General features: G+C 34.0%; 4 protein-coding genes, 1 long non-coding RNA gene and 1 pseudogene across 6 annotated transcripts; 3 read left to right on the top strand and 3 right to left on the bottom strand.

The window, feature by feature from the left end:
* The first annotated feature begins 12259 nt into the window (after positions 1-12259).
* LOC114181049 (NAD(P)-binding Rossmann-fold superfamily protein) lies at positions 12260-19953 on the top strand. The gene is made up of 10 exons (XM_028067370.2): positions 12260-12400; positions 12505-12566; positions 13600-13719; positions 13805-13904; positions 14109-14189; positions 14329-14378; positions 14480-14630; positions 14709-14765; positions 18473-18594; positions 19544-19953. Exons 1-10 carry the CDS (start codon positions 12326-12328, stop codon positions 19752-19754), a joined length of 1029 nt encoding a protein of 342 aa, XP_027923171.1. The 5' UTR covers positions 12260-12325; the 3' UTR covers positions 19755-19953.
* Positions 19954-21133: 1180 nt separating this feature from the next.
* On the bottom strand, positions 21134-26189 carry LOC114181973 (putative choline kinase 1). 2 transcript variants are annotated; one of them, XM_028068690.2, is made up of 10 exons: positions 25967-26189; positions 25776-25826; positions 25600-25674; positions 24454-24838; positions 23204-23325; positions 22922-23117; positions 22465-22582; positions 22299-22346; positions 21635-21735; positions 21134-21477 (listed from the first exon to the last, which is right to left on the bottom strand). In XM_028068690.2, exons 4-10 carry the CDS (start codon positions 24805-24807, stop codon positions 21337-21339), a joined length of 1080 nt encoding a protein of 359 aa, XP_027924491.1. In that variant the 5' UTR covers positions 24808-24838; positions 25600-25674; positions 25776-25826; positions 25967-26189; the 3' UTR covers positions 21134-21336. The 2 variants fall into 2 exon arrangements, with proteins under 2 accessions (XP_027924491.1, XP_027924492.1); XM_028068691.2 differs by having other exon boundaries at positions 25776-25817; positions 25967-26136.
* Positions 26190-28767: 2578 nt separating this feature from the next.
* On the bottom strand, positions 28768-38831 carry LOC146887136 (uncharacterized). Its single transcript, XR_014994408.1, has 3 exons — positions 38513-38831; positions 36732-36992; positions 28768-35833 (listed from the first exon to the last, which is right to left on the bottom strand). It is a non-coding gene; the product is annotated as an uncharacterized LOC146887136 (long non-coding RNA).
* Positions 38832-44519: 5688 nt separating this feature from the next.
* On the top strand, positions 44520-48308 carry LOC114182522 (TMV resistance protein N-like). Its single transcript, XM_028069409.2, has 4 exons — positions 44520-45127; positions 45358-46459; positions 46627-46899; positions 46977-48308. Exons 1-4 carry the CDS (start codon positions 44628-44630, stop codon positions 48129-48131), a joined length of 3030 nt encoding a protein of 1009 aa, XP_027925210.1. The 5' UTR covers positions 44520-44627; the 3' UTR covers positions 48132-48308.
* Positions 48309-53897: 5589 nt separating this feature from the next.
* On the bottom strand, positions 53898-61795 carry LOC114180750 (UPF0481 protein At3g47200-like; annotated as a pseudogene).
* Positions 61796-63788: 1993 nt separating this feature from the next.
* Positions 63789-66043, top strand: LOC146887135 (uncharacterized). Its single transcript, XM_085672041.1, has 2 exons — positions 63789-65308; positions 65416-66043. Exons 1-2 carry the CDS (start codon positions 63789-63791, stop codon positions 66041-66043), a joined length of 2148 nt encoding a protein of 715 aa, XP_085528167.1.
* The last annotated feature ends 5780 nt before the right edge of the window (positions 66044-71823 follow it).

Genomic DNA, 71823 nt, shown 5'->3' with positions numbered 1-71823 from the left:
GTTTAAGCAAACCTGCAAACCCTACAAGAAGGCCCAAGCCAAAACATAAAAGCATAAACTAATTATAGAAGAAAGCTCAAAACCCAAAAACATAAAACATAACTAATTTCTAAAAGAAAACCCAAAAGTTCATCTTCAAGTTCTTCTTGTATGGAATCTTGGGATAGTCCTCTATCATTCCCTCCTTCTTAAAGAGAATTTGTCCTCAAATTCGTACCACTTGAAGTTTAGGAAATAGAGTTCTATCGTACCCTCATTCTTAAAGAGAATTTGTCCTCAAATTCGTCTCACTTGAAGATTCTTTATCAGGGTAGAGTATGGAGAAGAATGAAGATGATAATGGTGCTCTCAATTAGGGTTTCATGAGTGTTTTGGGGATTTTGAAGGCAATTGAGGTTTTAACTAAAAGAAATGTTTGCAGTGCATAAAAGAAAACGTAATCAATTAGGTTAGCGATCTAATTGATTATGAAAAATTTCAGAATAGTTAAGCACGTAGATAATTGATTATTTTATGCATAATTTTAAATTTTGATGCAAATTTTTTTATTTATGTTGTACATGTAAAATCTAGTATGCCTAACTCATTTCTAAACACATTAAATTTGTCTCTAGCCAAAAGGTTTAGTGAATATGACAACTAATTGATTATTAGTGTCAATGTATTCAATTTTGCACTCCCTTTTTTCTACATGATCCCTATTGAAATAATGTCTTATTTCTATATGTTTTGTTCTATAATGCATGATTGGATTCTTTGTTAGATTTATAATACTAATGTTATCACACCTAAGAGGAACATTTTCTAGATGATTGCCATAATCTTCTAATTGATGCTTGATCCATATGGATTGTGCACAACAACTCCCTACAGCGATATACTCAACTTCAGTAGTTGAAATTGCAACACATGTTTGCTTTTTAGAATGCGATGACATTAATGAACACCCAATTAAATGACATGTACCACTAGTACTTTTCTATCAATTTTGCATCGACCAAAATCAGGATCAGTATATCCTACTAGTGATATGTTAACCCCTTTAGGATACCATAAACCTAGGGTTTAGGGTTTAGGGTACAACGATATACTCAACTTCAGTAGGTAAAAGGGCAACACATGCTTGCTTTTTAGAATGCTATGACATTAATGAACACCCAATTAAATAACATGTACCACTAGTACTTTTCTATCAATTTTGCATCGACCAAAATAGAGATTAGTATATCCTACTAGTGATATGTTAACCCCTCTAGGATACCATAAACCTAGACTTTTAGTGCCTTTCAATTATTTCAAGATTCTTTTAACAATAGTTAAGTGTGATTCCTTAGGACATGACTGAAATCTTGCACAAACACATACATTATGCATGATATCAGGACGACTAGAAGTTAAGTAAAGTAGAGAGCCAATCATACCCGTATACTTTGTTTGGTCAACACACTTGCCTCATTCATCAACATCTAGATAACAATTAATGACCATTGGTGTTGAGGATTCCTTGTGACTATCCATGGGGAATTTCTTTAATAATTTCGGATAATACTTGCTTGATGGATGAATATACCATTCTTAGCTTGCTTAAATTTGTAGTCCAAGGAAGAAAGTTAGTTCTCCCATCATGGACATCTCAAACTCTTGCTGCATATTTGTACAAAGAGAGATTATAGATACAAAAATGATATCATCAACATAGAATTGTACAAATAATAGATCTTTATTTGATTTTAAAACAAATAATGTGGAGTCAACATTACCTCTATGGAATTCACTTTTGATAAAGAATTGACTAAGTCTTTCATACCATGATCTTGGAGCTTGATTTAAGCCATATAGAGATTTCTTTAGTTTGTAGACATGATTTGAAAATTCAAAATCTTGGAATCCTGAAGGTTGTTCGAAAAATACTTCTTCTTCCTTGATGTATAAATTCAGAAAAGCACTTTTCACATCCATTTAAAAGAGTTTAAATTCAACATTGATGCAATGGCTAGAAGAATTCTTATGGCTTCTAACCTAGCCACATGTGTATAAGTTTCATCATATTCAAATCCTTCCTGCTGACTATAACCTTTTATCACAACTCTAGCTTTGTTCTTCATAATACAACCACCATCGTTCAACTTGTTCCTAAATTATCATTTGGTTATAATAACTTGTTAATTTTGGTGTCAAGGTACTAAACCCCAATCTTCATTTCTCTTAAAATGGTTTAGTTCTTCCTGCATTGCAAGATACCAATTCTCATCTTTTTGAGAGCATCATCCACCATCTTTGGCTCTATTTGGTATACAAATGTCACATTTAGAAATAATTGACTCAACTACCTTCTTGTAGAAACACCTTTTGATACATCTCATATCACGTTATCCAAAGACATGTCTTTTGGTGCAGTCCATAATTTTTGCAGATCATCTAATTGATTAGTTGATTATCTGTGGCTATACCAATAGTTTTCTCTTCAATATAGATAGTTTGAGACTTTTCAGCTTGGTCCCACTGTCTCAAGAAAATCTTTGCTTTTTCTAGACTCAAACATGTTAGTACAAGTTTCCAAACATTCATCAAATGTAACGTGGATTGATTCCTCAATAGTCAAAGTTCTTATGTTATAAACTTTATATGCTTTGCTAGTCAAGGAGGTAGTTGAGTCAATTGTGTCTAAATATGGCCTCTGTATCGCAAACAAAGCCAAAGACAATGGACGATGCTCTCAAAGATGAGAATTGATATCTTGCATTGCAGGAGGAGCTAAACCAATTTAAAAGAAATGAAGTTTGGGATTTAGTACCTCAACACCAAAATCAATAGGTTATTGGAACCAAATGGGTATTATGGAACAAGTTGAATGATAGTGGTTGCATTGTGAAGAACAAAGCAAGAATTGTGGCCAAATGTTATAATCAAGAAGAAGGAATTGACTATGATGAAACTTATGCACTTGTGGTCAGGTTAGAAGCCATAAGAATTGTACTAGCCATTGAATCAATGTTGGACTTTAAACTCTTTCAAATGGACGTGAAAAGTGCTTTTTTGAATGGATACATCAAGGAAGAAGTATTTGTTGAACAACCTTCAGGAATCCAAGATTTTGAATTTCCAAACCATGTCTATAAACTAAAGAAAGATCTATATAGCCTAAAGTAAACTCCAAGATCATGGTATTAAAGACTTACTTATCAAGAGTGAATTCCATAGAGGTAATGTTGACTCCATATTATTTGTTAAAAAATCAAATGAAGATCTACTATTTGTACAAATCTATGTTGATGATATCATTTTTGGATCCATAATCTCTCTTTGTACAAATATGCAACAAGAGTTTGAGATGTCCATGATGGAAGAACTAACTTTCTTCCTTGGACTACAAATTAAGCAAGCTAAGAATGGTATATTCATCCATCAAGCCAAGTATTATGCGAAATTATTAAAGAAATTTCCCACGAACAGCAGCAAAGAATCCTCAACACCAATGGCCACTAATTGATATCTAGATGTTGATGAAGGAGGCAAGTGTGTTGACCAAACAAAGTATAGAGGTATGATTGACTCTCTACTTTACTTAACTGCTAATCGTCTTAATATCATGCATAGTGTATGTGTTTGTGCAAGATTTCAGGAATCACACTTAACTATTGTTAAAAGAACCTTGAAATAATTGAAAGGCACTAAAAGTCTAGGTTTATGGTATCCTAGAGGGGCTAACATATCACTACTAAGATATAGTGATTCTGATTTTGGTGGATGCAAAATTGATAGAAAAGTACAAGTGGTACATGTCATTTATTGAGGTTTTCATTAGTATCATGACATTCTAAAAAACAAGCATGTGTTCCACTTTAAACTACTGAAACTGAGTATATCGTCGCAAAGAGTTGTTATGCACAGTCCATATGGATCAAGCATCAATTAGAAGATTATGGCATTCATCTAGAAAATATTCCTCTTAGGTGGGATAACACTAGTGCTATCAATCTAACAAAGAATTCAATCATGCATTATAGGACAAAACATATAGAAATAAGATACCATTTCATTAGGGATCATGTAGCAAAAGGAGAGTTCAAAACTGAATACATTGACACTAATATTCAATTAGCTGACATATTTACTAAACCTTTGGCTAGAGATAGATTCTATGTGTTTATAAATGAGTTAGGCATACTAGATTTTACATGTACATCATAAATAAAAATTTGCATCAACATTTAAAATTATGCATAAAATAATCGATTATCTAATAAATTATCTACATGTTTATCTGTTCTGAAATTTTGACTTAATCAATTAGATCACTAACCTAATTGATTACGTTTTCTTTTATGCTCTACAAACATTTTTTTTTGTGTCAAAACCTCAATTGCCTTCAAAATCCCCAAAACACTCTCGAAACCCTAATTGAGAGCACCATCATCATCTTCATTCTTCTCCATACTCTACCCTCTTATTTTGCACCTCATCAATGATGTCATCCTCGTATAGACTTAAGCTACAGATGAAGTGCAGATCCACCAAGCAAATGTCCCATTCTGTGGATATTGATGGATGGATCAACGATGAAGAAATGCAAACAAACTTTCTTAACAGTTGGAGAGTTCACAACCTCGTCAATCCCAAGTATATAGATATCCACTTCTTTTGTGAAAATGAGTGTCTCTTTCAAGAACAATTCTCCTATCAAGGTCTAAAGCAATTCATTCAAATGAGAGTGAAAAAGGTATATATCGCTTTAGATTATTCAGTTTGGACATTTGTCATTGGATTCAAGCTAAGGAGATCAAAATCCCATGTTGGACCTCCGAATGTGAGCAAGCTTACAATCTACAAATCTCTGCTCTGACACCCTAAGCAACTGGAACGATCCTCGATCTAAAGCTGGTGGTATGAAATGTGATGATTGTGTGATGGCATTCATAATAGGATGGATCTTAGGTCCAAAGATCGGAAACCATGCTTAACTGACAACTGAGGATATCTTTCTAATGTTTGCTTCAAACAAGAAAATCCAGACCAATTGGGTATAACTTTTCCATTATACTATTTTGAAGGCCACCATATTACCCATGTACTCATTGCCCTATGGGTTATTCCTGTCCAAAGTATTTGAATACTACAAAGTGGACTTTGCAGAAGAAAACTCCATTGTCCTAGACCACAACAACCTAATTGAAGTCAACACTCTCCACCATATGGGTGTAGTTCAGTTTGACAATGGGTGGGCTTTCAAAGATTAACACCCTAAGGATGAGGAAGATATTTCACCACCAATCTCCATTGATACATCAACATCACAACCAAAAACCCCTTTTGAGCATGGTGTTATGAAGTATATGGCTACTCTCTCACGCTCTGTCAAACAGCTGGATGTAAAGGTCACTAAGTTGCTCAAATATCACAAAATTGACGATGAGGATGCTGAAGCTAATCCTGATAAGGCCATCAATGACATTGACCATGTTGATACTGATCAAGATGAGGCAACCAACGAAGACGACACACCTGATGAAGAGGCTGATGATATGGACACTACTGCTGCTACCACAAATGATGATGAAGATTCCACACAAGATGAAATGTTTGATTGAATGTAGTTCCACTATTTCTCTGTTGTTGGCTGATGTCCATTTTGGCTTTATGAGGTTTTATTTTGAACATATCTACTCTAACTTAATCTTATTTCTGTTTCCTGGGTTGCATACTTGTTTTGCATACCGTCTTTTGCTTGAAAATCATATGTGAACTTATAACTGCCAAATAGATCATTATTTTAATCATGTCCAAAAAGGGGGAGAAGTATGTGTGTGACTGAAAGTATGTGTATGCATTGTTGTATAATGTTACTCTTTGTGTATGCGCTGCTGCAAAGAATGTGTGTGATTAAGAGACTAGATGATGATTCTACTCTTGATAAAAATATATGATCAAAGCCAATGGAAGAATATTGATACAAATTTGAGAGATTTATTGGTAGAAAATGGTTTTATTAAAATCAATTATATATATATATATATATATATATATATATATATATTCCGAAAGATATACATCTAGGAACTTTTCTTCATCAAATTATATTCAAAGGCCTATTTTTTTTCATAAAAAAATATTCGAAAAATAAATTTTAAATAAAAGACCCGTTCACCACCATTAGTTATTCTTCTTCTAATCAATTTTTTATCACTTTATTAATGAACTTTAGTAATATTTTTTTTCTTAATATTTTTTATTAATTAAGATTTATATTATATATATATATATATATATATATATAAGTATCTACATAATATTATTTATTATTTTTATTAATATGAATAAAAAATTATTTATAAAAATATTATAATAATTTTATTTTTAGCTAAAATATTATATCTATAAAAACACGTTTTAGGATCTTAAATTACAACTTCAAGTAAAAAAATAAATAAAAAAATATTGAAATTACAGCTTGGTAGGAATAACATTGTTTGAATAGTAGATATTCATGTTATTTACTAATTTATTAATTAATATTAACAACATTTTTATTATTAAATTATTAAAAGCTTTATTTTTAATATATTAAAAAAATTATACAAATTTATATATTTAATGAAATATTTACTTATTTAATTAAATACATTTACATAATACTATTTTCACTAATTTTATATACAAATTTAATTTTATTACAATTATATAATTGTTATTTTCATTAAATATGTTTTTAAATTACATTTTTATATTATTATTTAATTTTATTTGTTTTTTAATAAAAAAAATAAAATATATAATGATATTATTTTAATAATTTGTTTTCTAGTTTTTGTAAATTTTTTATTATTGTTTATTAAATAACTCTTTTATCTTGTGCTTTTTTCATCCCAAGCTTTTTCGATTTACTCTTATGCTCATTTCTCCTTTTTGTGCGACGATTCCTTCTACCTTACCTTTTCCTTCTTGCTGACACTTGTTGCTTCTCTCTTACTTCTCTCTTGCAACCTTCTTTCTCGTTTACTCTCCTGCAACAACGAAACAACTTCGTTCGCTTTAATTTTTATTTTGCTTTTCTAGGTCATTGACCCTTGTGTTGGTGATTTTGTTATTGGGTTTGTTGGTATATGTTCATATATGGTTGGTATTTTTGGTTTATTGCTTTTACGGTGTATTTACTTCTAATTCTCTTGTTTCTTACATTTATATATTTAAATGATTTTTTTCCCCAAAAGTTGTGCAGTGTGCATTTGAGAGTAAAGATGATGTTGAGGCTGCATACTATAAATTTATGGAAGAAAATTTATGGTGTGAACAAGTAAATAATGATCCTTGTGCAATGTTTTTTTCTTATTTTTTTAGAGATTTTTTATTTGTTAGATGTTGAACTTTTGTTTTTAATTTCTATTTTTCTTGTTTAGAATATTGTCAATTGTGCTTTATCTGAAGTACTAATGACATGTAGTATTTAAGTTTGAAAAAAAACAATTGGTGAACATTCTTTTACTGTTTGAGATTAATAAGTGTCATTCTGCTATAATTATTTAATTTGTTTTTATAGATTATTAATATTTATCCACTATACTCGTGAATCATAAGATTGTCCCACTCGTTTGAAGGTGAAGGATTTAATGATGGTGAGCCACTTAGACTAATTAAAGTGAATTTTATTTGTAAAATTATTTTTAAAATGTCAATTTAATGTTCTTTGAATTTTATTTATTTCAATGTCATGTTTTATCTTCAATTTATCTCTTTTCCACTATTTTTCTTTTTTCTTGGAACAAGAAGCCCCTGTTCTTCATCAAGTTATATTTCAAACATGTTGTCGCAATATAAAGCTCTTAAAATAGAGTTTCAAGCCACAAAAAAGAAAGGATGATGCAATTATGAATTATGATGTGTACAAAGAATTAGGGCAAGAATTTGTTAATATGAAATTCAAGAACCGTATCAATGAATTTTGATTGTTTTTAAGATATGTCAATTGTTTTGGATAAGTGCTCAATCAAGGTATAAATTGATATATCTTAATAAAAATATGAAAATTCATTCATTAATATTAGTCCTTCAGTTTCATTTTAACAAATTCTAGCACTAGTTCTTTGTACATATCACAATTCATAATTGCATGCTCTCTTTCCTTTTTGGTGGCTTGAAGCTCCATTTTAAGAGCTTCATACAACTAGTTTGACATATCATTTGATGAAAAACAAGAGCTCTTGCCTTTGATCCGAGTGAAAAAAATAGTGTAAAAGAGATCGAAGAAATTTTAAAAGTGAGATAAAACATGATATTTAAAGAAACAAAAATGAAAGAACATTAAAATGACATTTTAAAAACACTTTTACAAATAAAGTTCACTTTTAACAGTTTGAGGTAACTTACCATCACATACTTCACCTTCAAACTAGTGGGACAACCTTATGATTCACGAGTGTACTAAGCCAAATATATGTAACAAAACACATTAAATAATTATAACAAGGAATGATAATTACATATCTCAAACAATAATAAGAATGTTCACCAATTGTTTCTTTGCAAACCGAAATAATAGATGTCATTGGTACTTCATAGGAAGGACCATTAACAATATTCTAGACAAGAAAAATATGAATTAAAGAAAAAAAGTCCAACATATAACAAGTTGAAATAAAAACATTGCACAAGGATGATTGTTTACTTTTTCACACCATAAATTTTCTTCCATGAATTTGCAATAAAGAGTTACATTGAGAAAACACCTGCCAATGAGAATCCTACCACGAAATAGCATCCTCAATAGAGATAACAGATCTTAAAAAAGCCATATTTTGAATCCGGTGACCATGAAAATAATGTTAATATTGACTTCTCACATAATCAAACAAGAAAAAAAAATTATTCTTGAGAATTGTGTCAGTTGTTGCCTTATAAACAAAATACAATATATCTATTAGATTTTATAACACTATTGCATACCAAATATCATACATATAATTGAATTGTAATGAACTTAATAACTTCAACCACCCAAAATTAATCAATTCCACAAGTCATGTCAAATAAATAAAACTAAGTATAAAACATCATCTCCAAAAATCTTTGAACCTTTATATATGTATAGTATAACAAAATCAAAACATCAAATTCATATCAAAACTCCTATTTCACATTCTTACACATAATATATATATATATATATATATATATATATATATATATATATATATATATATATATATATATATATATCATTAACTTAAAAAAGATGTCCATTTGTAATATATGTATAATGTATAATATTAGTACTTGAATATATCTATTCATGCTTTTATAACAATTACTATAGAAGATATATATAATAATAAATATTGATCATACACTTAGTTCACATATACATTCTATAATACAAAAGAAAAAATGATTGTTATACCTATACATAATACCAACATTAGACATGTATATTTTAAATTAACATATATAGTAAAAATACCATAGAAAATTTATCTTAAATTAAATTATAATAAAATTAAATTAAAAATTTCATCACGTAAAGACTTTCATCTGGTTTAGCAAAAGAAAACAATAATATCAAGTGACATCCATATGACCATAATCAAAATTATCATATTTATAAACAAAGTGTGTTTATATGATCTTTTACTTATTTTTTAAGATGTTTTGTTTTATGACAAGTACAACCAAAATGACCTTTATCACTGCAATGATAACTTATATTTTCATCTTATTTTGTTATTATTTTCACAATTTTTTTCCTTTTTCACATTATTTTTTCACTTCTAGGATAATGTTCTCAATTAGAGCATGCTTAAAGATAACATGTAGGAAAAAAGATTTGAGATAAAAGTGTGACACCTATCATTTCACTAACCGAAACAACATGTATGATGTCGTCATTATTACTTACTCCCATTAGGGTTGTAAGCGGGGTAGATTGGTTCGGGTGTAGCTAAATCCAACTCAATCAAAATTTAATGGATTGAGTTGACTTGGAGTTATAACTTTCTTTTTACAAAACCTAACCTAATTCAACCTAATCTAATCGCAAATGAGTTGAGTTGGGTGATTCAGGTCAATATAATTTAAGCTTTTTTAATAAAATAAATATTTTAATAATTTATTTTACAGATGTATATAGATTAAACAATATAAAAATTCAATGACTAAATAATTATGTTATTTATTATTAAATAAATAAAGTATTACTTTAAATAAATATATGTGTGTGAGGGTTTTTAAATTTGTAAAAAACAACAAGTAATGTTTAATCGGGTGAACGTGTTTGATTAATGTATAATACATCGGGTCTTGAACGGTCAGACCCAATCTGACTCGAACACAAATAAAAACCAACCCAAACTCATTAGGTTAGGTTGGGTTCACAGGTTACCCGTACCCATAGCTCCGTGATATAGGTTTTTAACTTGTTCCACATAGCTCAAGGAATAATGTCTACACTTGTCATCCTATCCCCTTCTCTAAGCCTCATTGCAAGTGCTCCTCGTGTATTACTTAGTGTGCGAATCTGAGCTTAAACCAAACATTAGTGTCAAAAATAAATTACATGCACGCATTATGGCAACTATAGTTCTCAACGGGACAGGTAGGGTACTCCTCCGTACCCTACCCACTGGATAAATATCCATCACGTACTCATACCCAAATCCGTGGGGTATTTGTTATGCGGGTATCCACCTATTTTTTTCATTTTCACGGATATCCATGGTACCCGCGAGTATTTACAAAATTATTTAAAAAATAAATATATAATCATAAATTCAAATAAAATAAAATAAAATACATTAGTGTCATAAATTTTAAATAAAATTCAAATAAACTCAAGTTTGTACAAATCCAAATAATTTTAAAAGTAAATATAAAATGACATTCAACACAATGAAAATTTTTTAATTTGTGCTTTGATAAGCCCACTTTCTTCGATTGATTCCTGAAAAATAAACAAAGTAAACAAATAATAAACCTCAACTGCCACGTGCCAAGTATTCTTATTTTGGTTCCATCATTTGACAACAAGCATACTATAAACGTCATTGTCTATATAGGGTTTGATGTATATGTCCAATTTCAAAGAAAGGAAAGAGAAGAATGTCAAGGGTGTACCTAGAAGAAGACAAACTACCTATACTTGAAGCTGGAAGAATGAAGACAAAAGATAAGACAAGATATGCAGTTTAGAAAAAATTAGGTCAAAATATTTTTTACTAATATATATATATATATATATATATATATATATATATATATATATATATATATATATATATATATATATATATATATATATATATATATAAGGGTATTTTTGTGAATTAAAGTTTAGCGGGTACGGGTATCCACGGGTATGGATACTATGGTACCCGTACCCGCCCCATTAATATGCGAGTATAAAAAATACTCGTACCCGCAGGTAGCACATATCTATTCTTAATATCTGTTTTCTATCCGTTATAGATTTTATATACGGATATCTACGAGTACGGATTTTTTTGACATTCCTAATGACAATAAGCTGCGAAAATGTTTCACTAATGAAATACTAATATTTTCTGAATTTTTTTACATTCTTGATTCTTCCTAATTCACATATTTCTTTATTCATTAGATTTGACCTCCTGTAAATTTTTTATTAGAAAAACTATTGAAAATCCCTTTCAATCTTACAATATAATAATTATAAATTCAAGAAAATTCAATCAAAATAAATTTAACGCAATACATGTCCTATGTGATATTCGTATTGTATTTATGCATAGGACTTATGATATGCATTCAAAACAATTATTAACTTTTATATGTAAAAAGGTTGATGAAACTTTTATTTTCAAGGTCAATTATCATTTTTATATTATAAATAGAACACAATAAGACGTTTTGTAAAGTAAAAATACATTTAAAAAAATATTCATTCATATAAAAAATATAAAAAATGTTCCAACACAATGACTATCCTCTTATGATATTTATCTTCAACTTTCTATCCATCCATACTTTTTACTTGAAAGTTCTATCTTTTCTCTTATACTTTTTTTTTTTTATCACAAGTTATTGCGTTTTATTGCACAAATATGTTGAATGTAGTCCAATTGTTTACGGTAATATGACATGAATATAATCATTACTTACTTAAATTTATATATTTATATTAATTTAAAAATATTTACTTATTTTATTTACAATATTATTAATCATGAGAGAAGTGATTTATCTTAAAGTTAAAGAATTCTTAAAGTAGCGGTGAGGATTCTGCCACGTTGTTTGTTGTCTCCAATTTCTGCGGGAACACAAGGTAAGTTTCTTTAGACAAGTCAACAAGCAAGCTCAGCTAATGAAGAGTGGTACATTGCACTTCCACATTCAACTTCACCTCTCCATTGTACCACTCGCCATGGTTCTTCTCAAGGTCAATTTCTGAATTTTCACTCATTCTTTCTCTCTCATTCAGTTTTGCATTGCTTCTTCTTGTTTTTGGCGCTTTAAAGTTCATCCCTTCTGTGTTTCAAACAGATATGGAGACAAACGGCCTTCTCTGTTTTTGGGTACCTAAATTTCACCAAAGCTGGTTTCCTGTAAGTCGCTTTTGTTATTTCTTTTTCACTTAGTATTATCATTATGATGATGATGATGATGATGATGATGATGATGATGATGATGATGATGATATGCTATCAACAAAATTGACTCTGGAGACAGATTGCAGATAAAAACATTTTTTTTCCTGAGAAGAACAGATGGTTTTTACTTGTTTGATTGATTTATCACTGCTCAGTTTTATATTATTCTAATTGTTTATTTTTAACTTTTATATAATCTAATTTTAGTTTCGAAAGAAGACAGATTCATTTTGATCCTTCTTAATTTTTCTTCCTTAGAAGGGTTTGTGGAGAAGTTCGTCTCAACATACACATATTTGATTTTGTTTTATTAAGGGATGAAATCCACTTCATCTAAAAAATACAAGGACCAAATCCACATTTTTTTAGTAGTACAGACAAACAAATTTTGACTGCATCTTGAGTGACCTAGAGTATATTTTATCCGTTTGTTTATTTTTTTTAATCGTTTGGGGAACTAACAGGATTGAATATATGTGTGTTACTGAGTCTGATCCTGGTTCTGAGATATTTGAAAATTGGATAGCAAAAACACTAGCAAAAATTGAGAGTGAAAATGGATATTGGCCACTAGTTATTGTGTATGTTGAATAGCAGAAGACAATCCAAAGGAAAGCAGAATTGTTGGTTTCTATAATTTAAAAATACATTTAAGGATAAGAGGTGTAATATGAGGAACAGCTTCAACAATATTTTATTCATGAACACTCTCTCTCTATATATATTTAGTCTATATCTATCTATCTATTTATCTATCTATCTATATACACACATAGCAAAAGGGTAACAAAAATCAAATACAAACAATTTCACAGTCCTAGCTTCCTAAATGTGAACAACAACCTGATATCTTTCTCTTTATTTGAATAATTGAAACATAGCATGAAATCCTCCTAAAAAGTAATTCAAATTACAGATTTTTAGGCATATATTTTCAACAAGAATAACAGAAACCTGATAGCTGATGTATGAATCAAATGTTTCGTAGTGATCATTCTAAGAACTTCAAACCAGAGGACATGGAAGTACAAATACCTGGGAAGAATTGCATTGTTACCGGTGCTAATTCTGGAATAGGTTATGCAACAGCCGAGGGTCTTGCAAAGCGGTTTTCAACTTTCTCATAAGTTTGATTTTGGAATTTTATGCTCTTAAGTTTGTAGTTATGTGATGTTGTCAATGATTTTCACCAGTGGTGCAACTGTCTATCTTGTATGTCGTAATAAAGAGAAAGGAGAGGCTGCTCTTTCTGAAATTCAAACTAGAACTGGCAACCAAAATGTTCATTTGGAGGTACTACTCCTCTTTTCTTGTATTTTAATTAACTAATCCTTTTTTCTTTAGAATTTTCAAAATAAAAAAACATTTATATTTTCTAATTTCATTCTTTGTACATGAGCTTTATAATGGCACTTTCCACGATTTAGGGAATAAACTGAAATCATTTAGAAAATTACGCCATTATGATATTATATGACTGACTCATTTATCTTGCAGATTTGTGACCTTTCGTCTGTCAATGAGATCAAGTCATTCACTTCCAGGTTTTCTAAAAGAAATGTGCCAGTTCATGTGTTGGTAAATTCTTAGTTGTATTTCAACAAAATATAATACTTCCCAACATGGTCGTAATGTAGCTTTACTGACATGGTAATTTTATTAAGTTAGCCTATGCTCTTGAGTAAAATCTAATGTGGACATAATTTCTTGCATCAAGATTAACAATGCTGGTATACTTGAGCAAAATCGAGTCACCACCCCAGAAGGGTGAGTAATTTTTGTTTCAAACAGAAACTGAAAAATTGTTTATTCTACCTGTATAACCTGATTTGATCTGGTGCTTTTTCATGTAATGTGTCATAGTCCAGGTTTGAGTTGAATTTTGCTGTAAATGTATTGGGAACTTACACCATGACAGAATTAATGGTTCCATTACTGGAGAAAGCTTCACCTGATGCGCGTGTCATTACAGTTTCTTCTGGTGGAATGTATACTTCTCCTTTGACCAAAGATCTACAGGTAACTTTGTTATGGTGTTGTCATCTTACTCAATCATTCATAAGATTATGATATACTTATTTGGTTGTTGATACCCAGTATTCAGAGAGCAACTTTAACGGGGTTGTACAGTATGCTCGGAATAAGCGTGTTCAGGTTAGTTTAGCTAATGACTACATTGGGTACCTTTTTTTCTTCTTGTTTTACGTTATAACTTTAATTTGTGAGTGTCTTACCTGGTCCAAAGGGTGTATAAGGAATTGCAGATTTTAGAGGGAGGCTTGCGGCTGAAACTATTTGATTGTTTCATTAAACTATCAATTGTATTTTATTTTTCTTTGTGTACATTGTAATTGATTTGCGAATGAAGATGGATTTGCTTACATCCTCCGGTTGTAAGAAATGTGTTTTCCTTTAACATCCTAACCTTTTACATATTATCTATCTACCTTTGTGTTATGATTTGAATGGAGAGGTCATCAAGTTTCATTAGTGCTAATGGAATTTCATGCTTTTCTAGGAAAGTTAGAAAGAATCTTGTGATTGGTCTTCATATTTTATGGAACTGTCATCCTATGAGGGGATGGTCAAATGATAATGTGTCTATTATGTAGCTCCACCCATTTAGTTAGTTATAGCTGTAAAACGCAGAGAACAAAAGAAGGGGGCTGAATTTTTTTTTCTAAAGATTTTTCGGACTTTATTTTACAAATCAGACTCTGAGTCTGATATGCGATCAGATGATAATAAGGATGTTGGTTTAAACTTATTTTGACAAACAAAGAAAACACAATCTCAGGGTTAGTTTAATCAATCTGAAGCAGATAAAGAGAAGAAAATATTAGAGTGATTACATAAGTCCAAACGTGAGACTACATCTAGTTCTTGACCAAACTAGTCAATTTCCACTAACAACTATTAAACATGAGTATTCTTAGCCACAACATGGGTATTCTTTACTTAGCTTCTCTAAGCTATGTATTCTTTCACAAACAATCCACTCTTGTCTTATAGACAATGGTGTTCTTACAGATAGATGAAAGTTTTGCCCAATCTTGACTAGGTTTTAGGTCCGGAAAGATGCGCACAAGGCAGACAAGTTTAAATACTCTCTGGATATGCAAGAGAGCAAAGAGCTATATATATAGAAGAAAATATTTGCTTCGAAGAAGATGAAATTTTTAATAGTGACAGTGCTCTTCGTAACATCTCTGTCTTCTTCTCCTTTTGTACTGAGAAGCTTCAACTAGCTGTTGTCTCAGTGGCATCCTTTTCTTTGTCTTGCATATGGTGAAATCTGGAGTACTTGATTGTTTTGCATAAGTGCATTGTAAGTCCTTTAATAAGGGCATCTAATGTTCTTTTACCAATTGGTATGGTTTTTTGATAACACACTCTGCATACCACAGTTACTCCTTTTTCTGCAGTAGTCACTTCACAATTGGTGCAGAAAGTAGGTGGCTCAGGTTTTGTAGGTGGTTCAAAGAGTTTGTTGATTTTTCTTCTGTAGAGCACTCCATTCAGTATGTCTTGACTTCTGCATATTTTAAACTTCAAGATCGAGCACGAAAAGTCTTGTGGAGATGATTGCCTTTTTCAAGGACATTCTGTGTGAAAAGATTAAGTAGATGCAGTGCGTTAACTGTGCATTACTAGAGAATATTTATTTCAGATGTATTTACTCTAGCTTAAGCAGATCATGCAAACATATGATCACTCTGATAATACTTATCAGATGCAAGATGTTGCTAAACAGATAATTGCATAGCCGGTGAATGAAAAGGAAAACCCAGATAGGTGGTGTAATTACATATGATATTTATGCACAAGAAAAAGACTGTCTTAAGAAAAACAATATTGTCTGTTCTTAGATGAAAACTAATATTTGTTTGCTCTAATTCAAAGGGTTTATGTAGGGAATAAAGGTTGACTTGGCCAGCTAATAATTAGGGGCAAATAAACTGTAGTGTCAGTTAGAAGGTTGTATGCTAGTGTGTATAAATAATAAGCGAAAAGTATTGGGATCTCACGTCAAATAAAGATATTGTCAACTTTATAGTATATAAGTGAGTGTAACTTAATTTTACAAGTTGATATGTAAGATTGAGTTAGATTTAAATCCACTTTCTAAGCAAAAAGTAGTAGTGATTAGCCATTATAGGAATAAAGTTTGACTAGGAGTATTCAGGTCTCTGGAATAAGTTAGGGTAAGGCTCTAGTACTCTGTATCTTCATTGCTCAACATGTACCCCATTGGTGCCACCCCGAGTTGGAAAATTCTCATCAATAATACATTCTTTAATTCAACTTTCTGATCCACTTCTGTCAGTATCATGGGGACTGGGGAGACGTGAGAAATTTTTTACAACAGGACAGCATAGAGTAAGACCCTTTAGTTGAAGAGGAACAGTAGTGTCTTTCCGCTATTATGCACTGTTGATATACCTTATCTAGACTTGGAATGCCCAATGAGAAAGTATAGATTGAATCTTCTTGGGAGTTCCCTATTGAAATGAGGACTGAATGATTCCAAGAAGGGTAAAACTTCACATTTAGAGATGTACAAACATGAAATTCATTTCGTTAAAGCTTGGGTCAACCTGTACTCAGAGAAATTGAACTACAGAAGGAAGCTAAAATATAATTTTGTGTGGCATGCAGTCACTGATTTATCTCATTTCCAGAGGTTTCTAGACTCCTAGTTTCAGGACATTTTTTTTATGATGCTTATATGAAGGATTGGTAAACATGTCAAACTGATTGGAAGGAACAGAAAACGTTGGTTGAGATTGTACTTATTGATGGAAATTCTCCATTTCTTGTTTTTTTGCTGAATTTTGAATGATACAGAATTTTTGGGTCAGCTTATTTCAATCCGCACATAACCATGCATGATTTTTTTGGTTTGATTTTCTCCCCACAAGTGTTGGAATTCGTTTTGTTCCTTCAACAATCTTGCTTTATAGGATTATTTGTTGTCTATATCTCCCAGTTTATGATCCTTATAAATTTTACTCATATATGGTATGGCATGACAAATATTAGGTGGTAGACCTGCAGAAAAATATTTGTATGCTTACTTGAAGGAAGTGCTTCCATCGATCAGCTGTGATGTAATTTTTTTTCAACTACTTATATTCTTTTATAATTTGTCAAATTCAATGTGTCTAATAATGATAATACTTCAATTTGTCAAATTCATGTTCATCAGCTAACTGACAATGCATAAACAGTTAAACCCGATTGAATTACTGACTAACTCATAGGTCTGCTTATGTAATTCAATGTAGGAAAATTGAGTCTTGTGTATTCAGTTTGGTGCAATAAGCACTGGATCTAGCTAGTTCTTAAATTCCAAAAGTTAACTCTTTTCTGAAGTATTTAAGCTTTATTTAGTAGTTATATTCGATCACCTTCTATTCTTGTGTATTGAGTTTATTGTGATTTATGTAGTTATATTTGATCACCTTCAATGTAGTACACTCTACATAACAAGTGTGACATCATTGTAGTAGCCCTGGTTGTTCTTCATTTGCTTTAAGAGCTTTCAACAATTCTTTTAACTTGTGATACCATATGGATTACTTATTTGTAGAAGAAAGAGGATAATAATCATCAATTCTTTCATGTATAATAACCCTCTCTAGATATTCATATTAAAAAAAAAAATTCAGAAGTAGTACTCTGATATCAAGTGAAATAGTTCTAATATCTTATTTGCTCATATCTATGCATTTCATATGTTTTAGATCCTTATTTCCTGTATAGAATCTGGAGGGTATTAAAATAGATTAGTTGTGTTTTTCTTCATGTCTGCATTTTTGTAAGATTACACTAACCTTGGCATGTATTTGATATGGCAGATTGCACTAACAGAAAAATGGGCCAAAATATATGAGAACAAAGGGATAGGATTTTACTCAATGCACCCAGGCTGGGCTGAGACTCCTGGGGTTGCAAAGAGTTTGCCAAGCTTCTCAGAACGGTAAGCATTATTACTGCTTACATTATCCATAGAATATAATTGACTATTACTGTAAAACATTGGAAGAAAGAAACCATTCACATACAGAGTTGATCTTTGACACAGTACAAAACTTTATATGAACCTGCCTATTTGAATTAGCTTATATGGGGGAATTAATAATTTTTAATTGACAACTTCCTCTGAGAACACTCGAATGTTTTTTTCCAAAATTAAGCAAAATCAAAGATGCACAAGTCATGAATTTGATTCTTGTTACCCCTTGGTCTTTATTATTAAGGTTTTGTTTGGATGAGCTTCTGTGTAAATGTTAGGATACACAAAGAAAAGAATTTAGTTAAGATAGTTGGAATATCCACGAGTTAGTTAGTTGAGGTGTTAGTTAGATATAAATAGGAAAACAGGAGAGAAAGGGGAAGAGAGGTGAACTTTTGTAGATTGAGCCTTAGCTCTTTGTGGAGGGAAAGCCCTTGAAGGAGATAGTGCTTTCCTATTTTTGTTCTTTTCATTCTATTATTCAATAAAAAACCTTTCTTTTCTTTCTCTTTCCAATTCTTGGTTGCTAACAGTAAAAGACATTTAAGATAAAAAAAATATGAAATAGAAAGTGAATTTGGTTTTTCCATAAACTAAAATGAGTTTATATACAAGTTAAAAGTAAAACTTTAGAGAAATTATATGAAAAAACTTCTATAAATAGTTTATCCATAAAATGCTTTTTACCTGTTGAAAAGTTACTTTCTTTTTTTCTCCCTATAAGTTTGTACGGAGAAGTCTTTCTAAATTGAACTACATCACATTTTTTTCAGTCCAAATAGTATGCACCTACTTGCTTCAAGTACAATTTATCCTTGAAATAACTCAAGAGTCAACAAAGAAAACAAAGAAAACAAAGTAAACTATTGTTAGCACCATTGGAATGACTATATATTGATTCAATTATTTACAGGTTTTCAGGGAAACTTAGAACAAGTGAAGAAGGTGCAGACACAGTGATATGGTTGACATTACAACCAAAGGAGAAACTGGTATCAGGTGCATTTTATTTTGATAGAGCTGAAGCTCCAAAGCACCTTACATTTTCTGGTACCAGTGATTCTCATGCTATAATCGACTCTGTTGTTGAGAGTCTTCATTCCATGGCTTCTCTTTTTGGCTAATCATGTATTGTTTGCCCTGACATTAGACATCTAGTGGCACACAATATAACATTTGTATAGTTAATCTGGACTGATTTCATTTGTTCTTATATATCATCCCTTTTATTTTATTTGAGAGAATAATAGAAAGAATGTGATGAATTGTGTTTCTCTTCTTGAACGCCAACATTAGTGTAATGAAAGTTTAATTTTGATATAATGCTAGAATAAATGTTTTTGTATTATTACTAGAAATAACTTCAGATGTCTTTTAATGTAATTATAAAAGTTAATTATCTTACTAACAAAATTCATGATTAAATAGTCTTGTATTCTAATTAAATTCACTATTGCTACAAAACATGTCAAATAATATTTTTGAGTTATATAAAGGAAAATAAGTGTAATGTCGGATTGTCTATCAAAAAATGAAAATTCTAAACGTGGAATGTAGTAATCACTATCAAATTTAAAAATTCGTATGACTACAATAATAACGTTAATATTTATGTTTGAAAACTAATATATCAATAAATAGTCATGTTCAACGACGTATTTGACGTGCTAAGAATTTATTATGATATTTCTTAATTTTAGAATTAGTGTGACTTTATTTTGTATTTCAGATAGCAAAATAGTGATTTGCTTTTTCAGAAAACAATGTGTTTGAACTAAAAGTGCATGATATGCAGAGTGGAGGAGGTAATAAGGTAAATAGTCTTGTAGAAGATTTCTTTTTCCTCCTACACCTCAAGGAGTGTGTAAAACACAGAATTAATCTCAAACATTCTTAATGGTATTTCACCCCGTCACTCTTCCTTTCTCGCCCATGCTCTGTATTATGAGATCTGAAATTTTCAGATTGTAAAATTTGATAGTGTTTTTGGAGAGTAGTTTTTAGATTTTTTAATCTTTCATTATTCGGAATAGACTTTTGGATTCAGAAAACATTTTCAAATTACATTTTGAAAATCTAGAAAAATTAATGATTTTTTAAAATAAAGTCTTCCAAATGGTGTAATCTAAAAATGGCTTTCAGAACCTGGAAGCCAATTCTGAATTATACAAGCCTTCCTATATAAGAAGGGCAAAGTAGAGATTTTAACATTTAGGGGGTCTAAACAGAAATTCCCAGGAATTAAAGGCATGTTTAAGATTTAGGACCACATAATAAAAAGCAGTGATATTACATAATAAATTTCACACAAATCTAATCCACCGACTACTTTGTATGTGAATTTGATATGGAAAAACAGTTTATTGATAACAGGGGAATACTCTACATTATGAATGATGTGATGAATTACGTAATTAATACGTTGTTTGATTTAAAACGTGTGAGGTTGGCATCATCACAAAACTGAACATCACTGTGACCGTAGTTATCAGCAACTAGCAAATGACAACACAACTAAGAATTTTCCTTTCATTCCTCAACCTATTCCAAAAGGAGGGATTGCTAACAACTGTTTCAATACAGGAAAAACCCATCACACATTACTTATTATTATTTACAGATTTTATGCATCACTGCATGCCTATCTATATTATTAATCAATACAAACCAATGAGAACTATACTAAATACAAAAGAAGCAATCATGTCAATGGTGTGAGCCTTTGATCATTCCATCTTCGGAAGTGACAGTAGGTGAGTCCAATAAAGTAGCCTTCTTCAACCAGTACTGCTCAAACCTCTGCCTTGCATACTCCTTGTAGTCAAAGTCAATTTTGTTTACGTAACTCTGCACCACACATACCAAACAAAAGTAACCAGAAAGAACATTTAATTCTCATTCATCAAAAGTGATATCAATTTTTTCATAGTTAGAGACTAACTTTTACTGAAATTCGAGATAAGGGATGGAAACATTTTTGGAAGAAAGGAAAAGCATAGCATACCGAAATAAGTCCCCATAAGCCCCAAAATAGATGGTTGGCAAGAGTGTATTTTTCTGCAAGATTAAGTAGTTGTTCCATTTCACTGCTGCTTGGTTCCTTACCTGTGTATAAGTTTCCAAATAATGTTTGTAAAAATTCTTAAAATTAAATTCACATTGAAGTTGAAGAGATGAGGGGGACTTGCATCGTGCCTACGAATAAGTTAAACAAATGCATGCAATGCATGCTCCACATCTGCAAGGACAGACTCATCAATAATGTAAACGCTGTTACAGTTCATACTCATGACAAACATGATTTTCCTTGTTGTATTTCAAGAGTTTATTTTTCATGTTTCATTAATAAGGAAATTTATAATGTCAACCAGTTAAAAATAATTTTAGTTAACTTTTTGAAGTAATTTTGACAAAAGTAAATGATTTCTGATTTGAAGTAATATAAAATTGGATATTCAGCTTAAAAAACCCTCTACACTTTATTTTAATTACAATCAAAGTATAGAAGCTAAAAATATAAGATTGAGTGATATCAAAGATCAACCAAATTGTACAGAAAGTTAATTCTTTCAACTGAGAATAGATCAATAGCAGTTACCTAAATCCAGATCTCTGCCAATAATATGTATTTTTTGTGGTATGTTGGAGTAAAAATTTAGTGGACTAACCTTCAGAACTCAAATAATTATAAACAAACCTTTGACGCTCCTCTAGACCTGTTAAAATTTACAGTATCAGAAGAGTGATCTTAATAAAATACGCATAAAGTATGAAGCAAAATGAAGCACTGTAGAATGTAATGGAAGCTGTAAATTATATGAACAATTAACTTACTGGGATATTTAGTGTAGTCTAGAACATGAGGTTGGTCACTGTGATAGTTTGCCACCATTTCACAAAAATGATTTGCTAGATCGTATGCAACAGGGTTGTAACTGGCATATTCGTAGTCCTGTGTCATTGAAAAACAAATAGTAATGAATAAATCATCATAAAAAAGATGACAGATGAAATATGAAAAAACAATATTTGGCATGGTATTCAGTTGCAATTCTTATATTTATTTTTTGACCAAGAGGTATCTATTTGACACCCAATTAATCCCTCACTCGATTGGAAAATTTTGGAGAAAAAGTGGTATCTCCAGTTACCATGGCCAAGTTAGAAAACAATTTTTTAAAAAGTTAGTAAAGTAGCTCGCTCATATCTTACATTACCATAATTTTTAAAAAGAACACCAACAAAGCATATAAAATAGAATAAATAAGTAAAATGTAGCAATGTAGCTTACAATTAAAGTGATTGCTCTTGTTTCTTCATCCATCATTATGTTACCATATTGTAGATCATTGTGACAAAAACCAATCTCTTGATGTCCTTGCGATAGCAACTCCACAAGCAAATTTATTTCAGCATCTAGATGATCCAAGCTAAAATTCTTGATATCTTTTTGAGAGCACAGACTTTTGGCATGACTAAGCCATTTCCTGATTGAACATAGAGAGCCTATATAATTGTGTACAACAATATAAATTTTTTTTGAAGAGTAGCCTGATTTCTATTATTTTATTACCTCAATCTCTGCCAAAGCTGAGCCTTCTTTGTACCAGGCATGTGAAGATGGTGAAACTCCCTCATCTTAGATGCTACCAAAGCAGATATTTCAGGGTCACGGAGGTCTGCAGCTGAGAGTGTCTAAAAATCCAAAAATAGGAAAAGAAAAAATATGTTACACACTATTATCATAGTCTGTTAAATTGATTTTAATGCACAGGAAAATAAAGAGGAATGTATTGCAGGTATTTGGATTATATCAGGTTACTTACCAACAGATAATCTTATGCAAAAGTTAAAAATAAAACTTAAGTTATATAAGAGAATTTTAACAAACTAATTCCTTCATAAGCTAATTTTAGTTTATGAGAACTTAATAATTTCAAGAAGAGTTTATTTTAGAATTAATTAATTGGAAGAGAGAAACGTAAATGAAGTCCTCAAATAAAGGCAACTACTTGATTGCATAAATTACAAATATATCTTTCCTAAGGGTCATCATCTATTGACTCAAAAGAAGATAGGATAAGAACAAAATAAATACTTTTCAAATAAGATTTTCATTCATAACACTTTTACTTTAATGGAATTTTTATCAGTTCTTTATCCATAAAGTAAGAAACATCATGTCAGGTTGGAATTAGGAGCAAAAACAATGTGAAAGCAAGCATTGTGGAGCACTCATTGACGCAACAGTACTCAATTTAATATGCAAAAGAAGCTTCTTTTTTATTCTAAAGAACTAATACGAAATGCTAACACCCTCCATTCGTCCAAAGGGAAAGAGAATAAAATACAAAAGCTAACTACCAAGGCCAAAGAAAAACTTTTTAAATGGAATAATAAAGCACATTGGAAAAGGAAAGGTGACTTTAATTTAAGTATATATTCCCCAAGTCATGGAAACCATCCATTTTAAATGCAGTCATTGCAACCACTTTTCTATTTATATATAACCAGATAATTATCTACACAGAACCTAATAAGAAATTGTAAAAATAATTTTAGTTTCAACCAATAAGAAATCATTAATATAATTTTTGAAACAATTATTATAAAAATCAACAAATTTAGAATATCACTTTTTATACTGTAAGTATATGTACTATTTACACTTAAACAGTGTCTTATAACATCAATTACCAAAAATAAAGATTATACAAACACGTGTCTGAAATAAACATTGCTAACAATATTAGGAATTAAAACAGAGATTTACACTAAAACTATCTAATCAGAAGAGGGAAACACAAAAAGATAATAACATACTTTGGCATGAATGAACTCTTCAACTCTGCCAGTGGTGAACCGTCCAAGAAGGCGTGGACCCTGTCCATGCTTTGACATGCACTCAAAGGTTTGGATTTCATCAACCCTGTTGAAGAAAACCTCAACACCTTCACCATATAATCGAACCAGAACCTTCCTCTGATGAACATCGCTTTTGGTTGGCCAATTGACCTCAAAAACCTCATTGGTCATTGCTCCCTTTAGAGGTTTTACCTGCAAGGAGTTCAGATCATCTATTACATCTCCCAAATCTGCAGCCACCGCTGCAAGAACCTCTGTTATCTCTTCATGGTTTGCACCTCCTTTCAACAACTCAATTGTCTTTATGGCCATCTTTGATCAAAGATCAGTTAAAAACAGAGCTCTGCTAGTGGAGAAAAAACAGGGGAAATTGAAACAGAGTTAAGTTCTTCCATCCATTGAAATATTGAGAGACTAGAATACCTTGATAATCGAATTCGGAGAAAACATAGAACTGATGATGATCCTGAGTGAAAATTAACCACTTTTGGTGCAAAATATATTTATTTGGGGAGTTAAAAATTCTACCTAAGTTCCTCCATACCATGCAATAAAACAGAAACATGGAGAAGCAGAAAACCTCTATAACCCAATTGGGATAAAGCATTTTATAATTGATTATCCTGGGTGAAAGTCGAATGTTTTAGGTAAAAATTATCAAGAATTGGGGATTTGGAAAGTTCTTCCATCCCATATAATAAAAAAACACAAGCAGAAGGCCTCAACGATCCAATTGATTATCCTGCCTGAAAGAAAATTACTTCAACGAAAAAAAATTGAAATGGGGATTTAGAAATTCACCCAAGTTTTTCACTTCATGCAAGAAATGCAAAAACACATGGAGAAAGCAGAAACCCGTGCTGACCCAGTTGGAAGAAAACATCACAAGTGATGATCTGGCTTGAAAGTTCACCCATTTCGTATTGAATTAGGGTTTTAAAATGCATCCAAGAAACAGAGAAGTCAAAGAAAGTTGACTGGTAGAAACATGAAGAACACGCAAAAAGGATTCAAGAACCCTTTCACGGTAAAAAAATAATCAGATCTAAGAAAAACCCAAAACCCATTTGGGATGCACAGCGGAATCGGATTACAGGATCTTACCAGATAAACAGAGATATTTCGGAGCTTCCAAACAGAGCAAGCTTCGGCAGGGAAAATTCGATGCAGTGATCAAAGCTGAGACATGCAACCAAGGAAGAACCCAATAAACTCAAAGAATGAAAACCGATTCAGAATAATCAGAAGTAAAACCCCAAAATGATGAATCATGAACTCACCTTGAAAGCAGATAAGGTTGCCGAAGAAAGTCAAGCCCAACACTGAGAAATCTAAGCAGAAAATATTGCATAAAAAAAATAACAAAATCCTCAAAACCCAAATGCAGAAAGACCAAAGTAAAAAATCAAAAGCCCAAATAAAGAAGAAAAGAAAACAAGAAAAGAGTAAAACTTGAGATTTGAGAACTGACCCTAGAAGCAGAAGAAGAAATCAGAACTTGTCCAAGAATATGGTTGTATATGAACACCACTAATCTTTACGTCTTTATATATAATGACAATGGCGAAGTGATATGAAAAAAAATATGGTGTGAAACCAAGAAAGCTTGCAGCCAAAGAACTCAACGACCCAAAATATAAGAAATTTTACGATCTTACACCATGTATATAGGTAATGCAATTAATAATTAAGAAATTAAAAAAGTTAATTAAGTTTTGATTTTTTTTTCATTTTTTTTTTGTGTGTTTATTTTGAACGGTGACAGATTCTCGCAATGGTGAAAGTGACCAATTATAACTGATCACGTGGAGAGAATCGTGGAGAAAAACTGAATCTGTTAGAGATTCTAAAGATCATTACAATGCCAACTACCCATCCATGTGATTGTCTCTGGATAGAGACAATTTATTTCCGCTTTATTCTGTATTATTGTTTCATCATATAAACAGCATAAAAAGTTTATAACAATTTGAGTTAAATCACACATTTAATTAAAAATATTTTAATTATGTTTTCTTTGTCTTAAAACCTCTACTTCAGGTTTGCATATTAATTTTGTTTTTTAAAAATTTAAATATATTTTTAAATTATATTAACAACTAGAAAAAAACGGACGCCGTGTCATGTTTATTTGTATTCTTAAGAAAACCTAAAAGATAACCAAAGTTATCATCAAATATTATAATTAAATTTTTTTAAAGAAATAAATTTTAAAATATATTTAATTTGATTTATGTGTTTATTTGACATGTGCGATATTAAAGAAAAAAAAAGGATGAATAGAGGATTACGACAAGATAGCAATTATGGGTCTTATATGTGGAAGAAATAATTATATTTAAGAGTAATAATAAAAAATCACAACAAACAAGAAAATCTTATTATATGTTATTAGCCACACATACACGATTGTCGGTAGATACGGTATGATTTCGTTTGTTGTATAGTAGTAAAATAATTAAATATATTATTTGTTGTATATGGTATTGAAGTTATGTTGGAGTAAACAATTAAATAGTTTAATTGTGTTTATTCCTAAAATGTAAGTAGTTTAGTTTTTCTTCAAGAACTTTCTTGCTATTAACAGTTAGTTATCCTTTTCTTTTCTATTGTAGTTTAATATTTTTTTTATTTGGTATGCTTTAGTAAATTTTATATTGTAATTTAAAAATATCGCGGTAGACAAACAATTTGTTTACACTAAATTAAGGAATTCATTATATATGGTATACATTATAGATAATTTATCTAAAAAAGAAAAAATAATATGATTTTTTTACATTTGAATATATATATATATATATATATATATATATATATATATTCTTCATTTTGATACGTATATCACCTTTTTAGTTTATTTTTAATTAATTTAAAAATCATAACAAATAACACTAATACTAAAACTAAAAAACCAAAAAAAGTTATATGATAACAAAAAGAGAAAATAGAAAGTAAAATAACAATAGCGGAAAGAGACTTTCACTTAGATTTGAAAAAAATAAAAGAAATGAAGGTAGTAGATAATGGGAACAGATTCTCACTTACAATGTAGAAAGCTATTTTGTATTGTCCATGATACATATATAAATGAGTCCGTTTCAACCACCTTATCAAACTACAAGTAAGAAATGTTAACAGAAAATCATCATCATCTCAAAAAGCTCTAATTAGTGATGACTATTAAACATGAATAATTTAAATTCTTCTTAAGCCACCTGTATAAGAAAAACAAATCCTTGCAAAAAGAAATGAGGTTCCACGAGTGCAAAAAGGATTTTTAACATCAACATAAAAAATAATATCTGGTGACATTTTTATAAATAATTTATTAAATTTGATGTCGATCCACCTATCATTGATGTCAATTTCAAAGACGTCGGTCCATCCTAGTTCTGATGTCAAATTATAATTTAACGTTTGTAATTTGTTGAGTTTGATGTTAAAATGTTTTTAAAAAGTAGAATAAATAGTGCAAGCCTCATTTTCTTTTAACTCTTCTATTCATGTGAGCTTCAACTGAGGTCACCAAACAACAGTGACAACGACGACAACGAAGTCCAAGGTGGTTTTTGTTTCATTTTCACTCGCATTAATGTTATTTTGATGCCATTTATAACATTTTTTTCTTATTCTCACCGATTGATTTTTTGTGTAACGTTCTTAAATGCGTTCTGAGGTGTGTTGTCAAGGCTCCGAGGTTATCTAGCGGCAGTGTCCTTAAAGTTGGTGTTTTCTCATATTCTCTCTTGTTTTAGGGTTTTGCATAATGTTCATATATGAGATATTGCTCACAGCTTTAGAGTTTTCAGGATTTGGGATTCTGAAATTCTAAACAATTCATCGTTTAATATATATATATATATATATATATATATTAGTATTTTTCATTTATTTTTCTTTACTCTACAAAATTATTTGAGATGCTCATAGTACCTACAAAAATCTAGAAATTTAAATGTTCTATTATTATACTGTATATTGATTTTTCATGATTTCAATGTAGGAAAATATTGACGATTTTTTCTTAAAAAAAACCATAAAATGACGTTTTTACCACAAACATCAATTAATGTCTGTTATAAATGTAACAAACATAAATTAATGTCTGTTAAGAGAAAACAAACATCATTTAACGTCTCCCACTGTGACATTAAACCTTCAACAAATGTCAACATCCTAAAATAACAGACATTATAAACTTTTTTGGGTTATAGTGTTCTAATATATTATCAATACTACATGACATGCATGTGAAAAAGTACCGGGAAACCTTAAGTGCAAGTAAGACAACTAAGTTATAAAGAGCGATCAAATTGTATTTCTACATGTATATTATTTATTGGCTATTTCCTGCTAAGAGCTATACTTGCATCTAGTTGAATAATTACAAAAAGCTTTTTTAAAAGTGTTTTTAATAGTTATACAACCACCTTTCTATAGTTAACATAACAGGTGCATTTTTTGCGTGCTGAGGTGTGTAGCTTGGTGACTTGAATGGCTCACGATGATTGTTTTGCAATTTGTTCCCAAATCTTGTGGTGGCGATGCTTCGCGTTTTTCGACGATGGTGGCTTAACGGTGTAGTTGCGTGATTCCAGAGTGGTCTGTTGTGCGCGTTTTTGTTCCTTGTGGTGGCATTGTAGGTTCGTACACTACAGGTGCGTGGAAGCGTTGCTGGTTTGTGGTTGTTGTGCGTTAATGTGGCTGCCATGCTTCTGACCTGCATTGCTTCGTCTTCCGGCGCGACTATGGTGTGAGGTTGCTGCCATGGTGATTTTGGCAAGGTGTGAGGCTGACGACATAGTGGTCGAATGCTGGTCTAGTTCCGGGAGTTGTTCTAAGATGCTACCACTATCTATCAATAAGTAGAAAGCATTGCATCACCAAATCAAACCACAAAAATTGAGAGCATTATAATTGGAAGGAATCAACAACTAAAGCAAGAAAAGCCAATTAGGAATGTTAAATCAAAGTGGAATTCATGAAACAAGACTGAATTGAATAGCCAAAAAGGACAATCAAGAAATTAAGACTTAAAAGAAAGGAAAGCACATCAAAAGGAATCCTAGAATGGAACTATAATGGATTAAAAAATGAAAACAGAAACTGCAGTACTCATAAGATGCTTATGGTATTCATTACATTTGTGCCAATTTGAGGGAACTAATCCACTCCAATTGAAAGCAAATGATGGCAATATTGAATACACACATAAACAAGAAAATTTATAAAGCAAGAGCACTAAAATTTTGAAGCAAAACACACCAAAAACGCACTAAACAGTGATTTTCCCGAAAACACAGCACCAAAAAACACTGACAGATTTCTTAACTTTGAAGATTTATCATATTTTTTTGTACTGGACAAATTTTGAATGATTCTTCTTGCTAATTTTTCGTCCAGATGTTAAGAAAATTAGACAAAAATTAGAAGGTGATTCGGTGCTATGAATCGTTCCAGTTAAATCAAATAAGAAAAGTGTGCATCAGGACACAAGTGAAAACAGCAGTAGATTTGCATTGAAAAACACAGAAAGTTGCTTCTACTTCAAAAATTTGTCTAGAATTCAATTCTCAACATAATTGAATGATTCTTGTTGGAGAATTTTTGTCTATGAATAAGATTTTCGAAGCAATAATCAAATTAAATATTCATGCACTGAGTCACTCGTGACACTTCTCAAACAGAAGGTGTGCATTGGAAAATAAAGTTGAAAACTGAAGCAAAAAGCACATTGAAAGTGGATGATGTTCAATGGACAAATGAATTTGATTTGAAGCTTGATTATGATCTAAAATCAAGCATAGATCAAGATGAACATCTAGGACACTATAAGGCCCAAACCAATCGAATTGAGCCATATGAATTTCAATTGCTTTCGGACAAGCCCTTCTATTGTGCCCAATTTGCTTACAGATATGACATGTTTTACGTAAACCACCTTTTTCTCAGTCTTGTTTCATCTCTTCTGATCTCCCATTGCTCTAATCTTCTTTTTTTCTTCGGTCTACCTGGTAAAATTCTCTTCGAGGGGGGTAAGACATCAGGGTATGGAGTTGTCTCCCATAAACTCTTACCATTGATGGAAATATTATGGAAATGTATATCTCTTTATAAGTGGACTTCCTAAAGACTACTAGGATGAAGTCTTCTCCATTGAGGTTTAGAAACTTCATTGCAGACAGTGAATGGCAGTAAGGAATACCACTTATACCTCATTTCCTGCATGTGCACGATTGTTCGTCTATATTGACAACAAACCTCTCCCCTAATTGCGAGAAATGCCTAACTTCAAATAATTTCTCTGCTGACCAGCTGCAATGACATATAGAACACCAATAATTAAACAACTTTCATTTTTTCAAATTAAACAAAATTCAATCCTTACCTAGGAATCCAATACTTTGTTAATTCTGACTCCTTTTCAAATCTGCTCATAATTCTAGGACAAATAGATCCTGATATTGATTGTATCTTCTTTCTGTTTTTTGCCCACCTTATCATCAGGTATACCCGAATATCCTCTAACATGCTTATCACAGGCTTAGTCCTTATATGCAGCAATACACTATTGAAGGCTTCAGACATATTGTTTACCAAGGTATCAGATTGAGCCTTTGTGGTAAATCTTGATCTGGACCAATATCTAAGTACAACATAAATATTTAAATTATGATAGTATACAATCCCATGTGGTTGGAAATAAAATCACTGACCATTGAAAACAGTGCAATGGAAATTGTATTACTTGGGTGGGATTGCAATCAGATGCTTAAATGCATCTTCATTCACATCTTTTATATTCCTCATCTCCCTTTCCCGTGCATGTGGGTGTGTGGCTGCAATTGCTCTCCACTTAAGACGTCATAAACTTTTGGCCGGAAATTTCTTTCTGAAATTGGCATACAAGTGCCTTACACAAAAACGTTGATCAACTACAAGCAGAAGTTCTTGTATGGCATGTAGCAGCCCCTGACAATATCATAAATAAAACATCATCTTCCACGCCAGTGTCATAGCTTTGGTTCACTTGTGGCTCAGAGACAGTTGATTGTCCATGTGAACCAGATTCAACCTCAACTTCTACATTACCATACCACTCCTTATTACGTAGTTCATCATCAATATCACAATCAACACTAACATCTAGTAGGTTGTCAATACTCTCATCCATGTTATCATCTGGTCCAGACTTAGTCCAAGTGTGAACATCACCATCTTCTTCTATCCCACATCTTCCTCAACTTCACAAGTAACTTCAACATCCCTTAGTTCACCCACAGCTTCACCTTCACAGTTCACTTCAACATCCCTTAATTCACCCTCAGGTTCAACTTCACACTGAACTCCATCCTCCCTCATGTCACCCTCAGCTTCAACTTCACAGTTCACTTCAACATCCCTTAATTCACCATCACCTTCAACTTCACACTGAACTCCATCCTCCCTCATCTCACCATCACCTTCAACTTCACACTGAACTCCATCATCCCTGATCTCACCCTCACCTTCAGCTTCACACTACAAACTATCACTTAAAACACCACCAATATCAACCTCAGTTCCCACTTCCCTTATCTCAACATCACATTCACCTTCACATCCAATATCATCTACTACAACAGGAACACTCTGATTCTCAACTTGAGGTTCACCCTCCTTCTGTGTGTCAGGTTCATCCGGATAATACTCCAACATTTCAATGACTTAGGGTTTAGATAATGAGTGTTCCACAAATAAATGAACTTCAGCATTCAGTCTTGCGATATTAACCATATGCAATGCACCACTATCATCACACAGAAGCTGCAGTCTGTCATCCAATACCGAAGAACCTCCAACTAAGAACCATAATTTATTTTCTCCAACATACCTGATCCCTTTTATCACCCTTAAAACAACAAAGTAGCTCCACATGTCTAGGTCAAATGATAATCTAGTACTTTCCCCATATTCGTATCGCAACTTCCCATCACTTATGAATTTACCTCCATGGTGAAAAACCACCTCAAACGATGATCTAGTACTCTTCTTGGAATGATTGTGGTGTCCCTTCTAAAAGTGTTTTCTGGTTTGGAATCATTGGCTGGTGTAACATCCCTAGGGAATATTACTTAAAAATAAATATTAAAAGAAATAATTACATTAATAGTCATCTCGATAAAAATCCCAATGCGGTAAAATTTCAATTTATCAAAATAGCGCGCCAAAACTCATAACTAAATCCATAAAAGGTTACAAGTTTCCAAGATTAGTATTTAAAACATAAAATACAAATGAGCAAAACCCTAGCTCTAATCCCATACTAGCCCTCACTCCGCCATCTGAACATCCTCAACATCACCTGTATCAACATCTGCTCCCGTGTAACGAATTACACGATCCTCGCCACACACAAACAGAAAGGGTGAGCTGAGAAAATAAAATAACAAGCATATAAAACACAAGATAAAGCGTATACCCATTTTATTCTTTATATATATTTCTTGGCCAAGACCTTAACCCCAAGACTTATCAGTCTTCAAATCATATAATTGGTTAGCCTTGGACTCGGGAACATGATGCTCACACGAACCTGCCCGCTCGTGGTCCTGCCTCTACGAACCTCCCCGCTCGTAGTCCTACTCTACGGACCTGCCCGCCCGTAGTCCAACACATGTGATTCACCAGTCCCGTACCTCTCCGCACGTGGCATCTCTCAACGTGAGCAAGGAACATACGAACCTACCTCGCTCGTATCCCCACGTGAGAGTAACTGGATATGAACCTCCCCGCTCATATCATCACATGTCATCCACCATCCATGAACCTACCCGCTCATGGTACAGCATCTCCCGATCCAAGCAAAGCATCATTGTTAATTAAAACAACACACCCAGAAAGCAAAGAACAACAGTATTTTCGCCTGGCTCTGCCCACGTGCCGCCAGGCGAAATTGCTCCAGACCGCCTGGCAGTATCCACTCACCGCCAGGCGCCAGAGACCTCCCAGCGTCACTGTTTTACCGCTACCGCCTAGCGGAGCACGTCTTGCCGCCAGGCGCCCGTCTGTACAGCGCTCTCTCACACAAAGGCTATCGCTTGGCGGTCTGTAGTGGACCGCCAGGCGCCATACCAGAAGCAGTCTGCAACTGATTTGGCATACTCCCTAATTGATTCCAGACCAGCACACTATCACAAGCCTCACTTTTCTCAATCATCATGACTCAATGCAAAACTACGCAATCATGCCTCAATCAAGTTAATCAACATTTTCGCCTTGTTGGCACTTTCGTAGTAAACCCATTACCTTTGAATCTTCCCTCTCAATCACTCTATAAAATTTATAATTTAACAAGTTACTCCATCATTAACAAATGATCCAATTTATCTCAAACTGAGGTCATTATACAGTACCTCACAACACCATACCAACCCAAGCTACGTTACCCCAAAATTTACTACTTCTATTCCTTTGGCCTAAAATTCATATTTGATAATCTCTATCTTACCCCGTATCTCATGATAACGCGCTAGCCCCTGTCTACTCTTTATTCCATCAATAAGCCGATGTATTTCAACCCTGCAGCTGATTCATAATAGTTATACTCCCTACTTGCAACGCATGTTCTCTCAATTCTATCATGCTACATTCACCTCCACCTTTGTTCCAATTCACTACACACATTAATACCAATATATCGTTCCTACTATTTCGTCCATGATTTTCCAGTATTACTCACATAACTAAAACCCACTCTTCATTTTACAATGTCAAGAATTATAGACAGCCCATGTGCCTTGTCACCGCCTGGCGGTAGGCTTATCACCGCCGGGCGGTAGGCTTATCACCGCCGGGCGGTGCACCAGAACCAGTCCAAGACTAGGTCTCTCTCTATCTGCGATCTTTTTCGCCATCACCAAGGTCCAAACCTATGTCTACGGCACTCAAATACAACAATACACATACTATGGCTCCACTTCAGTTTGCAAATCAATTCATACATGTTCTTAACCTCTACCCTCATACGTACCATCATGAGCGACCCATCCCGATTGGGTCTAAATTCCACTATCTTGCAATTCTAATCAGTTTTCAGATTAACATCACACGCAATAAAGTCAGCACGTTTGAATTTCAGAAATTGCAATGACTTTCACCCCAACAACATCAAAATCAGTCAAGCACTACAAGCACTGTCACGCCGCCTGGCGGATATTCATCCCTGCCAGGCGGTTTAAGTTAGCAGTAGCCACAACCACACATAAATTGATGAACCGCCTGGCGGCACATGCAAGCCCACCAGGCGATTTCTGGGCAGAACCCAGAAAACGCAACAAAACGATACATTCAAGGCAAAATCCATACTCTTATGATCCTACAAGGTATATTATGATGAATGTAATAAAAGGCACGCGAAAACAACTCCCCTTACCAGAAATTCGCGCTCCAAATTGAGATTCCCACTCTCTTTGCACACCTTTTCCCTTTGCTAAAAGAACCACTCTAATTCTTCTCTCGCTGGCCCCCTTCACGCACCAGAATTGTCCCTTCTCACTCTCAGAATTGTTTGCACCTTTCACAGACTGATTTTTCCTCTCCTTCTCTCTTCTCTCCCAAGCTTAATGTGTCCTAATTATTCTCTATTTTACTAAAACGAATTTTATTAAATAAAAATATGGTTAAGGCCATTTCAATGGTTATCACCCATTAATTTTCAGCCCCCCCACATTGCCTGTCCAGTATCTGCTAGGTTTCCCAATCCTTTCATATTCATGCTCAAAAGAAATGCTCAAAAGAAATTTAGCAAAATGGAAACTATTTAGTTCTCAACAAGGTTTGAACCCACACTCATGCACATACCAAGCCAAGGCCAAACCATTCAACCAATCCAAATTTCATGATAACTCCTACAAATTTTAGGAATTTATCATCACACCATGCATTCAATATATAGTACACAAAAACGCATAATTTAAATAACATCCAAATTGCGCACACATAGGACTCGAACCCAAGTCCTCACACACAATAAAATACTCTCAATTACATGAGCTAGTACTTTTCCATGTCATAGCTTCTCATATTTATTGCTTTAAATGTTCTCATCACCCGTCCTAATTAAATAATTAATTAAATAACTATTTAATTTTCCCGGGTCTTACAGCTGACTCAACACCTTCTTTCAGAGAATTCTTGGATAGTGCATTACTTATCTTTATCTGATTAGAGAATCAAACTTGCACGACTACCCTCAATGGAGAGTTTCTTTCATTTTGTGCAGTATGCATGCAAGCATCAATGGAGAGCTTCTGACAATCCATCATTACACGGTAGACATATTTTCAGCAATGACCTAAAAGAATATTTGAAATCCAGTGAAATTTTTGAAATGGAAAACAAACAATTCAAAGTTATACATATTGGTCTAGTTCATAGGCACAAGTACACTAAAATGAAAACTTTCATATTTCAATTGTAACTATCTTTAAAAAGCTATGGTTTAAAATTAACCTTTAAGAAGCTATTACTTTCATTCTTTATATTGAATCATTCAACACAACAGACATATAAAGGAAAGGCTTGGTCTACGTTCAGATAAGTTCTTCATATTAAAAATGCCCTGCAATTGTGCCTCTACAATCAAATCCATCTTAAAATTGGGTTAGGTACATACGAAAATTGCATGCCATATTCTGAATGCATAAACTATATATGTTTTAGAAATCGTGACCTCACACGTACAAAAAATAAATGCATTAAATCATATATTCAATTTGGATATCAAATTAAGCTGCATACACTCTGTATTATAAGTCATAAAAATATCACATTATATACAATGGTGCAATGCTCACAACATAGAACATTAAACAGTGAAGGAAAAATCACTTATAAGATGTAAACATGCTATAATTGCTAAACATTAGTCTAAAAGTCGATGCAGCACCTCAAACAATGCATGCACCATGTATTAGAAGGACAATTTTATTTTTAAATATAATAGTAAACATCATATTTCAAAAGACTAAGATTACTTTTAAAATCAACTAAAATAGTAGTATATATACTAATGAAAAGTATATTTAAAAATATAATTTGACCAATTGCTTCAACATTCTAAAAATATGAAAAGAAAGTAATATCTTCCATGAAAAATAAACATCATCATTCCACTCAAACATACAAAGAAAAAAAAAATAGATTTGAGGCAGAGAAACAAAGGAGAAGAGAATAGATGGATAGATACTAACCAGAATATTGGCACTACTTGAAGGGAATGTAATGGGTTTGGTGATTTTGTAGTTTCCACCTTTCAATCAATGACAACCCCTCCAAGGTCATTCACCCCTGCAACCATCTCATAACCCTTCTGCAACCCAAAAGCATCTTCCACTGCTTTCAAAAGGCATCACCACTCTCTTCATTCCCACCTGGATCTGCACCATACTCATTCAATGCAGACAACACCTCTGTCGACAAGAACCATTCCCCAACCTCTAGACTTCTTTCTCCTGAGAAAGAAGTAAGAATCGTTTCCTTAGATAAAAAAATAAATAATAGATCTATGCGTATAACCCATGACAATGATTTTTTTATCATAAAAAGAGAAGGGAGATTAACCAAAAAACACGAACCCTCCCAAGTGAGTGTCGTTCTTTAAGTTCTTCAAATGCATTATCTCTTTCAACTATCTTTTTAATGTTTTTGAGATCTTTTTTGGGGTTGTAAATTGGTGCATTAACCTCTTTGTTGAGAAGAAAAAAATTGTTGGCTATGAGCACAATCACCTTAACTTGCATAAATCACTAATATGCACGTCCAAAGTCATGATAAAGAGTTGAAAAGGAAAAGGGTGAATGAATGTGACCAAATCAATAAATAAATCACTTAATCACACACCTTTTGGGGTTTTTATTACTCTAGCAAATAAAGTTTGTTGAGAAAGTGGGACCGGCAACTAACAAACCTAAGGGGGAACATAGGACCAACAAAAAGAGAATAAGGAATTCACGTTTACAGGATTTCGTGTGGGCCTCAAGTAAGTATAGGGCCATAATGGTTAGGAAAAGTGAGAGGGTTCTTGTTCTGTTTTTCTTCTCTGTAATTGGTTATAGCAACTTCTTATCTTTTACAAAACAAATCCCATGTTACATAAATAATACACATAGAGCTAATTCAATCATTTGATTGTATTTTTTTTTTGTTCGGCCTCTTACATCGATGCTTTCATGAAGGAATTGATTTTTCATGTCAAGAATTTATCGTTGATGTTAAGCAACTACGGACCCGAAAAAATTAAATAAAGAATAAAAATTTAACTATCATAATTGTGGATCGGAGATATATATAAGAAAATAAAATTGTCAATTCATAATAAAAAGAACAATGGTAGCTCAAGTGGTTAAGCATGTTGGATTTTGTTAAGAGGTCTTAGGTTTGAATCATGTGTATGTTATTAGTGTAATGTTTTAATTCTTTGTTTTCTTTTGCATGTGCGCATAGAGGAGTAGCAATTACACAGGAAGTGGATGGAGAGGAAATCTTGAGGTTAATGCCTATTAAAGACAATTAACTTCTAATTTTCGTATTTTAATTTTAATAAATTATTCTAAGGGTTGACCACATGAAAAATAACGACCTCGGGGAGAAGAAACCGGTGAAAAGTTTTGCGAGGACTCAAACTACATGTGAGTGAGGTGAACAACAGTTTGATATTTTGCATGAGCGAGATTAAGAGAAATAGTATCACCATGGGAGGAAATTTCATTCATCAAGAAGAGTTCAGACTTGTTATGAATGAGCGAAAGAAATGAGTCATACTCAGTCGGAATGCATTCAATCAGAACATCAAGGTGTTCATTGTCATAAATTGGTTCACCAATTGAAGCAGGAAAATCAAGAAGGGCTTTAATTCCTAACATAAGTCATTAATCGAAAGATCCCCTCTCTTAATAGTCTGTAGCTTAGTGCAGAGTTCACGAGCCCTAACTTTTGTTTGGGAAGTAAAGTGCGTATGAATCTTTTTACAAACCTGGAAAGAGTGCTTACAACCAATAATGTGGATGAGGAACGAGGCAAAAAGAGACGATTGCAACCATGAAAGAAACAATTGATCTTGGGCCTCCCAGGTGGTGTAGTCGGGATTCTCAGTACCTGTTTCATAATCAGGGAGGAAGAGAAACTGAGAAGGTATTTAAGGATTGACGAGGAAACAATGGAGATAGTGGGATTTGATGACAGGCTCCACTTGCTGATAATTTCTTGGATATAAAGTATGTGAAGATGATAAGGGGTATCGTAGCCATGAAAGAAGGAGGCTCAGGACCCTTAGCCATAATAGGATGTGTCACGCTTTTGATACCATGTTGAGAATGCAAAGCAAAAAGATAAACAAAGATAGAAGAAATAATATTTGTCTCATCTTATTCATGATTACAAGTGTCCATTATATATAACAAAGGAGGAAAGAGAAAAAGCATAACAAAATGAAAGATACTCTGAGACCACTATAAGATTGTAAAAACAAAATACAATGTATTCAGATAGTGAGATATTAATAAGGTAGTTGACATATTGATGAAATTTTTTGATGTACATCAAACATTTAAAAACCCGTAGAAATATTCTCACTATTTTATATATATGCACAGTAATACAAATTTCTTTGACAGTAACTCGTGCAATTTCTTTTATTTACTAAACAAGCAAAATCTATTGTGTACAACGAAAAGTCATCATGAATTAGTTCCTTAGTGAAGCCAATGAATCCGAGTAGCTATCCATTCACATTATAGATGACTTTTCTGTAATATAGTCAGAGAATTGTTTCCAGTATCTCTACTATTGCAAAATATTTGATAGTTTATGATAGTATTTTGAGGTTGTGAAAGGAATAGTTGATGGGATAGAAAAATTGTGGAGATAGTAAAATGTGGAAGTTGTAGTTGGAGGAGTGAGTGGTGTGTTAGATGTGGTCTTAGTTCTTGTCATACATCAAATGATTGAGTACATGAGTATTTATAGACCTATACAATATTCTAGAAAGTGCTAGCCACAACTTGTGTGGAATGTTCTAGATTTTTGCATATATAGAATGTTCTTGATATTTTCTTCCTATCTTAGGCTTTTCTACTTTGTTCTAGAACTTTCATTACATTTCAATCCTTTTATCTTAGGATTTTCTAGATTCTTCTAGAATTTGCATTACACTTTAGTACTCCTCCTTGATGCAAATTCGGTAACTCCAAGCATAGCTCATAGTAGTTCAAATCTTGGTCTTGGTAAGGCCTTTGTGAAAATATCTGCAATTTGATCTTCTGTCATGCAATACTCGAATTGGATCTCCATATTTGTCTCTACTTCTCTAATGAAATGATATTTAACTGTTATGTGTTTTGTTCTACTGTGATGTACTAGGTTCTTCGTCATTGCGATAGCTAATTTATTGTCACAATTGATTATAGTAGGTCCACTTTGTTTTTCTCCCATATCTTTGAATATCTTTCGAAGCCATATAGCCTGACTTGTTGCTTCAGCAACAACCACGTATTCTGCTCCAGTTGTTGATTGTGCCACGGTTGCTTGCTTCTTTGATGCCCAAGAGAATATTCCCGATCCAAGCGAGAAAGCATAGCTTGAGGTACTCTTCATGTCATCTATTGATCCTGCCCAATCACTATCGGTGTAGCCAATGATCCTTGAGTTAGTCATGGTTTTGTACCATATTCCAAATTCCTTTGTACCTTGTAGATATCTTAAAATTCTTTTCCCTACTCCATAATTAATCTGAACTCGCTTTTGCACGAATCTTGATAGAAGACTTGTAGCATACATAATATCTGGTCTTGTGGCTATGAGATATAAGAGACTTCCAATCAAACTCCTATAGCGTGATGCATTTGCTTCATGTGCTCCATCATCTTTTTGTAGCTTCTCGTTTACCACCAATAGAGTAGTGACAGGTTTACAATCATACATCTTGAACTTCTTCAATAGGGCTTCAATATATTTCTTTTGAGAGAAAAATATGTCGTCTTCTTGTTGTTTCACCTTTATACCGAGGAAATAGTTCATTAACCCAAGGTCAGTCATCTCAAATGTCTTCATCATGTCTTCTTTAAATTCTTTCATCATCTCCAAATTGTTTCCCGTATAGATAAGATCATCGACATATAAGAAGACAATGAGATGATACTAACCTTGTGATTTAATATATAGTGTTGGCTCACTTTTGCTCCTCATGAATCCTTGATCGATGAAGTATTGATCAATCTTGCTATACCATGCTCGAGGAGCTTGCTTCAGGCCGTATAAGGCTTTTTTCAGTCTTAGTACTTTGCCTTCATTGCCTTTATTGATGAAGCCTTGAGGTTGTTCAACATAAATCTCTTCTTCGAGCACTCCATTTAGAAAGGATGATTTGGCATCTAGTTGATAAAGGTTCCATCCTTTTTGTGTTGCAAGGGCTATTAGAGCTCTTATTGTATCTAGTCATGCGACTGGAGCAAATGTCTCATTGTAGTCGATTCCTGGTTGTTGTGAGTAGCCTTTTGCGACCAATCTGGCCTTGTGCTTTTGTATAGTTCCATCAGGATTGAGCTTTGTTTTATATACCTATTCACTCCAATGATGTCTTTTCCTTAAGGACAGTTTACAAGCTCCCAAGTGTTATTCTTCTAAATCATTTTAACTTCTTCTTCCATAGCCTTGACCCATACTTCTTGCTTTGATGCTTCCTCATAGCAATTAGGCTCAATCATGGCCATATTGTAGGTTTCGTATATGTCTACCAAAGATCTTACTCGTCTTGGAGTGGACTCTGGTGAAGAATCTTCTAATGGAGGTGGAGAAGGCATACCTGAAGCTTCTGCCTCTTCTTGAATTTCTTCTTGATATTGTTGCACTAAGACTAAAGTGTTGCTTTTAACGACTTTTTCTTCTTCCCAATTTCAAGAAGCATTTTCATCAATTTCAACATCTCGACTAATGACGAGCTTTTTTGTTTGTAGGTTGTAAACTCGATAGCCTTTTGATTGTGTGCTATATCCCAAGAATATTCCTCGTATAGTCTTGTCTTCAATCTTGTGCCTGCTTTGATCAGGAACATGTATGTAGTAGATAGATCCAAATACTCGTAGGTGTTTGGCTGATGGCTTTCTACCACTCCAAGCTTCAATAGGAGTCTTGTCTTGGACTGCCTTAGTTGGACATCTGTTTAAAATGTAAACGTAGTGTAGACTACTTCAGCCCAAAAAGTGTTAGGCATACCTTTCTCTTTAAGCATTGATCTTGCCATTTTCATGACTGTGCGATTTTTTCTTTCCGACACACCATTTTGTTGTGGAGTATATGTGACTGTGAGTTGTCTCTCTATGCCTTCATCTTCACAGAATTTGTCAAACTCGTGAGATGTGTATTCCTTTCCACTATCACTTCTTAGTACTTATATCTGTTTTCCACTTTGCTTCTCAACAAGGACCTTGAATTTCTTGAATATTTCAAAGACTTCTGACTTTGCCTTTAAGAAATAGACCCATGTCATTCTAGAGAAGTCATCAATGAATAGGATGAAATACCTATTGTTGTGATGTGAATGCGTCCTCATTGGTCTACAAACATCAGTATGGATCAATTCTAGTAAGTCTTTTGCTCTCCATGCTTTGTCCGTCGAGAATGGTAATCGATGTTGTTTACCAAGGAGACATCCTTCGCATGATTCATTTTTCTCCTTCAAGCATGGAAGATCTCTCATCATGTTTTTTTGATATAGAAGCTTTAAGGCATGTGTGTTGAAGTGGCCAAATCTCCTATGCCAAAGCCATGAGTAATCAACTTCTGCCTTCATGGAAATATTAGTTCTAGGTTTGAAGCATATGGGAAAAATTCTATTTCTCTTCTCCATTTTTACTTGGTCAATTTCTATCTTTCTACTGTCATAAATTTTGCATGTATCTTTCTCAAAGTGAAGAGAATATCCATTCTCCATCATTTGGCCAATACTTAAAAGATTCTCTTTAAGATTGGGAACCAGTAAAACATCCTTGATGAATTTCCTACCTTTCTTTGTCTCCACCATGATAGTTCCTTTGCCTTGAGACTCCACTATGGCACCGTTTCCTAGTCGAACTTTGACATTCACAGATTTATCAATGTCTTTGAAGATGCTTTGATCTTTGGCCATGTGATTGCTGCATCCACTATCCAAGTACCAACTTTCTCCTCCGCTAGGAGATTCTTGATTGGCATAAAATAAGCGTTGCTCTTTGTTATGTTCTTCAGAAAAGTTTGCTTGATGCTTATTTTTATTACGACAATACTTCTCTACGTGGCCAAATTTCTTGCAGTACTGACATTGAGGTTTTACATGATGCCAACAATCTTTTTCCATGTGACTTGTCTTTTTACATATGCCTACATGGGGGATATTTTCCTTGACGGGTCATAGGGAAACTTCTAGAATTTTCTTTATTTCCTTTATATTCTTTATTCTAAGACCGTAATTTTAGTTTTGATTGAAAGGCATTTTTGACCGAGTCTTCTTCATGCCTTTTCAATCTTTGTTCATAAGCTTCAAGAGAGCCCATTAGTTGTGTTACTGATATTGTGGCCAAATCTTTTGTTTGTTCAATCGTGGTTGCGATTGCATCATATTTTTGGCGAATAGAAATTTAAATTTTCTCAACGATTTTTTTGTCAAGAATAGTTTCCCCATAGGCTCTCATTTGGCTAACTATTTCCTTTATTCTATAATAGTAGTCTTTAATGGTCTCAGATTCTTTCATTCTTATTAATTCAAACTCTCGTCTTAGAGAATGAAGTTTAACATTGTGTACCTCATCACTTCCTTGAAACTCTTCTTGTATTGTGTTCCAAGCTTGCTTTGCACTTGTGGCACATATTATTCTCGGAAAGATTGTGTCATCAACTGCTTGTTGAAGATAAAATAAAGCCCTTGAATCCTTCTGTTTGTTTTCCTTCAACTCCTTCTTCTGAGCTACAGTAAGAGTGGAAGTGTCTTCTAGAATAGTGAATCCCTCTTCTATAATGTCCCATAAGTCTTGGGAGCGAAAGAATGTCTTCATTTTGACATTTCAAAATTCATAATTTTGTCCTGTGAAAATAGGCACTGGAATTGATGATGTTTGATTGGTAGTTGCCATGGGTTGAGAAAATATTTTGGGAGTAGTATAGAATGGAGTTCTAGTTTTTTTTTTGAAGTAGTTGAAAAATTTATCTACGTCCAGTAGATGATCGAACGTAGCTCTGGTACCACTGATAGTATTTTGAGGTTGTGAAAGGAATAGTTGATGGGATAGATAAATTGTGGAGATAGTAGAATGTGGAAGTTGTAGTTGGAAGGAGTATGTAATTGTAGGAGTGAGTGGTGTGCTAGATGTGGTCTTAGTTCTTGTAATACATCAAATGATTGAGTACATGGGTATTTATAGACCTATAGAGTATTCTAGAAAGTGCTAGCTAGCCACAACTTGTGTGGAATGTTCTAGATTTTTGCCTATATAGAATGTTCCTGATATTTTCTTCCTATTTTAGGATTTTCTACTTTGTTCTAGAACTTTCATTACATTTCAATCCTTTTATATTAGGATTTTCTAGATTCTTCTAGAGTTTGCATTACATTTTAATAATTTAATAAGAACAACGATATAACACTCTACTTATTATCTTTCTTCTATAAATATATATTATAATTTCTTTTTATTTTTTCCCTTCCTAGGTAGCTGGAGATACGGATGAAAATTTCGGATGTACATTAAATATTTCAATTTAATAACCCTTTGTCTCACAATTATATATGCATAGTCATACAGATTTCTTTCACAGTATCTCTGGTACAATTTTTATTACTAAAAACAATTGTGTAAAACAAGAAAAGTCATCATGAATTAGTTCCTTCGATGAAGTCAATAGATGACTTACCTTATCACGCGTTTATACATCATTTTTCTGTACTAGTTAGAGAATCTTTTGCAGCACCTCTGCCATTGCAAAAGACAGAATACACCTACCAGATCTTAAACTCAAATATAATACAACTACTCGCTAATTGCTCCTCACTCATCACAACCTTTTTTACTGCAAACATAAGTTGTATTAATCCTTCATAGTACTTTTGAAGTTCTTAAATCATGGCACGGAGAATCTCATTATCGTTGTCTTCCTCCAGTCATACATGGATTTATGATGTCTTTCTAAGTTTTAGAGGTGAAGACACTCGTTTTCAGTTTACTCACAATCTCTACCATTCCTTGTGCGAGAAGGGCATTCACACTTTCATCGACCAGGAAGGTCTTAGAAAAGGGGAAGAAATTACACCTGCTCTTTTCCACGCAATTCAAAATTCAAGGATTTCCATCATTGTCTTTTCCAAAAACTATGCATCTTCAACCTATTGCTTAAATGAACTTGTAAGGATTCTTGAATGCGCGAAAGAAGAAGGTCGATCAATTTATCCAATATTTTATGGAGTGGATCCATCAGAAGTTCGACATCAGACTGGAACTTATGCAGAAGCATTGTCAAAACACGAAGCTAGGTTTCACAATGACGCTAACAATGAGAAGGTACAAAAATGGAGGAAGGCTTTACATGAAGCAGCTAATCTATCAGGCTGGCATTTCCAACATCGGTATTTCATACTATCCTTTTATTACACGCGTATATATGTCATAGACTCTCTTTTTGCTGATAATTTTCGTATTAATACTAAAAGGGAAAGAAAGTAAAATAAACGTATATCTTGATCCATAAAATTTGAGAAATGGATGCAAAACTTGATGTTATTAGTTGTGAAATGAATGAACTAAACACAAATATGATCCTTCAGTTTTAGTTCACACGTTTTCTTATAATGGATAGGTCTCAACCAGAATATGAGTTTATAAGAAAGATTGTTGAAGCAATCTCTAGAGAGATAAATTACATCCCTTTATATGTTGCCGATAACCCAATTGGACTGGAGTATGCACGGAAGGGAGTGAAATCTCTCCTTGAAGATGGATCTGAAATCAACATGATAGGAATTTATGGTATCGGGGGTATAGGAAAAACCACGATTGCTCGTGATGTGTATAACACTATTTTTTTTTACTTTCAAGGTTCGTGTTTTCTACCTGACATTAGAGAAAAGGCAATTGATAAATACGGTATTGTCCAACTTCAAGAATTAGTACTTTCTGAAATACTCGAGGAAAAAGATATTAAAGTGGGAGATGTCAATAGAGGAATACCGTTAATAAAAAGGAGACTTCAACAGAAGAAGGTCCTTCTAGTTCTTGATAATGTTGACAAATTAGAGCAGTTAAAGGCACTTGCAGGGGGATATGATTGGTTTGGCTCTGGAAGTAGAATCATCATCACCACAAGAGACAAGCACTTGCTAGATGCTCATGGGGTGGTTAACTTATATGAGGTTAAACCATTACATGTTGAAAAGGCTCTGGAATTGTTTAACTGGCATGCCTTCAGAAGTGATAAAGTTGGTCCACCATACATGAGTATTTCCAACCGTGCCGTTTCTTATGCGTGTGGCCTTCCTTTGGCTCTGGAAGTTATAGGATCCCATTTATTCGGAAAAAGTTTAGATGAGTGCCATTCTGCATTAGATAAATATGAAAGTATTCCTCATCAGAAGATTCATGAAATACTAAAAGTAAGCTATGATGGTTTGGAAGAAAATGAGAAGGGAATTTTCCTAGACATTGCATGTTTCTTCAATAACTGTGAACTAGGCAATGTCACACCAATGCTAAAAGCTCATGGTTTTTATGCAGAAGATGGTTTGAGAGTGTTAGCTGACAGATCTCTCATAAAGATTAATTCTTCTGATTTTGTGAGAATGCATGACCTAATTCGAGACACAGGTAGAGAGATTGTAAGGCAAGAATCAACACTTGAGCCAGGCAGACGCAGTAGATTATGGTTTAACCAGGACATTGTTCACGTTTTGGAAGGAAATACGGTATGTTCATGTTATAATTATCTCTGCAATTTTTTCTCCTTTCACCCCTTTAAGAATTTACCGATTATGTTGAATACATGGTAGATTATATTTATATATTTATCCACGGATGGCATAGCTTATTACAGTTTATGTTTTTGTGGATGAACTATTCTTTGGCGTGAAAGGGATCTGATAAAATAGAATTCATAAAGCTTGAAGGGTACAACAACGTACAAGTGCAATGGAATGGAAAAGCCTTCAAGAAAATGAAGAACTTGAGTATTTTGATAGTTGAAGATGCAACCTTTTCTCTAAGCCCCGAGCATCTTCCAAATAGCTTGAGAGTGTTAGACTGGAGTTGCTATCCTTCGCCATCTTTACCTTCTGATTTCAATCCCAAACGTTTTGAGATAATCCTTATGCCAGAAAGTTGCCTTCTGATGTTCAAACCACAAAAGGCATGTTTATCTTCCAAAGCTTTTGTTCTCAACATGAGTTTCTACCTCAATTGACCCATTCGGTTTTTATGTTGCAGATGTTGGAATCATTGTCTGTAATAAACCTTGAAGATTGCAAATTCTTAACCGATCTACCGAGCCTAGGAGAGGCATCACTCTTAACAACTCTGCGTCTCGATAGATGTTTTAATTTAGTTAACATTGATGAATCAATTGGGTTTCTTGATAAGCTTCGGTTGTTGAGTGCTAAAGGGTGCGCCAAGCTGAAAACTCTTGCACCCTGCATCATGTTGACATGTCTTGAAACTTTGGATCTTCGGAGATGCGTAAGTCTTGAGAGTTTCCCAGAAGTATTGGGAAAGATGGAGAAAATAAGGACAATATATTTAGACCACACAGACATAGAGAAATTGCCATTTTCAATTGGAAATTTTGTTTGGCTGGAACTATTGTCCTTGAAGGGATGCAAAAGGCTTTGCCAGCTACCGGGTAGTATAAGCATAATGCCGAAAGTTAAAGTGCTAATTGGTTATGGGCATGAAGCATATAATTTTTTTGAAGAAAGGTTGAGCTCAGAGGTGTCTCCAATGGCCATGCGTATTGATGGTTCTAACCGATATCTTGATGTGTATTATCAATACATAAGTCCCAATAATGCCATCCAAGTATGCAGTCCTAATCCTCTTTTCCATTCTGATTTCAATTTGTTATTCCAAAAGCTTGAAAGGGAAGCGAATTGGTCTAGCAGATGCACGGTATCAAGAATGCATTTCTCGTTTCGAAAGAAATTTCCTAAGATAGCGCTATGTTGTTCTTCATATTATCTAGCGATGAAAAGTGTCATGATTCAGACTTACAAGCTCAGAGTATTCATTAACGATACTATGCAATTCAGTGCTATGTGCAATTTCTTGTTTAAGTGGGAGGAACAAATACTTTGGTGTGATCTAGAAGGCAAAGCAGAGGAGGTGTTTTCAGAGCAAGAGTGGAATAACGTTGAGATTGTATTTGAGTTGGACTTCCCAATGCGAAGAAATAGTATATATGTGAACACAACAATGAGCATTGGTAGAGGAATTCTAAGTTGGAGCCTAATCGGTGTGTACGAGGAAGGAAATAATAAGGAGGATATCAAATTCGAAGATCGCTTGTCAATTTTTCCGTTAAGTAACATAGAACCTCCTTCATTACCTAGTTCTTTGTACTATGTCGTTAGAGGAATGACTGAATGAAGGATTATGGGTGAATATGGATTAAATAAGTTTTTCTATGTTTATAATTATTATGTTTGAAGGAGTATGGGTGAATATGGATTGAATAAATTTTTCTGTGTTTATAATTATGTTAGTTTTGAATTACGGAGATCACAAGTTAATTTTGAAAGGGGCATATCCGAGCATGAGTGGAAATTTGTGCCTGCAAAATTGATCCTAATACTTTTAAGACCACTGTTTAAGATATTAATTTGGTTTAGAGTTACTCTACGACTTTTGAATTAATGATATTTACATGTTTAGTCTGATAAGTTCATATGTTCACACAAGATCTTAAATCATGTAGAGATATGAATAATATTATATTTCAGTGAATTCAAATTTTTCCTTATAAGTTAGATTTTGAGTTAAGTTTAAAATAATGTAAAATTATGATTTTATGATACTTACTATAATAGTTGTAGAATTGATCATCGGATTCAAAATTGACTCGTCTACTCAGGTCACTTGTATTATGATTTGCTTTGACTTTCATCTTGTCTAATCATACTTGATCTTTCTTGATTTGTTAATGTGACTTGTCTACATAGTATACTCATTGGTCACCTTTTTTTTTACTTTCCCTAATGTGATTTGTTAATGTGACTTTTTTTTTACATAGTCTAATCTATCTTGACTCGTGACTTGTCTTGGTTGATTTTACTCGTCTAGTGAGGCTCCTTATTTAGCCTTGTCTGGCTGATTTCTTTAACTTGGCTCTTAAACTCTTTACTTTCAAACTTATTTCATCTTATCTTCGTAATTGTAATTTACTTCATGAACAAACACTAGATATAATAATAATTATAGTTTATGATTGACGTGTTAAATAGCGTCTAAGCAATATATATAGTCTAATGATGACTTAGTCTCGCCTAACATTCTTTATTCATTCTTTGCATAAGTGTATTCAATTTATTTGTCTGGCTAAACTAGGACTTAGATACTCAATTCTAATCACATGCTTTCATTTCTTTTAGAGTTGTCAAAATGGGTTGAAATCGGTTAGTGAATCCGGTCCACCACGGGTTAGGGCCTAGTTGGATTCAAATTTTTATATGAATTTCAATATGGGTTGATTTTTGACCCGGCTCACGCAGGTTGAACCCGTGGTGAGCCGGGTTGGCTCACCAACCCACAAATAAATGGTCACACAAGTATTTTTTGTTAAGTTGGGTTTTACATTTGGGGTAGGTGATAGAGGCTGTACCCCACCAAATTAAAACATATTAAATATAATATATGAAAGTGAACCAAGTCGTCTCCCAACGACCAATATTTTCATTCAAAGCCAAATTTCCAGATGAACACAACAATAAAACACAGGGGGGGGGGGTTGGCAGATTCACACAACTTTGCTAAATTCTAATCAAAACACCAAAACTGAATTAAACACAGAATTCAAAACGTACTGGTCCCTTGATTCCACTGAAAATCCACCAATCACAGGTTACTAAATCAATTCTCTTATCCAATTTACTCTCATGAAATCTGAATTAATCAACTATGCGAAAATTAACACAGCTTCATTATGCCATTAAGCATAGCACACATCCTTCCTTCAATTTCACACACACACACACACAGATTAAGCAACTGTGGCCAAAACCCGAACTCACTAAGCATGACAAGGATTCTGAAATTGTGCAAAACATGAACCCACGATTAAGCATCACAAATTCTATTTCATTCAAAGCTACGAAATTGAATACAATGAAGAGAAAATAGGAATTGGAGTGCACTGCAAAACATCAACCTCATGGTTTCAAATCAGTTTCTTCAAGGAACCAATACGAAAAACTTAGTTAGACATAGAGAATGAACAATCAAACATTTCAAAACTGCAATCACAAAACATAACTAAGAACCCTAACTTATCAAATCTAAAAACGCAATTTAAGAGCAAAAATAGATATTTCAAAGCTTAAATGGAATGCCAAACGGTGCTATCATATATAAATGCGAAAACCCCATGAATGGGTATTGTTTCAACTCAATGAAATCACAAAACGAGCTGCCCAATGTAGAAAACGAAATCAAAACGCAAAACCCTCAATGGGTGCTGTCAAATGTGCATAAAAATGGTAAAAATGACCCAAAAATGTGAAAAACCGTAAGGGGAGGCATCCATGGAAGCTTGGAGCACGAAGAAATGGAGGTGGAGAGAATGGAGAAGATGAAGTGGCGGCTCCCTCCCCATGCAGACCTAATTTGCGTGGTCATATCACCCTTGCCACTCATAATTACAAAACTGCCACTCAGATTTACAAAAATGCCATTATGGGCCTCAAATGTTGACCCATTGACTTTGCTGACGTGGAAATGACATGGAAATGATGTGGCAATGATGTGGAAAGTCTCTTCAACTAAATATTAATGTCCAAGCTCCAAAATTTGCTTCACCCAAATACCTAAAAAATAATTAAAAACAAAAATTAGGCCAAATAATGTGAAATTAGTCCAAATTCGGAACAATGGCCCAATAAAGCCCAACAGATGAAAAACACTCTAATGATGAACAATTAAGCACTAATCAACTGTCTAATGGGTACACAAAAGCTAGTGGAATGGAAGAAAATAATGACTCATCAGTAGGTTAGGTTGTTTTTTTTAGCCAACACATAGATAATTTGTATTTTTATGATTTTGGTTTGTATTTGGCTTGTATTGAAGTATATTTAGATTTTAGTTAGAATTATGATTTAATTTTGACTTTAAAAAATATAAAAAAATTATTATTTTTTAATTAAGTGGGCCCAATTATATTTTTTTAATTAAGTGAGCATGTTTAACCCACCAACCCGTGGTGAGCTAGGCCGGGTTTGAATTTTTTGGGCTCGCTAATAAGTGAGCCAGGTTGGATTGACTGACTAAGTGATCAACCCGTGGTGAGTCGAGCCAGGCCAGACTGGATTACTCGTTTTAACATCTCTAATTTTTTTATAGATTTTGTTATCATCAAAACCTTCTCAGCAATATCCTTGTCTAATGGGGTTTTATAATGTCAGGTTCTCAAAGTGATGATAGGAAGACTCAACAATACATGCCAAATTGTCAATGTTAGCTTTTTACAAGTGCATACCTTGTTTTCATGATGGAAATTGGTACAAGAGCAATTGAGCCCAAAGTTGTGGGTGCATTAACGACCGATTGTTGGAGCATTCTTGATTGGAAATCTGCAAAGGGAACATCATGGTGTCAAACCAACAGCTTGAAGCAAGAATAGAAGACATGCAACACCAAAATGAAAAGATGCAATACCTGAAACATGTTGCAATTGGAATCATTGGGGGAGGGAATAGAATCTTTGAAGGAGATGATCAAATAACTTTGGTAAAATATACAGGCGATTCTCCATCTTTAAAATGCTCATGTTAGCTAAGGGAAGTAAAAGTTTCAGTAAATAGGTGGATGGGAAAATCACATAATTTGTTTCCAATGTTTGTGGGAACGGGTATCGGGAATAAAGAGAAAAAATGTGAGGAATATCTCGTGTTGGATGAAGAAAATAGAAATGAAGATGAAAATCAAGAGCCAAGAAAATAATCATTGTGGAAAGAATAATTAGTGGATGGACCTAGAAAAAAAATAAGAACAACCAAAGGACAAACAGAGGGAGAAAAAGAGGTTGGAGAGTAGTGAGGAAATTGCATGTTAGAACCACTAGAATCATATTCCTTCATGGAGAACTGGAATCCTAGGAGAAAGAAATGGTGTATTTTTTGGAATTCCTTCAACAGATTGTATGTTCGAAGCTTGGAACAAATAAACTCAATCTGAGCTTCCCTTAAAGACTTGGTCAACGCATCTGGATGTTGGTCATTTGATCCAACAAATTCAGTACATATTTCTTTCTTCAACAATTTTTCATGAACAAAATGACAATCTATATCTATATGTTTAGTTATCTCATGAAACATTGTATGTGATGCAATGTGGAGAACAACTTGATTATCGCAATACATCTTCATAGTTAGGATGTCACAAAAGTTAAGCTCTTGAAGGAACTGCTTTACCCATATAAGTTCACATGTTAGTGACACCATTGCCCTATATTCAGCTTTAGTTGTAGATCAGGCCACCACATTTTGTTTCTAACTTTTCCATGAAATAATGTTTCCTCAAGGAAAACACAATGTCCCATCTGCATCATAGTATCCAGACTTGGTCACTACCATAATTTTGTCATCGATAAGAACACTAGAGGACCTTTATCTCAGCATTCAGAACCAGTTCACCTAGAGGAAATTGTGAAATTTTAATGGAGAGTATGATGGATACCTATTAAATAGTTTTGTATGGGTTAGGTAAGTTAGTTAGTTAGTTACAAACTTATGTTAGAAAGAAGGGCAATGGATTTGCATTACAACTAATTAAGCCAATTAAGCATAGCATAGGTTTCGGTTGTAAACTGTAGACCTGTAGCTACCTAGGGGATTTTGTCATCGGAAAGCAATAAAAGGAGTGGATCTAGAGCTCTTGAAATATTTGAAATTACGTATGAATTCCTAGGTTTCTCCGTAGTTTAATTCAATTAAAACCCCATTTTTCTTGTTGCTATGATACTATACTAGTCCTATCAATATCAAACAAAAGACAGAAGTTATAAAGGAAACAGTAACATACATCAAGGTTCAAAGCAAAATAGCATAATAATCTGGACATTTACTATTGGATGTGTGCACCGCTATAAAAGTCGTTTATTCAATAAAAGAGTTGTAGCTGCTAGAAGCCCACTAGTAGCATACTTCAAGGTTATCTAAGCAAAAAGCATGATCAGAATTACTTTGTTAATTATAATCATTTTAGAAGCTTTTATATCAAGCAATATGACACAATACTACAACATTTTTGTTTTACCTAGAAATTATTTTAGTGATTTTTATGACCACCACAAATCCAAAAACACTAGCATTCGATTCAACAAAAATGGTAACAACCAAAAACCCTGACCCCTCAATACCCACTTACAAAACAAAAGGAAAACCAAATACCAAAGTGGCAGTCAACAACTTTCTCAAATTAACACTCTAAAATTTACAGACCATGATAGGCTAATGACCTATTATGCATCACTTCTTCATCCTTTTTATTTTAGCCTGCTAAAAATCATAAAAACCCTTCAAGGCTGCAATGGAAAGATATGTTCATTTTCCCTCCCTTGGTCAAGCTCATGTACCCTCCAAGGCATTACAAAGCCTACCATAAGAACTAACACCAACCAGGTTTACTATACGCATTTGAAAACTATCTATTTTAGTTATATACTAGTAGTTTTAGCACAACTTTTTCGTCCATCTCAGTAAAAATAACTTTACCCACTATTGCTATAACATTGGCGTGTTTTTTCTTTGTAAAGATCTATTATTTTCATTGCTATCACAAAAATAAAAAGTACTTACAATTTAAAATGTCTACAATATATTCTAAGACCTCACAATAAAATTGTGTGGTGAAGACAAAAATAAAAATGTAAGCAACCAAAGTTGTAAGAATATAAAATAGACACAATCTTATCATTTGATGAAAGAAAAACAACAATGTATACGATCACCTTACAAAAACTTTTCTTATATATAAAAATGAGATACTTAAATACAATCATCAAATGTTTTCTTTACCCAATTAGCTTTATTCCTCATTTAACAACTCAACTTCTCAATTACCTACACATATAACGAAACTAATTTTATCAGTTTGACTTGTTCCATAGCATTATTCAAGTGTTGAAATTGTCATAATTTCTTACTTTTGAACTACTGAGATGATTGAACAAAGAGTCTGAATAAATACGAGGAAAAGTAGTACAATTCCAGCAATAGTAGAAGCTATTTTCCAAGGAGCGTTTAATTACTCATGTATGAACATAGCCTTGTACTTGTTGAGAGGGTTTTCGTAGAAATCATTCAAACTATTCCAGAGAGAAACATATTGTGAAATGAAATTTGGCACAAAAGGTGCAACACTGTAGTTTCCTAGCTTGTGCTCTAGGCCGATGCTTCCCACCAAAGTTAAAACACTGCAGTTTCCTAGACGAAGTCGGTGGTCTACTGTATGGCTTCTTTTGTAGTATGGAGTTTGTAGTGGTCTTCTACTGTCGAGCCACTCTGCTGGGCCCCATCTCCAGTTGCTCAAGTGTTTTGACCTGCTCAACCAAATTTGGGAATTCCCTGATCCTAAGAGGCACCAAAAACCTAAGTAACCCATGATTAAGTCCACCCTCGAACTTCCTGCACCTCCACTCTTCGGCGACAACGGCGAGTAGAATCGTGCCAGATACTCAAACCTATCAGTATAGGCTTGCATAGTCATAGTTCCCTGCTGGAGTGTAAGGAACTCTGCCTCTCTCTCATGCTTCGCGCTGTTTGGGAAATATTTCTCCAGAAACCTCGTCCTGAAGGTAGCCCAAGTCACCTGTTCTTCATAGGTCTGCATCAACTACTGCATCCCCTGCCACCAGTATTCAGCGTCTGCCACCAGGAGGAATGCGACGAAGGCTAACCTCTGCGCATCAGTGCATTCAAGTACCCAGCAAATCTTCTCGCACTCACGCAGCTAGGCATCTGCCTCATCAAGGGTGGCCTTGCCAGAGAACTTGGTTGGCCTATGCTTCATGAAATCCTCCTTAGTTACTGGACGAGTAGGTGCGACTACGGTCTTGGGTGCTGCTGCAATGGGTTGCATCACGTCTACCATGCGATGAATCGCCTGAGCAATGTCATTAGCTCCAGCATTATTCCTTCTCCTTCTGTTGGCCATAGCTTGTGCGCACCACATTTTTACAACTATTCACATCACACATCGCAAGTTATGATTTCACAACCAAAATTTAGCACAAAACATAATCAATTAGTCACGTTAACGTAACACGATGAGCTCACTCCCCATAGACCCCAAAACATTTTTGAAAGCCTTTGCTCTGATACCAACTGTAACATCCCGTCCGGATATTATGGATTTAAAATAAAATAAAGTAGTAAATAATAAAACTTGAGTTATTATAACTGATTCTCCCAAAACACGGGAAAATTAAAAACTTCTATTACTTTCACAATAAACCAAAATCCATAAGTATAAATAAGATTGTAATTATCCAAAAGTTCAAAATAAGCTTAATTACAATTTATTTGAAAGCATAAAAAAGTTCATAAAAGTTCTGATAAAATCTTCTCCTAATACTAGCCTTGCTCCGTCTCTAGGCCTCACCAGATTCACCTACAATATCATTTGCTCCCGTGTACCGCATACACGATCATCGCCAAACACAAGTAGATAGGGTGAGCTAACAAATCACACATATATATAAATATTGAACAGTTATATATATCACACAATCGCACCAAAGAAATCTCTTCCTTTGATCCCATACCACATGGCCACTACCATGATAATTGTGTTCTACGTCTTATAGCAATTACCTCAAGATGTCTTGCTGCCATACATATCGGCCACAACCGATAGAGCATGTGTGGGAAACCATGCTACGGATCATACACCGTAACGTCAGGTGGAGTTTCCAAATATGAACATAGTTCGTAAAATTCCAAAACTACCAAACTCGTCAGCTAATTATTGAGGATGGCAATCCATCTGGACCTATCCGTACTGGCCACAACCAGCACACTCACACCAGCAACACTCGCCAACCCGAGCTTAACTCAAGGGTTCCTTGTGTTCATCTTCCATCTTGAGCTCAACTCGAGCGATGTCATTCCGAGCTCAACTCGAGGAATGCCACGTGCTTAACCCCTATCCCGAGCTCAACTCAAGAGATACGTTTCGAGCTCAACTCAAGGAACATCAGCAAGCCAACCTTTAAGGCATCACTAAAGCTATGTAGATCACACACACCCCCTTCTGTAATTGGACTTTCTATTTTTGTTCTGCACCCCTTCTTTTTACTGAGTTGCACCCGTAATGTCACTTAAACTCTAACCGATCAGATTTTGTCACGTGGCAATCATCCACTTACTAGATTAACCAATGAAAATAAGTCACGTCCTCAATCTCCCACTCACAAAAATAACCAACCAAAATATGACACCTCATCACTCTCTCTCTCCTTCACACAACCAAAACCGTAACCCTAATCTCATTCTCTATCTTTTCCGCACCAACCCACTACGCAGCCGCCACCTCCGACCACCGTTGCAGCTCGACGGAACTATAGCCACCATCTTTTTCGACGCGCCATGCTGCCTCCGAGCTGCACCATTATCGAAACAACATCCATGACTCACAGAACCACCGTCTTCGTTGCGTCTCGCTTCCTCAGCGTCGTCCCGCTTTCAGAAATGGGAGTTCGCGACTATTTCATCTTCTCTGTGCGTCCCGCAGCTACCACCACGTCGGGATTGTACTTGCTGGGACAATGGACTGCATCGTGCTCTTTGCGCCTCCTTCTCCTGCAAATCTCGCTACTTCGACGCACCTTCATCTTCTTCGACTCCATCGCCTCCATCGCTCCTCCATAGCCTGAATACGCCACATTTCAACTGTTAAAATTCACTTATTTAAATAAAGCCACTCATATCTTTCCAACATGTAACTCAGTCACACAAACAATCAAACGATAAGCTCACTCCCCAAAAGCCCCAAAATATTTAAAATATTTTCAAAACTTTTGCTCTGATACCAACTGTAACATCCCGGTAGGATATTACTTAAAAATAAATAAATTAATAAGACAAAAATAAATTACATTCCTCATTTATTAGCAATCCTTTTTTCCAAAACGCGGGAAAATTTTAAAACTTTAAACATTCATAGTCTAAAATATTCCAAAATCCACCTTTATAATATAGAGATCAAGAAAACAGTAAAATTTGATAATTCAAATTACATGAAAATTAAATAAAAGATTTTATAAAATTCCCATGCCATTGGTCCCCACTCTTTGCCACTATGCAGCTCTTGGCTCACCTGAAACATCATCTGCTCCTGGATAACAAGTTATTCGATAATCGTCACACACAAACAGATAGGGTGAGCTATACACATAGGTATAAAATAAACATGAATTTCACCCACCCGATAAATCACAATTATTAAATCATTTATAATAAAATCTCCATTTTCCAACTCATAAACATTATGAGTTCATGCATGTACACTAAAACTTGGGACTTCATGTGCTTCCACGACCCTCCTCGCTCGTGGTCCAACCTACAAGCCTATCCCGCTTGTAGTTCTGCTTAACGAACTCCTCGCTCGGACCCAGACATGCATACTCGCCTTTCCTACTATGAACTCCCTCGCTCATAGCATTCCCAAGTTGAGCATGAAATGAACTCCCTCGCTCATTCATCCCAACAAGAGTACCTCCGGTGAACTAAACTGTTCATGTTCCGCATGTGGTCCACCCATCACGAACTCCTTGTTCGCGACTCAAACAAAGCACATCCCAAAGTCCTATGGACTTAGTCCTTCAAGCCCAAACATCACCAACACAAGCATAAAATCCCTAGAATTTAGGGACAACAAACAAACCAGCTCAAACAACTCACACAAACATAGAAAACACATCATTCTCGCTTAAGCCAAGGATCTTCGCCCAGGCTAGACCATTAACCTCACTTAAGCTAACCCATCTCGCCTGAGCGAGCATGCAATAGTGGTTGTACCACTTCATCTCGCTTAGGCGAGCTCTTCTAGCCTGAGCGAGACCTTAGTTCGCTCAACACACATAACTCCTCGCCTGGACGAGGATTCAATGTAAACAACACCAAGTCTCGTCACGACCTCGCATAGGCGAGCCATTCTCGCCTAAGCGAGAGTATTTATCGCTCAACACCCCAAAACTCCTCGCCTGGACGAGTAGCGCGAACCAAAAACCAGAACGAGGTTCTGCAACTCTCGCTTAGGCGAGATAGACTCACTTGGGCGAAACTTGTAGAGTTTCGTCTCTATTCACGCACACAATACACCAAACCCAATGTCAAAACACCACTCAATAATTATCTACACATTGTAATGGCAAGCAAACCTTAGAATCATGCTTTATATCCAATTAAACTACCAAAACACAAGATTTAGGCATCCACAATCATTCAATAGCAAAAACCCTCATCCCCAAAACATATAATTCATAAAAGGGTTTTGCAATGTAAAACCACCCAGCCAATTCATTACTTTGATCACACATACACGAATTCACCACACTCATATTCCAATTGAGAAGGCAATGACACCAAACCATAATACATATCATGTAATTTACAAACACAAAAGACAGCTCCCCTAACCTGAAATTTTGGATTGAAATTGGGAAAAAAAATATGGAAGATTCTTGGTTCACCAATACTTTGCTTCAGCCCTTTGCACACCAAAAACTTCCCTCTCACTCTCTAATCTCGTTCTCCTTTCAACTCATTCTCTAATCTCGTTCTCCTTTCAACTCATTCTAGTTTTACCTTTGCCCTTTCACCTCCACTCCAAGCTAGAATTAGCAAAAATAAAGCCTACTTTATGCACATCAAGGTTTGAACCCGTGACCCTCCACTCATAAGGCCAAAGCACAACAATTATGCCAATTCAGATTTAGTGATAACAATTATAATCCTATGATTATAACATCACTCACTAGTCACAAATATATTATCAAAATAATAATAAATCAAATAACACACAAAGGCATACATAGGACTTGAATCCAAGCCCTCACACACAAACAAAGTACTCTCAACCACTTGAGCTAGTACTTTTCCACGTCATACCTATTAACATTTAATGTCATAAAAGTTCCTTTCTCCCACATTTATTAATTAATTAATTATTTAATTAATTAATTTCCACGAGTCTTACATTTAACCCCTATCCCGAGCTCAACTCAAGGGATACGTTCTGAGCTTAACTCAAGGAACATAAGCAAGCTGACCTTTAAGGCATCACTACAACTATGTAGATCATGCACACCACAAATAAGAACCCCAATACTACTGCAGTAAAATCGCCTAGCGGGGGACACGTACCGCCAAGCGTTGCCCGCTTCTAAACCGCCCGGAGGGTATGATGGGTCGAACCTTTACTCACATTAAATAATTAAATTTTGGGAATTTAATATTATTTTTTTTCGCTGAAAAATTGTATTTAGTGGCATACTATATTATTGGACATCCTTGAATTTAATAATGCAACTATAATTTAACTTAGGTCCTTAGAGTGTAAATAGTGAATATTTTAATTCATAATTTAAGTCCCAAAATCAAAATTTGGAGAGGAATAGTTCAGGTACTAAATGCACCCCCAATTTTCATGTTTACACCCCTCCTTTTCCAATTCCATTATATATTTCTGAAAAAAAATATTCACGGAGCTAATTGCACCCCTTGTTTTCAGGTTTACACCCCCTTCTCTAATTGGACTTTCTATTTCTGTTCTGCACCCCTTCTTTTTACTGAGTTGCACCCCTAATGTCACTTAAACTCTAGTCCATCAGATTTCGCCACGTGGCAATCCTTCACTTACTAGATTAACTAATGAAAATAAGCCACGTCCTCAATCTCCCACTCATGAAAATAACCAACCAAAACATGACACCTCATCACTCTCTCTCTCTCCTTCACACAACCAAAACCCTAACCCTAATCTCATTCTCTATATCTTCCACACCAACCCACTGCATAGCCACCACCTCCGACCACCGCTGCAGCTCGACGGAATTGTAGCCACCGTCTTCTCCGACGCGCCATGCTGCCTCCAAGCTGCACCATTCTCGAAACAGCATCCATGACTCACAGAACCACTGTCTCCCCTGTGCCTCGCTTCCTCAGTGACGTCCTACTTTCAGAAATGGGAGTTCACGATTGCTTCATCTTCTCCGCGCGTCCCGCGTCCCACAGCCACCACCACGTCGGGACTGTACTCGCCGGGACAATGGACTGCATCGTGCTCTTCGCGCCTCCCTCTCCCTCTCCGCGCGTCCCGTCGTACTATCTTTTTCCTCGCACCTCCCTCTCCTGCAAATCCTGCACCTCCGACGCGCCTCCATCTTCTTCGACTCCATCGCCTCCATCGTTCCTCTATACTCGAGTTTGTGAACCTGCATAAGTTGAGAACAGTGAAGCACCACCACGTGCATGAACGAGCCAAAATTAGCATCGTAGATCTGCCATTAACATCATGCAACCTTCGGAAACCACCTCTGCTCGTGACGCACACTGCCTGCACTCGTTCGAACCATTCTCGCAGCCAGCCCCTGTGTCAACCACATTCACCAATGCGTCATGGTCAACTTGCATCTCTTCCATGAACCACATTACTGGAAAAATGCAATAGATCGAGTACGCAGTCGAACACATTCTCCATCGGAGAACCACTGGCCATAATCAGAACCTATGAAATGCCCCTTGCGGTAACCCTCACGGCAGCCAAACCCTAATTGCGGAAAGAGAATTCTGGCTTGAGAGAGAGACTGCCTTGACACGTGGCAGCCTCTCATTGGACAGTCAATGAGTCAACATTGGTCAACCAGTCAACTCGGGGCAATGGCGGCAATTCATCACCACACATAAACATAAGATTAACGCGTAAAGCTCCCTTAACCTGGTTTTCTTGCTTAAAACGCAAATGCTAGAGCTCCCCCTTTGATCACTTATGGACTGTTTTCTCAGCCTCCCTTGGGAGCTCATTCATCTAGGGTTTTCTCTACCCTTGCACCTTCATGCCAAAACTAATTTAAGCAAAATGGAAGTTTAATTTAGAGTTACCAAGGTTCAAACTCATAACCATCCAATTTCTGAGCAAGTGCACAACCAATTAAACCAATTCATGCTTTGTGATATTTAATATAAATCCATGATTATATCATCACTCAACATGATCAAGCACATTATTAAAAATAATAATAATTAAATAACACAAATTGGCATACATAAGACTTAAACCCAAGTCCTCTCACATAATCAAGTACTCTCAACCATTTGAGCTAATACTATTCCACATCATGTAAATCAATAATTAATTCCTTAAAGGTTCTCACTACCTGCATTTATTAATTAATTTTTTATTTATTTAATTAATTTTCACGGGTCTTACAAAAGGTATGTGGTCAAACTATTAACCATTGAAGCTATATCGTTTTAGCATCACCCATCATGTTGACTACAATTTCATTATCAATTAGTATGTTCACATCTTTTTCAGAATTAATAACATAAATCAGATTTGTTATGAATTGAGTAATGATGCATTCATCAAGACAGTGACAAACTCAAACGCCATCATGTTCCTAAAGTGAACTTCTGTACTGTTATATAAATTAAAGATTGGCATTGTGAATACACCCTCATCAGAATAGGTCAAGTCAAGTAAGCCTTGATTTGGACTAACCTTGAGTTTAAGACCTGCCTCCATTAGTTGACTTGCATTATACACATGTTTAATTTCTTTGTGTTCTCTAAGTGCCCCAAGATCAAGTTTTGGTGATAATATTGCAATAGATCTTAAAAGATCAGTGAAGTGTTTAGTGAATCTCTTGGACACACAGTTCCAAAACCAACGTCGTCAAAAAAAAAAATGGAAGTAATATGTAGAAAGGAGGCCAATTTCCCTCTTAAACCTGCGAGGTTGTAAAGTTCTTCATGAATAAAGAAAGGAAGTTGATCTTCTAGCAGCAACAAGTCATGATCAATATCTCCTAGCATCCATGTTTTGGCAACAATAGATCGTCCTGCTTCCAATCTCTGTAACAAAGCTTGAGAAAAGACTCAATTATGAAGGCAGCATCAATTAGAATCATTTCTAAAAAATCATCACTATTGTATTCAATAGGCAATGCATAACAACATCAATTTTTTTCTTCTAACTTTTTAAGTGTGACAACAAAACCTTGTTTGAAGTGGCGTCAGCTTGACGTCGATTTGATATTATATCCAGCGTTACGTGACATCATGTGAGGGTTTAAGAGAGAGAATAGAAAAGGAATGCACGAGAGAAAATGTATGTGATTGAGTGAAGAAGAGTATGCACTACAAGGATATATTGGGTAAGGATATATATATAGTAACATAACTAAAAGTAGACCCTAACATGCCCCCTTAAACTTAAGGAGGAGGCTACAAGGCAAACACACTAAGTTTATTGGGAAAAAGAAGAAAAAAAGCCCCAGATAAATGCTTAGTAAAAACCTATGAAGCTCCGACACGGCGTCTGAACCACGCTTCCCCGTTTCGGAGACGCACCGGACACGGACACTTGTCGGAAGCGCACACGACACGGTGTCGGACGCTGCTTTTTGGGCCAGATACGGCCTTCTCTCTGGACGCGGAAAAGATACGTTGCGGTGCTGCAAAAAGTGGAACGTGGACGCCTGTTGCAGAGTTGCCCGTTGCAGAGTTGTCACCAAATTCACGGAGAGGAGAAGGGAAGATAGAAGATAGGAAAGGGAAAGTTAAGCAAAACAAAAATAAAAATCTGAAAAGAAAACATAACCATATTCTTATCAATTTAATAATTTAGTTATTTAATATGAAATTTGTTTTAATTTTACGGATCCCAAATACAAATACATCTGTTCAGTTTTCACTTTATCTAAAATTTTCTTAAAATATTTTATTTAAAGAGATTTTAACTTGTTTTATCAGTATATAATATATTATATTATAATTAATTTTAATCTATAACATCTTTCATTTTTTATACGTAAATAAATATAAATAAATTACTAGATACATGTTCCATATTTCAAATAAATATAAATAAATTACTTTATATAAAAAAAATAAAGATAAATATATAAATAATCTTAACTAAAAATCTTAATAAATTATATAGAATTAAAACTAAAAATTTTAACAAAATAATCCTCAAATATATCTATTTAAATATCTTTATATCTCATCTTTTAATAACAAAAACCTTATACATGTTCTATAAATACATACAGAGACTTACAAAATATACAAAGAAAAAGAAATCAGTTAGAGGTAAAAGAAAGAAACGTTGAGATTTAGTGAGCGAAACACATAGTCATTGGAAGAAAGCTCTTAGAGGAAGAAGGAAGAAGCTCGGATAGAAGAATAAAAAGAGATATATTTTGAGCAGGAGAAAAAAGTAAATACTGAGAAGAAGAAGTGTGTAGAAAAAGGTAAGTACTCTTTACGTCTTCTCTCCTTCTATCTATTAAATTCTTTGCCTTCTATATTAAATTTTATCCACACCCTCTTTTTCTTCTACTTATTAAATTCATCCATTAAATGCTAATAATTTAACTTTTTTAATACTTAATGTCATTCTATGCATCCATCATATTTGCTATAACTTATACATGTCAGAGTACTATGTTCCTTGTTCTTTTAACAATATAAAATAATTTAATAATTTAACATTACTTTAAAAATATATTATTTTATAAATAATTATATTTTATAGATAATTATATTTTATATTATTATTAGATTATACATGATACTTTATTAGTTTTTAATTTCAAATTTCAATACATATGCATTACATAATTTTAATTTATTTTATAATTTAAATTATAAACATAAAATTATAAGTTTTATATTTTGAATTTAATTTTATAAATATATTATGTATAAAAATTATTTAAATTATATACTTTGGTTTTATTTTTAAATTTTAAATATTAAGTAAATTTTGTATTTTCAATTTATTTTATTATAGGAAATTAAGATGAGTAGACCTAATCAAGCTATTGAACAAGAAGATGAAACAAAACCCCTTTGGAGATATTTTACAAAGATAAGAAAAACTCCTGGTGGTGGAAATTATATGGTCAACTGTACTTTGTGTGATTTTGAATTTAATGGATCTTACACTCGAGTGAGAGCTCATCTCTTAAAAATTAAGGGAGAAGGGGTTAGAGTTTGTCCAAAAGTGAATCCGACAAAACTTGCTGAGCTTAAAAGATTGGATAATGAAGCAACTTTGAAAATTGAAAATTCAAAGAAGAAAAAGGTCTCTCTACGACCTGTATCTGAGGAAAGAAAGCAGACAAGCAGTGGTGGTGTTCACCAAAAACTCAAGGGTCCTCTAGAAGCTTCTTTCAACATTCAAGCTAGAGATGCTCTTGATTGTGAAATTGCAAGGATGTTTTATTCTTCAGGATTACCATTTCATCTCGCAAGAAGTCCTTATTATAGGAGTGCCTTTTCTTACGCTGCCAATACTTCTAACCTTAGTGGATATGTACCACCATCATATAATAAATTGAGAGGTCCACTGCTTAATAAAGAAAGAGCTCATGTAGAAAATCTTCTGCAACCTATAAAGAATTCATGGAAGCCAAAAGGTGTGACAATTGTTAGCGATGGATGGAGCGACCCTCAAAGAAGACCTCTTATCAATTTTATGGCTATCAATGAGAGTGGACCAATGTTTTTGAAAGCAATAGATGGATCTAGTGAGACAAAAGACAAGGATTTTATTGCCAAACACATGAGAGATGTAATTATGGAAGTTGGACCACAAAACGTGGTACAAATTATCACAGACAATGCAGCAATATGTAAGGCAGCAGGTATGATCATAGAATCAGAATTTTCTTCAATATATTGGACTCCTTGTGTAGTGCACACCTTGAATCTTGCATTGAAAAATATTTGTGCAGCAAAAAATACAAAAAGAAATAGTGATCTTTATGAAGAATTTTATTGGATCTCACAGATTGCTGATGATGCTACATTTATTAAAAACTTCATTATGGGGCACTCTATGAGATTATCAATGTTTAATAACTTCAATTCATTGAAGTTTCTTTCTGTTGCTCCAACGAGATTTGCTTCAACCATCATCATGCTTAAAAGATTTAGAACCTTGAAAAGAGGACTCCAACAGATGGTAATTAGTAATGAATGGTCTGATTACAAAGAGGATAACGTTGATAATGCACGAACAGTCAAAGAAACTTTATTGAATGATAATTGGTGGATGAAGGTTGACTACATACTTGCTTTTCCTGCCCCTATTTATGATGTTATCAGAAAAACAGATACAGATATGGCTACTCTTCATTTAGTGTATGAGATGTGGGATTCAATGATTGAAGATGTGAGGAAGATTATATACCAACATGAAGGAAAGGCACAAGTTGAACATTCATCTTTTTTTGAGGCAGTAAACTCAGTATTAATTGATCGTTGGACTAAGAGTAGCACATCTCTTCATTGTCTTGCTCATTCTTTAAATCCAAGGTAATTATACTATTAAATTATTTTATTATTATATATTTTTTTGTATATGTCTTATCTATAATATATAATATTATGTTAATTTATGCTTATGTTCTTTAATACTGTAGATATTATAGTGATGAATGGTTAAATGAAGATTCACAAAGAGTTGCCCCACATGAAGATGCAGAACTTACTCATGAAAGGAAAAAATGTTTTATGAAGTACTTTGATGATGTGGATGTAAGGAGACAAGCAAATTTAGAGTTTGCAAACTTTTCAAATGAAAGAGAAGATTTTGCAGATCCCGACGCTATAAGGGATAGAACTAAAATGGATGCAAAATCATGGTGGATTATTCATGGATCTCAAGCACCAATACTTCAAAAGATAGCTCTTAAGCTACTTGGACAACCTTCTTCTTCTTCTTGTTGTGAAAGGAATTGGAGTACCTACTCTTTTATACATTCTTTGAAAAGAAATAAGATGACTCCCAAAAGGGCAGAAGATTTAGTATTTATCCATAGTAATCTCCGTCTTCTCTCAAGAAACTCCTCAAAGTATAGAGAAGAGGAAACTAAATTGTGGGATATTGGAGGAGATGACTTTTCATTGGAAGACAGCAAAATTCTTCAGATTGCTAGTCTATCTCTTGATGAACAAGAATTAGAAGAAGCATTTTTCAATGAAAATGAACAAATGAGAGTTAAACATCATGATTTACTTACGTTTTTTTTTTTGTTTTTCTTTTGGTAGACTTTGTTTCTTTTATAATTGTTTATCTTGATTTCTATTAGATCATGAAGTATAATTGGTGGATTATTTTTTATATAAATATTAATTTTCAATTTTTTAGACTATGAATTGTAATTGTTATATATATATATATATATATATATATATATATATAATATGTGTGTGTGTCCGTGTCTTACATTTTTTCGATTTAGACGCTTTCCCGTGTCCATGTGCGTGTCCGTGTCTGGGCTTCATAAAAACATCAGCGATTTGCAACTGAGCAGGGATATGTTGAACCAAAAGTTGGTGTTTGGAGACAAGATCCCGTACGTAATGAATATCTAGGGCGAAGTGTTTGGTTTTAGAGTGCATAATAGGATTTGCAGTGAGAAGAACAACACCGTTGTCAGAATAGATGGTAGGAGTTGACAAACGACGAGCTATTTCTTGAAGAAGATTACAAAGCTAAGAAATGTCCATGGTAACAACGACAATGCTTCATGACTCGGCCTTTGTGCTACTGCGGGAAACAACATGTTGTTTTTTCGACGACCAGCTTACCATATTTAAACCTAAGTATATGCAAAAACTTGTGGTAGACTTTCGATCATCGATGTTTGATCCCCAATCTGCATCTGCAAAGGCACGAATGGATAGATCTTTGGAGGTTGTGAATCACAAACCATATGAGCGAGCGTCAGATATGTAACGAAGGATCCGTTTCACTGCTTTCCAATGATGAAGTTGAGGACTATACATGTATTGAGAGATTTTATTAACAACATACGTAAGCTTCAGTCGAGTGAAGGTTAAGTATTGAAGCGCACCTACAATCTGCCTGTATAGAGTCGGATCATCGAAGCCAGAAGTTCCATCTGTAGTGAGTTTAGGTGATGAAACCATGGGTGAAGGTTGAGGATTTGCATCGATCATGTTGGCTTTGTGAAAAATTTGTTAAATGTATTTGGTTTGACTAAGATCTAAAGAACCATTTGATTGCTAGTGTGCTTCAATTCCAAAGAAGTAATCGAGACGTCCAAGGTCTTTAAGAGAGAAGGTTTGACTAAGAGTGTTGATAAGATTGTTAATAGCCCGAGTGAAAAGAGAAGCATCATAAGTGGTGGATTTTAAACCAAGGTGTAGCAAGGCAGTACTTAGCTTTTTATACCAGGCTCTTGGAGCCTGTTTTAGGCCATATATGGCTTTGTTGAGTCGACAGACCTGATGTGAATTAGTTGAGAAACCTGCAGGTTGATTCATGAAGACAACTTCTTTAAGATCCCCATTTGAGAAATGCGTTGTTTACGTCTAGTTGATGACCGGGCCAAGCATTTGTTACTACAAGAGATAGAATGACATGAATGGTTACATGTTTTACCACTGGACTGAATGTTTCGAAGTAATCAATTCCTTCTATTTGGTCGAATTCACGAGCTACAAGTCGAGCCTTTCTACGTTGTAATGACCCGTTAGGATTATATTTGTTTTTGAATATCCACTTGCAGCTGATAATGTGCACTCTAGAAGGTGGGTCAACTAAGCTCCATGTTTGTTTTTTGACCAAGGCAACGTATTCAAGTTGCATCGCTTGCTTCTAGTCAGGGTCTGCAAGAGCCTCACTAGGTCTGTGAGGAACAAAATAAGAAGTAGTAAGAGTCCAAACTTTGGGCTTAGATATTCCAGAATTTGAACGTGTCTTCATGGGATGGTTTGTGAGTAGCAATGTTATCTGTGGAAGAAACTACAGGAGGAACAATAGTATTTATAGGAGAGTCAGTAATGTTTGGTGGTGTTGAGGTATCCGTAGGAGGAACAACAGTATTTATATGTGACTCAATATTGTTTGGTGGTGTTGAGGTATCAGTAATGTGAGAATTTTCATGATTTGTAGGTTGCGAAGCATGAGACATAGCATATGTGTTTTGATGATGAGCATTTTGTGTATGGGAATATGTGTTTTGATGATAAGCATTTTGTGTATGGGAATAGGGTGTGGGAAGCAGTAAAAGAGAGGGATAGGTGGAAGGTGGCATCAAAGTTGTGGATGACAAAGATGACTCAAAAATTTTTGAAGAATGTTTGTATGGAATCATTAAACAAAACATCCCGAGAAAAATATAATTTTCCATTAGGGTGAAGACAGAGGAACCCTTTCTTATTGGTAGAATATCCCAAAAATAGATAGGCATATGACTTGAAATCAAATTTGTTTTTATTGTATGGTCTAAGCAAAGGATATCAGGTGCAGCCAAACACACGGAACATGTTATAATTTGATTCATGTTTGTATAAAACGCTATGAGGAGTTTAATGATGAAAACAATAGTTTGAAAAGCATAGTTCCAGTATTTTAGAGGTAAAGCAGCGTCAGCAAGAACACTCAAACCAATTTCTACAATATGACGGTGCTTCCTTTCCACATTCCCATTTTGTTGATGTGCATATGCACAAATATAACAATGACTAATCCCAACAGATGCAAGAAAGTTATCAAAATGCATAAACTCTCGAGCATTATTACTTTGTATAGTTTTAATCTGGTGACCCAATTTATTTTCAGCAAGTAATCTGAACTTATGAAAAATGTCAAGGGCTTGAGATTTAGCATGCAAAATATAGATCCAAGTGCATTTAGAAAAAGCATCAACAAAGGAGATGTAATATTTATCACCATTTACAGAGCAAACATGAGAAGGCCCTCAAATATCCATATACACCAATTCTAAAGGATGACTGCATTTGGTTTGAGACATATCAAAAGGTAATTGATGAATTTTTGGGACCGCACAAGAATCACAGAAAAAAGAATTAGCAGAAATATTGCAATCATTGAGAATCTGTTTAATGGTTTTAATAGATGCATAACCCATATGTGCATGCCAAATGGGAACAAGATCAGAGTTCACAGAGGCAGTAGATTGATGAACTGTAGGAGAGGTCTTGAAGGCACGTTGTAGTGTAGGAAAAATGTAAATTCCATCTTTAAGAATTTCTTTGAGTAGAATCCTTGGTGTCCTGATTTTTGACAAAACAAAAATCAGCAAAGAATTCAAAGAAGACATTGTTATCCCTGGCAAATTGAGAAACTCTAAGTAGATTCTTAGTAACAATAAGAACAAAAGAAAGCATGGAGAACGTAAGGAAGACGAAAGTGTAGTAGAGCCAATATGAGTTATCGGCAGACTTGCACTGTTGCCTAATTTGATCTATTTAGAACCAACATATGAAGTTTTTGTGTTGTAATTAGTAGAATCATTTGTGACATGGTGAGAGGCCCCACTGTGGGGTACCAGAGAGGATCGAATAACGATGAGATATTAGACATTTGTTCATAAACGTCAAGATTAGAGGAGGGAACCTGGGAATTATTCATTTGAATTTGTGGTTAAAAATCGTGGTTGAACCTGTGGCAACAGTCTACGACAAGATGCCCATACTTTGAACATAGTTGACATTGAACTCTGTTGGAGGATTGAGTAGATGACTGTTGTGGGTGCCACATGGTTGATGATGGTGCTGTCTTCATGAAAAAGAGCGGCCGCCACTTGAAGAAAAAGTTCTTACCGCGTTCGAACGCTCTACCTCGGAAAGAAGTCGTCCAAGTAGATGTGGTAACATTTGCTTGAGGTAGAGTATCAGTATTTTGATGCTTCTCGAAACGCTCTTCTTGAGCGAGAAGCAAAGCTTCAATTCATCTAGGGTATAAGGTTCGTGACGTGAAAGAATGATTGTCATGAAACTATCATATTCTTCGGGTAGGTCATCTATAATATATTCAATGTGATCATCTTCTGTGATCGGTGATCCTATGGCGGCAAGAGCATCCATGATCTTTTTGACATCAAGAAAATATACAGATATACACCTGTTTTTCATGGCTCTCTTTAACTAAGTCTTTAGTTTCTTGACGCGAGCATGGACTGACTAGCATAGTAAACATTGAGCTTCTCCCATATTTGATAAGACGTGTTCAAGCCCACCATTTTTATGAGCATAGTGGTGGACATCGAGGCCAAAAGCCAGGCAACGATAAGTTGATCTGTTGATGACATACTTATCATAGGTTCTTCATCTGGGGCTATTAACAATCTTATCAACACTCTTAGTCAGACCTTCTCTCTTAAAGACCTTGGACGTCTCCATTACTTCGAGAAACTTCATAAGTTGTAAACCATCGAAGTCGCCAAAACTTGATGTTTCCAAATCAAGAAGTTTTCATCATCGATCTTAAGGCTTATGGGAGATGTGAAATGATGTGGTGTAAGAGAAGATGAAAACATGTGGAAACATAAAGACCAGCGGAATACATGGTAAAATAAAAAAATTAAGCTCTTGATACGATGTGAGGGTTTCAGAGAGAGAATAGAAGAGGAATGCACGAGAAAAAATGTATGTGATTGAATGAAGAAGAGTTTGCACTACAAGGATATATACGATAATAGAACTAGGGACGGCAACGGGGCGGGGCGACGATGGGTTTCGCTATCCCATACCTATCCTCGCAAAACAAAATTCATTCTCATCTTCATACCCAAATTTAATTAGTATCAAACTTTTGTCTCATCCCCATCCCCACCGGGTAACAGGTATAATCTCGTACCCATACCCGTACACGCGTTCTAATTACTTCAATATTAAATTTTATAAAAAAAAATTACAACAAAAAAAACATAATATTATCAAATATTTAATATTAGAAGGATGATTGTTTCTTTCATATCAAATACTTTGAAATTAATTATAATTGTTTACATTTTAGATTAGAATATTAAATAAAATTTCATGAGAACCAAAACATTTATTAAATCTGCAAACTACAAACATTAGTGAAACTTACTTGCTAAAATTAAAAAATATTTAAAAAATATATAAAAGGAAAACAAATATTCAAATTAAAATATATTTTAAATGTTTTTTACTTCAATTTTTTAAATTATAATGAATCTCTTTTTTATACACTAATTAAAGTTATAATACATCACTGGATCAAAATGACACAAAGAAGAAATAATAAACATAATAATAAAATTTTGACATCAATTCTGTATCTTTTGAACTTTAATACATGTTGCATAGTGACAAAAAAAATTCATAGAAATTACATTAAATTTTTATATTGTAGTAAATAAAGTTATTTATACAATTAAAGTGAAAAAATTATAGTATGATTAATAATGAGTTAGAAAATAAAAAATAAGTAGATAGAATATATCAAAATATTATTCTACATAATGAAATAAACAATAAATAAAAATATTATAAAATTAACAAATGTGTGTCTTAGAAATAATTTGAGAGACTGTTGAAAAAAATCGCACAAAGTAAATCAAGTGTATAATTAAGGGTGTATGATAAGATGAAAAATACCTTAGAGATCTAAGAAAACTTTTCAAATATCAACATATATACTCAATGGTTCAAAAGTAACGAAAATTATTTTAACGAAACAAAAGAGTTCTTCAAATTAAACAAAAATTATTAATAATAAGTAAAGAATTTTTTTTATATTAGCTTAAATTGAAAATATAAAAATTCTCATGTAAAAGAAAAATATATAATAAATAAAAATATTAAAAAATAATATAAATATTCAAATGTTAGGCATAAAAAAATTTAATTAACATACATCATTTTAACATAATTACATATAAGAAGTTATGATAAGATGAAAATATATTGGAGATGCAAATGAGTTTCATGACAAACTAAATAATTAAGAGAAATAAAAAATATAAAGTATATATATATATATATATATATATATATATATATATATATATATATATATGGTTACTTAA

The sequence above is a fragment of the Vigna unguiculata genome, chromosome 4 (genome assembly GCF_037176805.1).
Source record: "Vigna unguiculata cultivar grain cowpea cultivar isolate G323 ecotype 2 chromosome 4, ASM3717680v1, whole genome shotgun sequence".
Taxonomy (NCBI): Eukaryota; Viridiplantae; Streptophyta; class Magnoliopsida; order Fabales; family Fabaceae; genus Vigna; species Vigna unguiculata.
The sequence above is the reverse complement of the archived record's forward strand: the minus strand, read 5'-3'. Positions and strand labels throughout refer to the sequence as shown.

What these genes read in the sequence shown, in the direction of transcription:
- LOC114181049 (XM_028067370.2), top strand. Translation starts at nt 12,326, where the DNA reads ATGAAGAGTGGTACATTGCACTTCCACATTCAACTTCACCTCTCCATT. An exon ending in ACCAAAATGTTCATTTGGAG is followed by an intron (nt 13,905 to 14,108) that starts GTACTACTCCTC and finishes TTTATCTTGCAG; the next exon opens with ATTTGTGACCTTTCGTCTGT. An exon ending in TTGCCAAGCTTCTCAGAACG is followed by an intron (nt 18,595 to 19,543) that starts GTAAGCATTATT and finishes AATTATTTACAG; the next exon opens with GTTTTCAGGGAAACTTAGAA.
- LOC114181973 (XM_028068690.2), bottom strand. Translation starts at nt 24,807, where the DNA reads ATGGCCATAAAGACAATTGAGTTGTTGAAAGGAGGTGCAAACCATGAA. An exon ending in CAGCTTTGGCAGAGATTGAG is followed by an intron (nt 23,118 to 23,203) that starts GTAATAAAATAA and finishes ATGTTCAATCAG; the next exon opens with GAAATGGCTTAGTCATGCCA. An exon ending in GCTTATGGGGACTTATTTCG is followed by an intron (nt 21,478 to 21,634) that starts GTATGCTATGCT and finishes TGTGTGGTGCAG; the next exon opens with AGTTACGTAAACAAAATTGA.
- LOC114182522 (XM_028069409.2), top strand. Translation starts at nt 44,628, where the DNA reads ATGGCACGGAGAATCTCATTATCGTTGTCTTCCTCCAGTCATACATGG. An exon ending in GGCTGGCATTTCCAACATCG is followed by an intron (nt 45,128 to 45,357) that starts GTATTTCATACT and finishes TATAATGGATAG; the next exon opens with GTCTCAACCAGAATATGAGT. An exon ending in ACGTTTTGGAAGGAAATACG is followed by an intron (nt 46,460 to 46,626) that starts GTATGTTCATGT and finishes TTGGCGTGAAAG; the next exon opens with GGATCTGATAAAATAGAATT.
- LOC146887135 (XM_085672041.1), top strand. Translation starts at nt 63,789, where the DNA reads ATGAGTAGACCTAATCAAGCTATTGAACAAGAAGATGAAACAAAACCC. An exon ending in GCTCATTCTTTAAATCCAAG is followed by an intron (nt 65,309 to 65,415) that starts GTAATTATACTA and finishes TTAATACTGTAG; the next exon opens with ATATTATAGTGATGAATGGT.